This window comes from Corvus moneduloides, chromosome Z (assembly GCF_009650955.1).
Source record: "Corvus moneduloides isolate bCorMon1 chromosome Z, bCorMon1.pri, whole genome shotgun sequence".
NCBI lineage: Eukaryota > Metazoa > Chordata > Aves > Passeriformes > Corvidae > Corvus > Corvus moneduloides.
The window spans coordinates 73,533,226-73,605,314 of NC_045511.1; positions in this window are offsets into that span (position 1 = coordinate 73,533,226).

The following is a 72,089-nucleotide window of genomic DNA, read 5'->3' on the forward strand; positions in this document are numbered from 1 at the left end:
AAAACATAAAGGGACAGATTCAAAAGCTGGCATGGTTTAGCCTGAAAAAAGGAGTGAAAAGAGGGAGTTATGCGAAAGCATACATGAGGATCCTCTTTCAGGAAACAAGGAGAATGCATCTCATAGGTAATGTATGCAATCTCCATCCCCTGAGGTCTTAAAAACCAGATAAAACAAATAACTTTCTGAAATGACACAGTTATGGACGATTTGACTTTGACGTAGGGTTGGACTACTTTACATCTAGAAGTGCTTTCCAGACCTATTTTTCAATGGCTATATGAAGTATTTGAGCACTGTCCAAGAGAAATAGTGGATTGTTTACAAAGTCATCCTTATTCTGTAAAAGCTGGGGAAACTCTATAGCTGGAAAAATTAATGTACTCATAATGATTTTTGTGTGTGAAATCAGTGAGGGGAAAGTATGCACTTTGAATCAGAGTTGTGTGTGCCTTGTTGTGCTTCAGCATTGAGCCTTTCACTAAATAGTTTTCTAGAGGGATACAAGTTGTCCTGGAAAAAAAATTATGTAGAATTTACTGACACTAAATCTAATCCAAGTTTGTCTTCATTGCCTGCACTAATCCACGTGTTTTTACTCCATCCCTCTAATGTAATTTCAGTCTCAAGGTTGTACCAATCCCCTAAAGCTATTAATCAGTTCCCAACTGCACTTAATCCATGCCAAACAAAAACACAGCTATGTACCTAGCCTACCCCCTCCCTTTTATTCAAAAGATTTTAACAAAGAAATCAATGGAGACTTCTAACTCAAATGTCTTCTCAAACATGAAAAAGCTACAGGGAAGTCTGTGCAAAACCATTCCAAACATAGAGAAATAGTTCTTTCCATACTATTAAAAAAATCAAACAATTTTCCAGATGTAATGTAGCTAACATTTTTAGATGAAAATGAAAAATTAAGGACAGAATCTACTAACAAATTTATAACAAGGAAGTCAAAGTAGTATCGAAAAACAGAAAGACCCAGCCAGATATCAAAATGTCCTCAGGAATTTCTTTAGAAATCAGTTTTTACTTTATGAGTACAAAACTTTAGGTCCCTTTTAATGGGTTCAGGTGTCATTTTGAGTTTTGCAAGATGTTAGTGAATAATTTTTTTATGCAGATCTGAGCAAACAGAAGAAAATATTGAAAGCTCTGCATGTCAAAAAAGCATGACCTGCGCTGAAGTTCTGGAAAAAATAATGAAGTCCAGTGCAAAGGCTCATCCCATATGCTTTGTATGGCTGGATGTACTTTACTTCAGTAGAAAAATGAAAATCAGTCGGGAAAACTGCCAAAATAAGAGTCTGTGTGACAAATGAATGTAATCTTGCAATATCAGAGATAAGGAAAGTTGCAAAAGAATACTCCTCCTGATCTCTTTAGAAGGAGAATTCTCTACGTGTGCATAACACAGAGCAAAGGTTTTATTTTCTATATCTTTGCCATCTCTAGAATTGAAACCTGTAATAAGGCAACTTGTTAAGCACCAGAGTACAAACTGTGAAATTAATGAATGATAGCTTACAATAAATGTTAACAAAAACAAATAACATTCGAAACACTGATTTTCCTCCAAAAGGCCAGATTCTGTCTCAGCTGAAGCCCACACACAATTCCTACTTTCTTACACAATTTCTTGAAAAAGATCCACAAAATGAAGCATAATATCTCACCAAATTACTTTTGCCACTCACATCTGTGGCTAAGTTCAAACTGTTCTTAATCCTTCATGGTATTTTTACAGAGGGAAACAAAGGAGTGCCTCCTTTGGACAGATCTACCAGGAGAATGACATAAAAAGTATCATCTGAATGACCCTGAGTAGTTTTACAGGAAAATAATTTTCAAGTTACAAGGTTGCAAGAGGGCATGAAAATGTGTAAACCCTCTGCCATACTACTCACGTTGGCAGTTATTTTATTTCGCACGTGGCAGCTTGATTAAATCTGAGTGGTGTTCACTGACTTTAACCAAAATCCCATTTGGTTGTTTAAATACATTTTTTGGAACACCATAATCTGATGCATTTTCAGAGCATTCAAAGCAGCAGAGGTTTTGTTAGCAGAAGTTCCTTGTTTTGCACTCAGACTTTGAAATTAGCTGAAGGATTCACAGGAGTGGAGCTGGACATCTGCTCTCTGTCAGTCACACATCCGAGAGAGGGAACAAGTATAAATTAATCTATCCAGAATTGTCCGTAATTTATGATTCCTCAATTCTCCAACCATTTCAAAAGGCAACATGTGACTAAGTTATGAGTCCTTTCATTTTCTTTGTCCATTTCCCTAACAATATCCATTCTTCTTCCAACTTCCAAACCAAAATCTGGCTTTGTGGGAGACCTGCCCTTGCTAGCTAGGGGCAGGCTGATATGGTGAGGTTCCTGGTGGGCTGATGGTACATGCAGAAATGTAATCTAGTGAGATCTTAAACGTCACTTCATCTGAAGACTTATTTTTCTCATTTGCAAAGCATTCCTCCAAAGCATTTAACATCTTTTCAGATGCCTCCTCTCCACTGTCACCAGAAGGTAAGATTGGTGCATGCATAAACACGCTTGAGGGAAGTTTTTACCAGAACGGCTTAGATAGGTGAAAGCAGAACACCCCAAAGGCACAGATTTGAGAACTTGGGTTTTATAGCATCTGCTTCAAATTTTGCTGCTAATTTATCTGAAATAATTTCACATCTTGGCCTTAGGCCTGTCTTCTTGAAGCTGCAGCATGCTATCTCATTTATTCCACAGAAAGCACTTGCGACTAGAGAAATTTTCAGTGCTTTCAGATCACATTCCCAAATGTGATCCAAATTCCCTATAACCTGATCAAAGTGATGCCCAGCTAAGTGATTCTTAAAGTTTTGTCTACAAACATTTCTCTAAAAATGCATACATGACTTCTACCACCATCAGAAATTCCTAAAGGGTACCAAAATAACCTCCAGCTACCTCAGAGTTATGGAGTTTGCTGCCAAAGTGTTCAGAATTTTGTATCAGCACACAAATGTATATGCCGAAATAAAGATATTTATGCATGAATGTATACAGGATTAACTAACTGGGAACGTGGAGTGTGTGACACTCCACGCTAGTGTTGTAACTCAGACCACAGGGGTGGATTTATTCCCTGACTCTGAGCAGGAGGGTTTAGTAGACAGTGTGAAAGTTGACTTTATACTCACACAGCACCTTTTACTCTAAAGCAGGTTCCTTAATCTCGATTAAGCTTCCCCACCCACGGCAGGACAAATAACACAGGAGTTGTCCCTTTCAAGGTTTCTGCTGATAGCTGGGGTGGCTCACGTCCCAAAGTGGAGGAGGTTAATGCTTTATTCCGGGATAAAAGCTCAGTAAAGGGACAAGTGGCTCAAGTGGTTGCTTTAAACACAAACAAGAGCCTGCTCTCTGGTCTCCTCAATCTTCCCACAGGCTGGGCCAAACCATCCATCTTTCTTTATTCAATGACTTAATTCCCGAGGTGAAATTTCCAGCCCCTCAACTCCATCAATACCTTGGACTCACACTAGTGCAAGGAGGAGCAGCATATGCATCTCTCCTGCCTCTCTCCACCCAGACCCACCCTCCAACTGCAGTGGAAAAATGGACTTCCATTCAAATCTTCCTCCACTTGTTGATACTGACTAAGGAGAAGGGAGTGAACTGTCTCCTCTTCCAAGCAGCTGTAAGCCTTAATTGGGGTCAGCAAGCAATAATTCACATAGTTTGCCTGTTTAAATTGCAAAAAGAATTCAGCCACTCCATCCAATAGCAAGGAGGGCAAGGGAGAGGGAATGTCTACTAAACAAATCACAGTGTAGTGCAAGAAGGATTTTTCTGAGACCTGTTTGGAAAGAGTGCTAATAACCACACATCCAAAAATGTGTTGACATCACTCACAGCAATGGGCAGTGGCCCAAGGATTACCCCAGGGACAGCAGCTTGTTCCAATCAAGAGCAGAACAGCAGTGCAGAAAACAATGAAAAACATTCCCTCCTGTGGGATACAGATCCAAGCTGGCTTGTGAGCCATAACCACTGTGCAGGAATATTCGCTGTGAGAGGAACTGTCGTGCAGTGACCTGCAGGGAAGGTATTTTGTGCAGAGGACAAAGCAGAACAAAATGCTGAGGAGAATAGGTCCAAAAGGGTTTATCTCTTGCTTTCAGCTGCTTCACAAGCGGGCTGACTCCAGGCCTGCTGCACATGCTTTATAACTAGCCTGCAGAACATTTTTTTTCAGGGCGATGATCTTTTATTTCCCCTGTATTTTTACAACAGGTGCCATGATGGAGATATTTGATGTGCAGACGTTGCTGTGCAAAATGCATCCTGCAGTGTAAGCTCTCACTGATGGCTTGGAAAGACACTTGTGGGTGCACCTCAATTTCACCTGCTGGGTGAACTTTGTCTGTATATCACATTTTAGTGTATCATATAAAATAATAATCTATTTTTACTTGGGAAATGAATTGTATTTATAATCTCAGACATTAAAAATCAGTGTAAATAGCAAAGAGCCTTTAAAGTTCATCAGGAGGTATAAGAGAACAAATGGTTTAAAACACCCATAGTTGGAGAATATTGTGTAAAACTCGAAACAAAAATGACATTTTGAGTTGTAATGAGGGGTGGGGAGAGAAAGATGTACTTCCATCAGTCTGTTTTCCTGTTCTAAACATCTTGCTGAAGAAAATTTCCTTTCCACTTTTATTTTTCTGCCTCTTCAACACAGTGGGTTGTAGAAAGAAATAGAGAGAATACAGATTCTAATTTTTTTTGCAAAAAAAGGGAAAGGGAAAGGGAAAGGGGAAGGGGAAGGGGAAAGGGAAAGCGAAAGGGAAAGGGAAAGGGAAAGGGAAAGGGGAAAGGGTGACAGCATTGCAACAGAAGAAGAAATTTCATCTGGTACCCTGTTCTTCTTCCCTTGCTTCTATGTGTTCTTCATGGCCTTATTGGTCCACTGAAGATGGTGGACAAGCACAGACTGGTTATTGATATTTACCAATATCTATGTTGTTGTCTTTGGCAGTTAAAAATGACATTACTTTGAACAATGTGCTCCTCCATGCCACAAAATAAATCCTTACTGTGAGACTTGTCCTTACCCCTTGGCTACTTAGGGTCATAATCTTGATGTTATCAAAGATTTTCTATGGAAACAGTTAAGGTGGGACCCCAAAGTCACTGGGATGAGCAGTTGCAGAGGGAGGTGAATTAAGTTGCCAATTCCCTGCCAGCAGCTTGGCGAGGGAGTACTCCCCTTGGAGAGCAACCAGTCCAGGGCTCATAACACACAGGAATGGTCTCTGAGTTGGAAAATCCTGAGGCACAAATGTTTGAGGGCTGACAGGTGACTAGGCAGAGGTGTAATTATTAATTTCCCTGCTTTTCTGCCATCTCCCTAGCAGATAGCACCTTCTGTTGGCACAAAAACCAGTGTGTTTTCCTGCTTTTTGATTAAACCAAGGAGGCAGACTACTGTGCGTGAGAGAAAAAAAAAAAAACAACCCACACAAAACAATCAACCAAACAAAAAATCAAAAACATTCCTCACTTCATCAGGGAGAAGCAAACACATCCCTGACTGCGTGCCAGGAGCTGAGTGTGACAGCACAGTCGTGTCCTCCAGCATCAGGAAAGCCGCCAGTGTCCTGGGCAGGGATTTTCCACAGGGAATAGAAACACCCAGCTAAGGGGTCCAGGTCAGGGCTGCACAAAGGAAGAAGACAAGTCAGAGGGGAGGGACTTGGTCTGGTTTCTCAAGCTGTATAGTACAAGCCACAGGATTGTGGTCCAATTGGTAAATGTGCGAGTGATACTGGGTGTGGATCAACACCAATGTTTTACTTAGCTTGAGAGGGATTTCCCTGACTTCTAGAAATAGCCATGGCCCTTTATTGCAAAACAATAAAACACTGCTCAGCATGTGCTGAGACCACAGGTTGAGTCAGTCAGATGCCAGTGAGGAAACTCACCCTGAAATGAAATGCAGCCATCCATGCTTCTCTCAGCAGCATCACTGAAGGGCTAAACTGCTCTCAGACCAGACCAAAAGCCTTGAGAGGAATCTCAAACAAACAAACAAACAAACAAACAAACAAAAAAAAAAAGAACAAGTAAAGACACCTGAAGTCTCCCAAAGGAAGTACTGAAATTCAGCTGTGTCCAAAACAAGGCAAGCATTTTTAATTGAAAGGAAAAAAAAAAGAATAGACACAATAAAATACTTTTGACATTTAGAAACATTGATTTGGAACAGAACATCTTGCTTTCCATTATTGAGTCAAAACATTTAGTTTCTCAGATCAAGATGCCAAAGAAGGAAAAAGCTCTACAAATCCTTAAATTAGCATTTCTGCCACAAGTAAAAGTGATCTTTGTCTTTCGGCATGATTTTGCCAAAAATTCAAATTGGATCATCAGTGGGTCTTCTGTAAGGGGTTCTGTGCAGGTTTGGAAAGGTCTGAAGCCAACTTACAGTGTTCTACCTTACCTAGGTTGCGATGATTATTCACAAAAAAATGCTCCTAGAATATCCATTTTCTTCAAGTCCTGTTGTCTCCACCTCATTTTTTAAATTAAAGGTTTTGCTGTGCTGGGCTTCTCAAAGTGATAATTTGAATGTGTTAGTAGGCAAACCAGCATCCCATTTCATAAATGAAAGTTAGGGCAAATACAGCTAATTTGGAGGTATCAGGGTGAAATATTCTATATTTATCCATCTAACCTACAAAATGAAAACTCCTGGCTGTCATTCTGAAAACCACTGGTCTCCTCCCTCTTTCAAAGCTGTGAGGTAAAGAAGGCAAGAGATTGTTCACCTTCACTTTATGCTGAAAAAGTGTTTGAACCAGGTTTATTTGCTAAAATAAATGTAAAAAATACTCCCTTCATCAGCAGAGTATTATGGAAGTCCCAGGCATTGTAGCTACAACTTCGTACCTAAATCACTTTGATTTGACAGATATTTGTTGCTTGTACATATTTCTTATGCAGCCTTATAGGAAGCAATGACTGTTTTATTTAGAGCAGTTCCTGACCTGGACCTGCCTAGCATCCTAATAAACTTGAACTGTATTTTACTTGCCCATTATATTAGGAATTTAGCACAAGTTTTATTCTTCCAGAGCGTATATCCATTTCTTCTAATTTTTACACGTCGTATACGCAACAAAATATGAATCCAAACAGAAAGGACAAATGAGCTGAACTAGGTTTAATCAAAATTAGGTGATTGTGAAATTAAACTAGGGCCTACTAAATTAACTAAAACTATTCTGTCTTTGTTTTCCATAACATTGCTTTGCAGGATGAATAATTGCCGGTGTGCGCAACCACCGTCCTTCAGGGCTGATCATATGAAGATCGTTATTCGAATTAGCTGAATTTTGGATGTGTAGGAGAGATATGGGGGGTTGTTTGTGTTTTTTTTCTGTACAAGTTGATGTGTAATTTTCTGCGAATATTGGAAGGCTGATGATCAATATTAATGGCTAAAAAGATGCCATAGTGTTGCACTTTGCTAATTTAGCTTAACATTCCTTTTCACTGAGAATGGCGTGGTTTAATAATTGGCTTTCACACAGATTTTGCTCAGCCACAACGTGAAGAGCAAAATAAAAAGTGAAAAGAAACAATTATAATTAGGTCAGAGCATCAGGAAAGGACAAGAGACAGGAGAGACTGAGAAACTTTGGAAAGTGTTAATCAATTTCCTTTCATGCAGACCTTCACCTGAACTGTTCCTTCTTGAGGATTGAGTCTGCTGGAAGTAATATGCACTGGATGTGGAGTTTGCATTTAATCTCCACTCATCAGAATGTCGAGTTAACTGCAATAAGCTCAGGGCACCCGATTGAGGAGAGTGTTGCCAGATGTCCACTCAGGTTATCTAATTGTCCCTGGCTTAGGGTTCTGCAGACTGGATTTGGGGGAGCCTGTCTTCTTGCTGTGACAAACTGCACCCTCATCCTGCATAAGCTGTGTCATGCCTGACATGGCAGAGAGGAGCTCAGAGCAACTGCTGCCCTTGGAACAGGGGCAGCTCTAGCAGGGGATTGCTAGAAATTAACATTGCTCTGCAACCAGAGGAGCCAAATCAGCTCCAGATCAGGGCACATACTGCAAAAGCATTTGCATGACTTGTGCTGATTAAATCTGACAAGCCTATCTGCGTTACTGTGGTTTAATCTGTGATAGTGTTTGCCTTTCAAAGGAAAAGATGGGCTGGAAGAAGAAGGAAGGAACTGATTCAGCACAACATTCAAGCAGCTGCAATTACACTGATCACAAACGTTGGGTTAAGCTTGTACCAAGTATTTTGCTGATGGGAGTAGAAGACTCATAAACAACCTTTTATTGTAGAGAAGAGGTTTCCACTTGCATCTCCTGGACCAGATGAGTAAGGAAAATTCTGTACTGATGTGGTCCCATGTACTGCAGCACAGACCTTCAGCTGGCAACCATTGCCATATGGCAATTGTACCAACAAACTGAATAAAGAGCAGTTTGTAACCGCTGAAAACCTACCCAGAACTTCAACAAAGTATTTTGCTGTCAAAATTTCTACTGTGAGAAACACACAAAAGCATAAAGGTGAAAGGTGGCGGACAGAGAAAGATCCAAGCAGGTGATAACCACGTGGCAAGATGCCAAAACCCACCTTTCCATCTGCATCTGAGCAATGTGTGGAAAGATTCCTGTACTAAAACCACTTTGCAGGCATTGCAGTGAAAAGTGAGACACAAAAGCCATGATTTTGGTAGACAGTAAAGCACTAAATTTGGGAACTGCCTCTAAAAGACAGAGCTTAGAAGGACACCTGGCTCTTTGGAGTTCTGTGAGCTTGGCTTCCATCTTTTATTTCTCCACTTATGGTGGGAAGCACCTTCTTTCCTTTCTTCACGTTGAATTTTTGACATCAAGTATTCTCCTGCACATGACACTTGGTGTCTTGACTGGTGCAGATAAATAAAACTTCAGCTTATGATCACTAAAATCCTTGGAGTCATTTTCTGGTCACTAATATTTTGATGGTTCCTTTGAGCTTGTAAACGCCTTTCTTAGACAAACCAGCACAACAGCTTAACAGCTGGGGGAACTCTTCTTAAATCCCACTTCACCAATTAACAGTCATTGTAATTGCCACTAAAATCATGAACACGGGACTACCTGTGAATAAAGGCCACAAAACAGCATGCCTGCCAGCTTCCCTGCAGCCTGCAGGGCTAAGAAAACAGAGAAGGCAGAGGCAAAACCACAAAGGAGTTACATAACAACTTCCATTATTGAATTTTAATTATATTACTGAGATTTATAGCTGATCCTGGCATCAGTGGGAGATATCTGTAGTGACTTCCATCTTTTCAAGACAAAACAAAATACAAGTGTAGTGGGTGTATAGCCACTTTCATTTCAGTGAGGTAAAGCAAAACTGGGGTTGGGGCCACTATTAAACAAATTTACTAAATAAACACTATGAAATGTAAACAGGTGTATAAAATAAGTAATCATGTTTTCCTTTGTTAATACGTAATTGAAGATTAAAATATGTCATTGAATTTAAACATTTGAAAAAAAATGGATAAACCAGACCCCAAAACTTTTTTTTTTTAAACAAATGAAAAATAAACTCAAGACTTTGAATAGCAGAATCAGCATCAGCAGCACGATGATGAATTGAAGAATTGGTCCATCATCTGTGGGAATGCACAAATTAGGGTTCCCGTCTTTACAATCATTAACATAAATTATCTACCAAGAGAGATCTCACAATCAGGTTGAGACTCTGGCTTCAGTTATATTGACTCACCAGGCACCAAGTGCCTGGTGGTGCTTGCTGAAGTAAATGGCTTTCCACAAATTTATGTGATGAAAGAATAACATATTTGTGGCCGAAATCCATGTGGTCCATTAAGGGCCTGAGTCATAATTAGTTCAAAAAAACAAGAAAGCCTCAGAGTGCCTGGGCCATTTTATCATCTTCAGGTCTGCAATTCCTTCACTACCTTTAACAGTACTGAAAATACACTGCTGACCTCCTTATCCCGGTTTTATAAAAGCTGGATCATGAACACAGACATGGGAATATTATGAGAGTTTCAGTGTTTATCATAATAAATGGAGCCTGTCTAGATAGGTACAGGAAAAATTAGTACCTGAGCTCATTGCAGAGTTCATCATTTCATATTTAGTACATCTGACCCCAGAAGTCTCATCTCCATTAAAAATAAAAACCTGCCAGACTTTGGTATGTTAACAAGACATATCCCATGCACACGTTTACCCATACCCACATGTGTGTGTCTGACCAAGGATTGCAGCCGGGTTGATCTTATTGATACAGATTGAGTATTAGGGACCAAAAAACTGGCTGTCTTAATTTGCAAGGAATCAGAACTTGTCCAGTCTTCTGGCAAGCTGGCAAATGCTGACATGCTAGAGTGAGAACTGGAATTTCATCCCTACAGCCAGGCACCACCAAACCTTTCCTTATGCCATGGCACATTTCACAGCCATTTGAGAGCAGTGGTCCCCTACCTCCATGACATTTTCATCACCTCAGTTTCAAAGCAGAAGCAAAGCCAGGGAAGACACTTATCCATTTCAGTGCTGATTTCTCTCTGTGCAGCACCTGTCACCCCACTGCATCATAACTTGCCTTCAGCTGGCATTGCAGAGCAGCAACAGGAACACACACATGCATCAGTTCTTTGTTGAACAGGGCTTGAGCCAGGAGAAAACTCTCATAAATGGGAATTTTTCTATCCAGCTCCTCTTGCCAGCACCAAGACAGCCCTGCTTCAATTTGTAACAATGTATTTGGCTGCTTTCATTCCCCTGATGCCTCCAGTAGAGACAGAAATAGGAAATAACTGATTAGAAAGCACCATGGAGAAGAGCCCTTCTTTATGCTGCGATACAATAATCTACAGGATCATTGCTTCTGTTGGAGAGGTCCTGAGACTTTTATTTGGCCCACACACCTCCAGTAGCTGATAATTCCCTTTACAGAAACTACTGGCATGAAACAAAGTGTGGCACTGACCTCAGTGCTGTAACATTACTTAAGTGGAAAGACAAAGTCAAAGCTACGGGGAGAAAGATAAAAGAAAGCAACAAGGGATGAAACAACAAGGGATAACAGGTTAGTGAAGGTGTTGTCCTATAAATGCTAAAGACCCCTAGCACTGTAAACCACCACAGGTCGGCTGCAGACCTTGCCTTGGTGTCCTGAGCAGTGTTTCTTGCCTTGACATAAAGTTTGACGTCTGTGGGCCGAGCTGAAAAAGCAAGCCGTGTCTTTCATGGTGCATGGCCCTTTGTCAGTAAAAAAAAAAAGCCACAGAATTGTTGTGCTGGGGTAGCTGGTCCCACAGATTCCAGCATGCTGAGGTCACCTGTTGGTGCTCCAGTAGGAGGGTGTCACCTGCACCAAGGTGATCCAGTCCCACAAAGGTCCCACCACCTGGTCCTAGTACACTCACACCAGCTGATTCACTGAACGAAAGTGTCTCTAAGGGCAAGGACCAAAGTAAAGAGAGTTCAAAGCAGCCAAATACTGGGAAAGAAAAAATATAAAAATAAAACTATTACAAGGCGAGAGAGGTGAGAGACAAGAGGAAATAAAGTAGTCCCCACATTTCTGTTTCACACTTTTCTGTGTTTACAGTGATGTCATATAGAAACAGAAGGAAAACAGAAAGTTTTGCACCTTTTTAAAAACTAGTGGTCACAAGGAGGAGTTTGCCCCAGTAAGACAGTCTGAGGTATTCACCCAATGTGTACAGTAAATTTCAGAGAACACTAGACATGAAGTTTAGAGTAAAATTTGTGTATCAGGGACTCGTATTCCCTGTTGTGTACAGAGAGGTTCTTCAGCACTGTCTGAGTCCCTGACATCTGTCTGAGAGAAAGTTGAAGCTGTTTTGGAGGAGATTCTCCATCAAAATAGCATTTCCAGGTGTGTGGAAATCAGGAGAGGGTCTGTTACCTTGCCTGACATTGTTATGCAATTAACTGCATTAAATCATCACATTTTGTAAGGCCTGCTTTTATAAACAAACTCTGTTTCCCTCACGAGTACATAAATCTCCCTTTATTTATTTATTTGTCCCAGATGTTTGTTTTGTGAGGCTTCCCTGCTGTTATATTTCATTATTCTCCAGGAAAACCTGAATGTGAGAGCCCCTACCTACCAAGGGGGCCAAGCAGATGAAGGTCATGCAGTCACACCCAGGCACGGCAGAAAGAACTGGTTTTTGATGCAGCGGAGCTCTCCTGGCTCCTTCCCCATCCTTGCAGATCTGGGGCCACGGAATAATCACCCCTCATCCATCCCTGCTTCCCTTCTTCTGCCTCTCCTCCTCCAACCCCTGCACCCCTGGTTCGGGCAGGCAGCACCCAGTGCCTGAATTTCAGTTCTGTTTCTCCAGTTCTTTGTTAACCTCTGTGTTTCCCTTGGAGGGAAAAAAAATAAATTCCTTTGTGAAACCTCTAAGGAAATGCTTGGCACTTACTGAGTCCCTTGCACTCACTGGTTTTTTTTGTTCCTGAAGAGACTTGTGACACTGCTATGACTTTTTTGCAAGCTGGAAGCAAACTCTTATCACTATTCCCCGACGTAAAAAAAAAAATTCTTTAGCAGCTTTGGGAGGTTTTAAGAAATCAGTTTCCAGAAACAACAACTGATTAAGAGTGATGCAAAGCTGGAAACAACAGCCCAAGCTGTCCCTGGGCCCACTTCAGGCCTGTGAAGTGCTCTGGAGTACCCTCTGTGCAGCAGGCAGCTCCCTGCAGTGATTACTCGTTTATTTATGTATTTTTTAGAAGTACTTGTATATACAACCTCCTCAGACCCTATCCTGAGATGGGAAGGGATTAGTCTTGTTCTCCTTTGCCACCTCACAGGGCTCAATCTTGTGCATCCTGTCACCACCTTCTTTCCCACAGGTGGTGTCCACCAGGCCATGTCTTCCCTGTCCTACCTTCCACCCCTTAAAAGGAAATAAAAATGTACAAGCCTCTTGTTTTTGCGTTTCTGCAGTAAAATGGCTCTGCAAGCACCTGAAAGCCCCTCTGCCCTAGTGTGAAAGAGCTCTCGGGGAAATGCAGAAAGCTGCTGGATGAAGCCATTACCTGAGGAACACAGTGAGCAGGAATCAATAGGTCCATGCTTCAACTGTGATGAGCACAGTTTGCCTTAAAGGAAGCATAGAAGTTTCTTCCCATTGTCACTGTTTGTTGGCTGGGTTTTGGTTCTTGGTGTTGTTTTTTGGATTTTTTTTTTTTTTTGTGTGTGTGTAGTTTATGGGGTTTTTTTTGTTGGGTTTGTTTGTTTGTTTTCTTGTTTGTTTGCTTTGTTGTTGTTGTTGGGGAGTTTTTAAAATTTTTTTGGGTGGTGTTTCGTTGGCTGGCTGGTTGTTTTTTTGGTTAGTTTTTTGGTCTGTTTTTTAAAATATTTTTGAGGGGTTTTGGTTTGTTTTTCTTGGGTTTTTTGTTTTTTTTTTTTAATAATTTTTGTGGGGTTTTTTTATTTTTTGCTTTTTTTAGTTTTGTTTGTATTTTTTTTAGGGGGGTTGTTTGTTTGCTTGTTTGGAATTTTTGAGGTTTTTTTTGGTAGTTTTTTGGGATTTTTTTTGGTGATTTTGTTTTGGTTTATTTTGGGTTTTATTCTTTGTGTTTTTATCTTTTTTTTTTCTTTTTTTTTTTTTTTGAACTCCAGGACTAACTCTCCATTCCTCTGTGATTTGCTGACAGCACAGTGGTGCCCTACATCACTGCACCTGCCCACTGCTGTGAAACCCAGACTGTGCAAGCATGGTGTGATGGCAGTAACTGGAGCAACACTGGCCCTGGGGGAAGTTTCAAAGCAGAAACTTGTTGCAGCAAATGTAGGGACATGACCAAACTACTGCCTGTTTTTATTCTCTTGTTTGTTGCTCTCTGGAAATTCGTTCTCTGGGGACAAATCTGACATGTTGAACACGGGCTACCAAGAGTGTGGGAGGGTGTGGGGAGTAGAATGCAAGTGAGAATTCAAAGTCTGGTGCAAAACTGGCTGAAGACTCCCTGTGACACAGGGAAATGTAATTTATGCATTTATTTCTGAAGTTAACAGAAACCCTTTGCCGGAGGCTGAAAATTCACATCTCCTGAACATTTGGGGAAGGATTTGCAGAGCTAAAGCTTGACTCAAGTGCACATAAAACTTGGTAACATGCTGTTTATTACTTCTGGTCAGCATTCAAAGAGACAATAACAAATAGTTTTCAGAACAAAACGATGAATGCTTGTAAAAAATATAATATTATAAACACAGTAAATAAATATTTAGAATACTGCAAGCAATTCCAGGACATAAAGATGTAGTAAAGCACTGGGTATGCTGAAGTCCCTCATCAGTTGGCTCTGATCAGTTGCTCTGAACTCCAAATAAGCCTGAAAATAATCATCTTCATGTTCTGCCAGATGCAAATAAACTGTCCTCTGATTTCTAGTCAGCACCCAGAGCACTAAGTCTCAGATTCTTTTCTTTCTCCACCCTTTTTTTGTTTTTTTTTAAGGGGAATGATGGAAGGAAGGAGAGTCATTGGTGAGAGCAGCTTGACACTCTGCTGTAATTCACTCATTTATCACTTTGCCCTCCACCCCAGCTCTGAAGGATGAGACTTGGCAGGTTAACACCCTTTAATAATATCACTACCACCTCCCACCTGCCAGGAACCACTTCCCCTTTCTACCAGAGGATGCCCACAGCCATTTGGACAAGTTTCTGGAGGAAGAAGAAACACATGGGGAGCCAAAGTGGGTCATGAAGCTCCTGAGCTGCAAACAGGCAGTGGGTGGGAGGGATTCAGGGTATTACCAAGTATATTGTCCCCTCTGCATCCATCAGTGGCTGTTGTGGGATGCAGAATACCAGGTGGAAGGGTCTTTTTTCCAGTCCCGGTACAACCACCCTATCCAACACTGACTGGAAGAGCTGCTCAACCTTCAGCCTTGCAGCCTGTCTGTGCCTCCCCCCAGCTGGTTCTTCTGCTGGCTCAGCTGTCTGGAAGAAATGAGGAAAACAGTTTTTTGGTAACTGGGTTCATATTGCATCCCTTTCACATCGCCGGGTCTCATTGCTGGATGCTTCCTCTTACTTTCTAGTGATGTTGCTCCATTCTTTCCACAAAAATCAATGTGAATTCCCCAAGGTACTGGTCTTTCTTTGATCGTCTAGAGGCTGTAGATGACAGCTGCTGGCCAAGGAGTGTGGGTGAAACCTGGTAAAATGTTAAATTAATGTCAATACTTGGTGCTGCAAGAAAAGCTAGCATGAGTCTCAACCCCAACCTGCAAGACAGCCACGATCTGCTTAAGATTTTAGGGATGTTCTAACAACTGACCACAGAGGATTTGTGTCTGAGCAAATGGAGTGTCTCCTGTCACTTCAGACAGCCCTGCCACTACCCTCAGACAGTTCAGCCCAGGCTGTGAGTTTGCCCATGTTGGCCCAAAGATTTTCAGGAAGGCAGCTGCTTTGCTAAATTTAGGGAGGGAATGAGAAAGGGCAAAGAGAGAGAAAGAATATCAAAAAAGTGTAGTTTACTTGATATCTCTGATGGTGATCATCAGAATATCTTATTTTGGTGCTGTGGTCTCTTTTCATGAGTTCACTTGAAAAATAGCTATTGCAGGAGCTAAATGAAATTCCCTCTGATTAGTCCCATGAAGAGCAGGAGGTAGAAACCAGAAGGGCAGAGCACCTTCAGGAGTGATCTCCTCTCCTCTGATTTTTGATGTGTTTCACACTCCGTCTGAAAGAGAGCTGTATCTCTGTGGAGCATAAAGGAACACGGAACTGAAATGACAGTGCCCTGGAGGAAAGGATATTGCAGCAACTTGATTTCAACTGGCCTGTCAATGACCTCAGCTTTGGTTTGAAACAGAAATCTTTAGTGGTTTTAGGACCAAAATCTGGTCTACAATGACCTTGGACAGTTTGCTGATTCCCCTCCCAATCTTTTCCATGCAGAGAATGGTCCCATTGTGACAGCTGTTTATCACACACACACTGGTTATCCAACTAAATCAATTTATGATGAAGGAGACATTCAGTGGATAAGTGGAAGGGGTAGGATTTCCCTGGGAGAAGAAATGGCTTTTTTCCTTCACAGGTTCTTCACAGAGTGGTTTTAATGAGCACCAGTAACAGCCCAATAAATAAGAAACTGTTACCTATAGATGAGACTCAGGTTCATATTTTATTTTCTACACACCTTTAGCTGTGGCTGCGCCTCTCAAGGCATATGTATGGAACAGAAACCCTTTATAAACTCCTGGATAGGAAAAGAACATGATCCAACCATCCTGCTCGCATCTGAAAGCTCAGACATCCTGAGGAGTATGGGGTGAAACCTTTCCTCTGGCTTATGGCCACCAGGGTTGCTGATCACTGTGGCTAAAGGCAGAGAGTGCAGAGGCAAAAGAGCTGTGGGCTCTCTGTCTACCACAGGCTCTCATTCTGCACCTGAAAATATAAATTAGGAACCTTCCTCTTCCTCTATTTCTACATTTGTCCCTGAAGTTCAGCAACACCAGAGTCATTACCACTAAACCTTTGAGATCCCCAGATAAAAGCTTCCATCAAAGAGCACAATTATGTTATTAAACAGTAACTGCACTGTTTAAATTATTATTAATAATAATAATATTTATCTCTTGCAAAAGAGGTTTACTTTAGAGCAGCATTTTTGATCTGCTAGATGCAGTTACTAGACAAGATCCTACATGCCCTCCTTCCCCCAAACTGGCCTTTCTCCTGCAATGATGCAATCCAATTTCAGGAATAATTTCCCTTAAGGGGAGGATGGAGCAGAGGGAGTCAAACCACTACATGGAGTAAGAACAGAATTAGCCTTAGAAATCCTGCTGATTTCTAAGAACAGGACCACAGTGTCTCATGTTTGCTTGTCATCAACCCATCTGGACACAAGCTGAGACCTTCAGCCCAGAGGTCAGGAAAACTCAGTGCTAAACATATATAATGCAAACATGGAAGTAGCCACAGGGTCAGATTGCCCTCATATATTGTCACCTTATTTCTTTGCTGAAACAGCCTACCATAGTTCCCTTAGTTTTCCACTGCTCATCAGTTCAAAGGTTCTTGCTTTCTCTACTCCCAGCCCCAGCCTGTCCTTGCTGTGCTGCAGGCCTGAGCTGTAACTTCTGTTTGGGGCAGCATGCAGAAGAAGCAGACTCACAGTCCTGCAGATGAGCACTGTTGGGCACCAGTCCCATCCTGGAACCGGTTTGGAATAATGAAACCCAAGCAGAACAGGTTTAATGATGACTGCAGCACTTTCCTACACAGAAAATCTTGTTCAGATTAACAGGGATAAGGAATGTGCTAATCACTGTTTATTTATGAGGGCTTCACAGTCCACCATGCTCACACCAATGGCCCTGGCAAAGGTTTGTGTCATGAGCCCAGAGGCCCTGAGGTCTTTTATTCTTTAGTTATTTGCAATAACTGAGTTTACTGTCTGCTCTTTTTCTCTTGACACAGGGACTGCTTGGCTGGTCTTGTGCCTTGCACAAAAAGAGGTGGAACACAGAGGTCTACCTTCAGGAGACTGAGTCATCAGGACCCTGCTCATCAATATGAGGGTGGCACATCCGTAAGTGAGTGGTGATAAGAATATCTAAAGCAGTTGTGTAAAAATCTCTGGTCTGTACTGTATCTGCATGGACTGAGTCAGTCAGTGGGTCACCTCAAGGGCATCTGTCTAGAACAAGAAATGCCACATGTGGTGTCCCTGAGGTCACAGATCACGTCTTTGGCCTCAGAGAAGGCAACTACTTGTGAGTCACAGAATCATAAAAATAGTTAATGTTCCAAAAGTCCTCTAAGATCATTGAGTCCAACCATTAACCCAACACTGCCATGCTCATTGTTAAACCATGTCCCCCAGGTGCCGTGTCCACATATTCTTTGAATGTTTCCAGGGATGGTGACTCAACCACTTCCCGGGCAGCCTGTCGTAAGGTCTGACCACCCTTTCAATAAAGCCATTTTCTCTAATATTTGATCTAAATCTCCCCTGGTGCAACTTGAGGCTGTTTCCTCTCATCCTGTCGCTTGTTACCTCAAAGAGACCAACCGCCCCCCAGCTGCCCCCTCCTGTCAGGGAGTTGTGCAGAGCCACAAGGTCCCCCCTGAGTCTCCTTTGCTCCAGGCTGAGCCCTTTCTCAGCTGCTCCAGACCCTTCCCCAGCTCAGGTGACAAATCTAATCCTGGTGAGTGCTTCTGCTATGACAAATGGGCATGTCCCAATTTAACATGTTCACCCCATGTTCGAACAGGGAGCAAAGGTGGGAAATCATTTGCCAGTAGTGTCACAGACTGGAGAAAACTGTGACTGCAAGGGTAGAATTCAGAGAGGTGAAGATCAGGATGTGAAACGTGACGTTTGGTTGCACTGAGGTACTCTGCCTTCCAGCTGTGTTGCACTCCCAACCACAGCACGAGAGGGAAGAAAATACAAATGGGGTCATTGTTCTATTCTCTCTCTGATAGATAAGTCAGAGGTGAAGTGAGCTGTATTTTTTTAAGAGACTGAGTAACCCAAAAACCATGTCAGAATTGCAGTCTGCAGTATGTTATGCCAGGACACGTTTACCTATGAAACTTAATCAGTTACAAGACCAAAAGCCATCTTTCATGTGCAAAGATATGTTGTATGCAGAAAAGCCAGAATGGAGTCTGGGACACTTAAAAACCAGCATGGTGTCATCTCTGCTTTATTAAGAAAAGAAAAGGAAGAAAAAAAAAAAGAAAGAACATTTTTCTTGCTTTGTGTCCCTGATTTGAAAGCAGAGAGGTGGATAAACATCACAGCTGATAAAATCTCAAAGAGCAAAACCTTGGCAAAAAGATGCCAAACCATAGATGATTTTGTGATTTCATTACTATTGGGTTCTTTTCCCTTCCCCCAGAGGCAGAGCAGTCACAACGATATATTTTTACTCTCTGAGATAAATGTCCACATTTTAATATTAGATACAGGCAAGTCCTAAACCTTGCTGTTGCAGTTCTTGCACAGTAACTCTACACAGCTACGTGCTCCCTGGAAAAACAGGGCTGCCTTACTCTGGGAGCAGCAATCGGAGCTTGTGCCAAGGAGATGGGAGTTGGCATTTCTTAGAGAGTTCTACAACACACTTGAGGAAAGGATGTCTATCCTAGAAATGAACTTCATTTACACTGGCTCAAGAGAAAGGCACCGCCAGGAAGATGCACGCATGGCAGTTTTTCCGCCTAAAAATTCCTGTTGCAGATTGAACATAAAACAAGAATAAAATGCATGTACAAGTAATACAATACACAAGAGAAGAGAAAAATGCAGCAGTTACAGCAATCAGAACAAAACACCAGGCTGTGGTTCACTGAGGATGGAGCCAGCATTGTTCCTGTGAGTAGCAGGCCCTCCTCGTACCCTCACCCTCTTGCTCCCACCCCAGGTTGCCCCACACTGGCCACGAGCCAAGCCAGCAAAAAACAATGACACAAAGGTTTTGTTTTCAGAAGAAACAACTCCGTGTTTTGGCTGGCCATGTAAGCACAAAAACAGCTGGAATGGCGTCCTTTGGCAGCGGTGCCAATTTAAACTGTGCTCAGAATTGCACAGGCTCCCAGAGAGGAGCTCTGGGAAGGATTAGCAGAAACTCAGCAGTGCCTTATGTTATGAGGGGGCTGATTTGGTCACTGGGTGCCAAAGCTGATGCTGTTTCCATGCTGAGGGAAGGAATCCCTGTAGGTTTACACACGTACAGTTTCCATCTTGCGCCTCTAGCACGGAAATGGGGATGACCTTCCTGACACTCCTGTGGAGGTACGAGCATGTTTTCCCATCACTCTCCACATTCAGTGGGGAAAGACATCAGATTATCAGATGAGCTAATGGACAGTGAGTCAGGGAGCAGGGCACAGAGTTCCTTCAAGCACACCACACTGGGTGTTCGCTCAGGGGGTCTGGAGCACACCAGATATGTGCTACCACATCTTTTGTTCATTTAACTCCTCTAGCTCTTGTTTCAGAAACTGCTTTGAAACCTTCACACCAAGCTGTACCCCACATCAGGACACACCAAACATGATTCCCTCTGCAGGTTTAACACTCACAGGCCCTAATCCTGTACCAAGGTTGAGACCCAGCAGGGTAGGAACTACCCCTCCCTTTCCTGGGCATCATCCTGAATTGGTGAGGTCAGTTCAACTTCTCCCCATGCAGGAGTCAGAATGCAATTATCCATCCCACATGATGGACCCTGCCAACACTCAGCTCATCAGAGTCCAGCTCATCTCAGTCCCGGAGGTGCTGAATGCCATTCTGGGTGGAAGTGGGACAGGAAATCTGAAATCATATCTCACTCATCCATTTGGGAGTTGGGATATTTGGGAAACTAAGCACTGCTTTGCTTTCATCCCCCCAGAACTTCATGTCTGGCCACGTGTATATGCTAATGTGTTGCACAGTCAGATTGATGTTGTACCCTTCGCCACACTGAGGGACCCCTCCCTGGTCTCCCACAAAGCAGTGAGGAAGCTGAAAACAATGGATGAAGGAATGAAAGCAGTGTCCTTGGATGGTTAAACCAAGGCAACATTTCTCATCTATCCTACCTTAGTAATGTGAATCCATTGTAATCAATGGTAGCTTACTATTATCATTTAATGTCTGCAGAGTAAGGTTTGTTCTGTTGCACTGGTTTTGGTTGTTCTCCTAGGCATTCTTCCAAAGATTTTTGCCCAACAACTAAAAGAACAGGGAAATAGGACAAATTTTCACGGGAGTTCTGTGCCCAGTTTTCTTTGTTGTCTTTCAAAAACATTTATAATCCCTCTTGCTTTTCCTCTTCTTATCTCTCCTCTAGACTTTTACTAGCAAGTCTATATGGAATTATTCTCAGTGGGACTGGTTTTCATGGAAAAAAACAATGGAAATTGGTATACATCCATTAATAGTAAAACTGAGAGGATTTCCTGCAGCACAATACCACTGAAGTCTTTGTGACTTTTTTCATTTCTGGTATTTAAATTCTGCTCTAAGAGAATGCCTGAAGCTCTGTCACAGAAGCAGAGCAAACTGAGAGAGAAAGGGTTAAAAAAACCTCAGAAAAAAAATTATTGTTGAGATGTAGCTGCTTCTTTGTAATAATGATGTTCATGATTTTAGATGCCGAAGTTTTTAATGGATTTTTTTCTTTCTGATTTACAACTGGTGGGAAACTGGTGCTCAAAATGAATAAAGGGAGAGCAGGAAGTGGTGGATTTGTAACAGTGGAGATACAAGGTTCCCTAACAAAGACAGCTGATGGCAGCTTTATTTACACTGTTGTCACCACACTTCTCAGTTTCCACCTGAAGGTCTTCAGACTCTGGTAGAGATTTTTGGAGTTGAGTGTTGAGTGTCAATGAGAAAACAGTGCTGAAAGTCTTGCCAAAGTCGAGAAAGACAACAATCACTGCTCTCCCCTCTTCCATCAAGCCAGCCATCTCATCCTACAAGACAATCCTCAGGCATCGTTTCCCATTGGTAAATCCATAGATGGATGGTGACTGCACCAACTTTTTCTCCTTAATGAGTTTGGGACAATCTTCCAAGGTTGTTGCCTGACCAGCTTGCATTTCCCCAGATCCAAACAAAAGGTACATTTTCTTTCTTCCAGTCTCCACGAACCTAGCCCAGTTTACAAGACCTTTTGAAGACAACTGCGAGTGATCTCACATTCACATCGGCCAGCTCCCTCAGCACCCCTGGGTGTGCCCCTCCAGGATATGAGATTCATGTGCTGGGATATCACAGTATACATATTAGGTTCAGATTTTAGTACTTTTTTTTCTGATACATGTAATTTTTAAGCTAGACTGTGTTTGCAGAAGGTGCTGTAATACTCGACTAAGTGAAAACAGAACTGCTTTAATGGCACTGACCTTTCAATATACTGAGTCACCATGACTCTTGTGTCAGCCTCAGATATATCCTTTCCAAGTAACTTCCTTGGAACGATGGTGTCAGATGAGGAAAGAGAAATGGGCCAAAAGCTATTGGAAAAATTCTTGCTATTGTGTAAACAGAGGTGTTTGGATAAATGAGGTGTGTGGGTACCAAAGGAGAAAAAGAAAGAAAGAAAAAAGGAGCCCTGCAGGGGCCTACAGGGAAACTGTGATTTTCTAATTCTTCCCTGGCATTTTCTTTTCATAATTACTCTCCCTGATAACAGAGTCCCATAGATTTTGATGGATCTGCTGTTATCACATTCAGCTCTGAGACTTCCAGGGGGTCCCAGGGAGGCAGGGGCTGGGATTTCAAAGGAACCAATAGCCACACGTTCCAGCTGGGCTGCAGCCAGGATTTCAAAATCAAGCTGAGCAGCACAAAGAATAATTCTTAAAAATGGGGAAATGTGGGTGCCTCTTTTGGGGGCTTTAAGAAGAGCTGAGCTCTTTTGACACAAATCCAGTATGCAATTACAAAACACCTCACGTAATCAGCTGTCTGCTTAACCCCTTTAGATTCCTCAGAAGAGAAAATGTTTTAAATGATGCCCTTCAATTTGCAGTCATTGACTTTGTACATTTCTGGGGAGGAGCACAAGGTTTTTTTTCTTGCTATGGCAAAGAGCTAGATAAAGTTTCAGGTGACTACTAATAGATTTCACAAGTTTGTGGTTACCAACTTTTACCAGGTCTGCCCTAGGTCATCCTGCATTAAAAGCATCCCTAACTAGCTGCACTTTGGGTGTTTCAAATTGACCTGGTCCCAGTAGGTCAAAGCACATATGTCCAAATGCTGCTGTGACTATGATTTTCCTAAGCTAGCTACAGTTTATGAGTATTAAACATTTATCAGGACATGGTTATAACTAAAATAGCCCAGCACTAGAAGGAAGTTGGAAACAAAGATCCACCCAGCTGGGAGCAGTCTGATTGCTTCCTAAAATAAAGACCAAAGCAAGAATAAGAGAATTTCCTCAGTTTTTCTCAGACAGAAGATTTCCAAATCACTATTCCAGCACTCACTGGGTCAGTAACAGTGCGTATACAGTTGTAACAGCAGTTTCTCAGGATCCCTGCTAATAAAAAAGATTATTTTATCAGGCCTATTCTGAATTTTCCGAGTTTGTTAAGCCCTCAGACATCCTACAGAGGAAAAATTAATGCAATTTTTATTTTGTGAAAGTGGAAACTTATTCAAAGTCCTAACCCAGAGGATAGTTAAGAGCCTGAAATACATGAAGAGTCTAAGTAGAGCAAGACAGCTTGAAAAAGGATAAATATAGGGGAAAAGTGATAGACACCTATAAAATAATGAATGATGCAAAGAAGCTGAGAGGGTAGGGATTTCATCTGTAACACAGTGGAGGAGCCATGGGACACACAGTGATTTCAGGAAGCCCACAAAGTGTATAAAGCAGCAATTTTAAAATAACAACTGAAACAGAAAAAGAAGTGTGCTTTCATCTATCTCCTGTAAGGCAGGAAATGTGGAATTCATCGCCACACAGCACAGAGGAGACTGAAAGGATAAAAGGCTTCCAAAAGGATTTTTACAAGTGCATAGATGTTAGTACCAGAGTTGGTCTGGAGATTTCTAGATCTGTTAAGCATCCAGACCTGGAAGATTACTGGGATGCAACAGGGAATGGACCACGTAATGTGTTCACAAAAAAAGATCAAGTGTTGTAAGAGACAGACCTTCTGTCTGATCCAGCCAAGCAAGCCTGGGAAAGGGAGCAGGCACCAAAGAGTAATAAGCATAGGCAGCAGCAAGTTTCTCTTCTATAATTCATATTTCCTTGCCATGTCAGTCCTCAGGCCTAGAGGTGTAACAATTCCATCAGAACCACCACTACCAGCGTGGCAAGCTGCTCTCCTTCTGTGTTTGCATCCACATTGTGCCAAGCTGAAAAGGTCTGTCCTGGGTCGTGGAGCAGGGGGAATGTGGCCCTGTGTGATTTATTGTTTCCTCTGAGGTCTGACACAGCCATCAGCCTGCACGCAAAAATTACTGGTGCAGAGAGAAAAACCCTGATGTCTTCCTGGCAGGTTCAAATGTCGGCATTGCTCTCAGGGGGCTGATCCAGAACTCAGTAAAGTCAACAGCAAAAAACTCATTCGCTTTCAAGGGGGCTTGTGATGAGTTTGTGTTAGACAGGAGATCCCAGAAGACGTGTCCCACAGACAGACGGACATGGGGGCACAGGATGATTAGTAAGAGCGTTTCAGTTTCCCCGTTAAGCAATGGCTTAATAAAAGCAGTTTTCACAAATATTTCACAATAACCAGAGGATGTTACACTGGTGGTTACACATTCAAAACAGCTCCGCAGGCATCGGCAGATTAAACTATTTGGCCGAGTGAATGGAGCTACAAACCAAAACAAACAGACCCTGGCTTCAAGCAGCAGCAACAATCTTGCCATTAATTCTTGCTTTTCTGTAATAAAATAACACCAGGCAACCCCAGGAAATCCATGTGAAGGCACCTGCCAGCTTCATCAGCAAATATCCTTCCAGACTGTGATTGCAGGGCAGGGCTTTCCCTGTGGGACTGTGCAGTGTCAGTGTGGATAACCCAGTGGCCTCCTGCTTGTGTCCATTAGTTGGGGTCAAGGTATGGGATGAATCAGGGTTATTGTCCCTCATCTGGGCCCATAGATTTCAAGCATCAAGAGATATTTGGAGCACTTCTTGCTTTTCAGAGGCAGCAGGTGGAGGCGCCTGTGTCAGAAGCAGGGATGCTTGAGACATGTACCAGCTGAGGGGACAGACACTGGCAGAACCATTACATGCCAAGACAGCAGCAAACCTGCACAAGAACTAATCCTCACTGCTGGTCCTCACTTGCTGGCTTTAGACCTCTTTAGCACCACAAAATGGTCAGACAAAATTTGGGAGTGGGGGCTGTAGCCCCTTCCTTCTTAGATGTCACATTTGGAGGTGTCCAGACTTCAAGCAGCCACTCAGCTGTTCACTCTCAAAAACACCAACATGAAATAAATTTCATCTCTCCCAGACAAATGATGTTTGGTGTTTCTGTGTTTGGTTGGGGGATTTTGTTTTGTTTTGTCTGGTTTTTTTCTAAAGACCAGGAGTCACAAAATTCTCCAGTAAATCTCCTCCTGTCTGGGAAGCAAGAGGATTTGTTATCAGAGTTTCTTTTTCTTTTTTTTTATTTTTTTAAATTTCTTGTTTCCCCTCCTCTTTTACTTTATTTTTACAAAGTATTCATGCTTATTTCTATGCCCTGGGGGGAAACTCAAGCCATTTAGCTGTTTAAGATAGCCACAGTCAAACTGAACAGTGCTGCATCTGTGATGGGGGAAAGAGGCATCTATTTACAGTGCTGGGGTTGTAAATTTGGAAATATGCTTTTTATTTTTATTTTTAACCTGGAATGGAGCTATGTATGGCTGCAGACATTTCTCCATTTAGACTGCGGGTCTTTCCAACAATTATGGCCCAAACCCAAGTCCTACTGACGTCAATGGGATTCTGTCCACTGATTTCAAGAGGGGCTAGACCAGGCCTAGCCTTGAGGAACACAGCCAAGGTAAGAGAAATCCTTCTGCTTTCCCACCCAAGGAAAAACACTCTGAACTTACAGGATCTTAAGAAACACTCTGAACTATTCCTTCTCCTCCTACCTGATGTTTTGGCATAATTTTGGCATACCTATCTACTCCCCTCTGAATTCTCTCACCACTCCCATGAATGCACCTCACCTCTAACACCTCCCAGTCCTCAAAGCCTGTTTGTAAAACCCTTGGTTGCAAAACCCCTGGAGCTGTGTTAAAATTGGGCAGGATGCTGTCTGCCCTTCTGTGGCACCCACGCCTCTGCTGCCTTGTCTTTTCTTTCCAGCTTTTTACTCTCAAAATTTCTGAGTCCAAGCTAAAAAAAAAAATAAAGGCATTAAAGGGACTTACTGCTTACCATCTCATTTTCTAGTTTTTATATTTTTCATAAGTGTTTTCTATGCTCACAAGAGATAAAACTTGCAGGCAACTGGTGCCTATGCTGTTTCCTTTGTTGACATCAGGTGAGTTTTTAGCAGGGAGCAAGAATCTGAAGTAGGGCAAGGCAAGGGAGGCAGGGTAATAGAAGTCATTCACCTCCCTCTCACCAGCTAACAGCCCAGCCCAATTAGCCCTGAGACACAGCACTAATTACCCTGGGAGAGGTGCCACACCAGCCTGTATCACTGCGTGCTGCTCTGTGAGCAAACATCTCACTGAGACCTCTAACACGGAGATCTCTTGCCAGGAGAGGCAAGCCTTGGCCCTGGAGGCAAAAGGGTTAACAGGGAGGCTGATCTGCAGGCCTGACAGCTCAGTGGAGCTGAGGATTGGGGATGTGAAGGAAAAGTAGAAGGGGTGAGGGAGAGGAGGAAGGCTGGAAGACATGAGGGTGTTGCGAGCAATCTTGGTTTTTGCAGGAGCTCTGTCTCCTGCCCTCACACCCTCCAAATTCTGTCTTTTCCCGTTGCCACCATCATTCCAGTGTCCCATTGCCACCTCCCAGATCCCTGCTGGGGCATGAGGCGAGAAAATTCCTTCTGTGTAGGAACCCAGAGTGCCGAGAATATTTCTCTGCCTGTTTTTAAGGGTTCTTACCACCCTGAAAAATGCTGTTTTAGCTTCAAACCTTGGAAAAAATTACCAACAGTCAGATAAGAACTAGAAAATACAGTGGTGTGAATTAGGTGATAGACTACTATGTAAGATTGTCACAGGGTGAAAAATTCAGAGGTTTTAGGCTTCTCTTTGTAGTAAAAGATAAGAGTAAAAAACATCAAAATGGAGGATTGCTGTTGTTCTCTAGACCTTCTTCTCCTTCTCTTACCACTCCATATTCTGCAGTAAAAGTAGTTTGGATTGATTGGATAGAAAATTCCGCAGTTCCTAGTCGTGTTACTGAATAATTGGTAAGAAAGCGAAAATAATGTACGTTTTTAGTAACTATTGGTTAAAATATCTTGTGTAAATCTTGATAATTGGACTCACTCCTGCTTTTCCTCCTTCTCTGCTGTACCTGGGTCATGCTAGTGGCTCTGTTCCTCTGATAAGACTTAATAAACAACTATCTGGAAGTATTGAAACTAAAGGAACTATCTCTCAAACCCCTTGCAAGGACTTTCAGCAAATTTTGTCCCATCAGGAGAGACTTGATTTAAGGCACGGTAAAGTGTCACTTCTGGAAAGACTAATCTGAAGACCTTGCAGAGCTATGAGGAGCCATCAAGGTTTTCCAGCTGTCTGCTGCCTCCACGCTCCAAACACCACTTTCCAGACACAACAATTTAATCTCCTGACACAATCAAAGCATGCACACTGGTCAGCCTAGCCAAAGCCAGATAGAGGCACATCCTGTTGTCCTGAGGACTCTGAAGATCTGCTGATCTTCAAACTTGCTGAGAAGAGGACCTCTGTAAAGAAAAGCCATATCCAGAACATGACACAGTGGGATTCCAGATTGTTCTTTCAAAGTTCTTTATAGCATTGATGTAAGCCTGGGAAATCTGCAGTCCATGATAAGCCCGTGCCAGCCTTTTCACATTTGAAAGGCTTAGAAGTAGAACCATCTGCTGATCATGAGACAGGCAGTGGTCAAGAGATCTGTATCATTCCACCAAAAATTTAACAAAAGATAATCCAAAAATGAGAAAAATTGCATTATTCTAAGCTTGTTTTTTCTTTCTCCTTTTTCTGCATGAGAAAGTCATCATCTCCTGAGAGAAAAACACAACAATCTGAAAGCAAGAAGAGAAAATAATTACCTTTTACCGTTTATTGGACTCATTGACTCTTTTGGCACTGAAGAGCACTGAAGAGCAACTTCAGAAGTTCAGCTGCATAAGCAGTGAAATGTAGGATAGGTGAAGTTCTCTAAGAGGTTGTGGGGGTTTGAGGTCAAGAAAACCAAGGTGAAGCTGGAACTGAACCTGGAAAGGGGGAAAGAATAACAGGACATTCTACAGGTTGGTCAACTGCAATAAAAAGGTCACAGAAGGTGTTTGCTCCATGACAAACAACACTGGCAAACTGGTGACAGGGGATGGGGAGAAGGCTGAGGCATCCAACAGCTTTTTTGCCTCAGTCTCCAATGGCAGCCTCTCCTCCCACCCTCCCGAGGGGATGGAGAGCAGGGTGGGCACTGGGGGAAAGGAAAGATCCTGTTCAGGGCCAGCTGAGGAACCTGGACGGGCACAGGTCTGAGGGACCCGCAGGGATGCACCCCAGAGTCCTGAGGGAATTGGCTGGTGGAGTTGCCAAGCCACTCTCTGTGACACTGGAAAAGTGCTGGCAGTCAGTGAGATCCCAGGTGAGTGAAAAAAGGGGACTATTGCCCCTACCTTCAAAACACATGGAAAGGAAGACCCTGGGAACACCCACCTGTCAGCCTCCCCTCTGTGCCTGGGGAGCTCGTGGGACAGACCCTCTGGAAGCTCTGCTGAGGCTCACAGAGCACAGGGACGTGGCTGGGGACGGCCAGCACAGCATCACCAGGGACAAGTCCTGCCTGACCAACCCAGTGGCCTTCTCTGATGGGGTGACCACACCAGTGGACAAGGGAAGGACTATGGGCATCACTTACCTGGGCTTCTGCAAAGCCTTTGACAGAACAACCTTCTGTCTGAACTGGGGAGAGATGGATTTGAGGGATGGACTGTTGGAAGTGTTCCAGGCCAGGCTGGATGGGGCTTGGAGCAACCAGAGGTAGGGGAAGGTGTCCCTGCTCAGGAGGTGGAAATGGATGAAATTTCAGGTCCCTTCCAAGCCAAGCCATTCTGTGATTCTATGCTAAGTTTTCTTCTGCAGGGTCCTCAGCTCAAGTACCATTTCTGTGGGGAAGTAGACATGTGCCCAAGGGCCTGTTTGGACAAACACAAAGGTTGAGTTTGTGTAGTTACATTTTCTGGCTGAAGGATATTTCTGGTGGAAAAGTCCTTACCTTGAACATATTTAGTATTACAAGAACTATACAGTTTATGTCAGTGCCCAGAGACCCTAAATGAATCCAAAGCTCTCTGACCCTGTACTAAAACATAAAGAAAGAAAACACTTTTTTTTTTCTCTAAAAATCTTCTTCTGTAAGTGAATAACATCAGAAGCAGGAGAAACAGGAAGATATGCAGTGGCTTGTACAGTGGTGTGATGAGAAAGAAAAATCTTTTTAGGTGCAGACTGATAGTGTTTTCATGACAGTGAAAACCAAGACAATCCATGCTCCACAAGAATTTGACTTACCTCTGTCCTTTTAGATGGTACCTTGGATGCATCTTCCAAATGCATTTTTATTTTTAACTACTTTCACAGGAAGCCAGCAAAAGGGGAAGAATGTAAGATCCTAGGTATTTTTGGTCATGTTATGGCAGGGACAAAGAGAAAAAGGGAAAAAGAATTTTCATTACAGATTCCTCTAACATGGGACAAACGTGTGCTCTTTCAGTACACTTCAGTGGATTTTTGGTGTCATCTGGGAATATCTAAAAGGAATTGAGGTTAACAATGGAGCTGAGAAATTTGCCTGGTATTGTAGAATGCCCAGTGCCATGTAACACATACGGTATTCATCATCTGGGAAATCAGGTGGTAGGGATTTAGAGACAGTCCTGTGTGAGGCTGGGCTCAGCTTGGAGCATTTAAGAAGCTTTGGTCTCTGCAAACATACTGGTAGAAAATGCTTTCCAAAGAAGGCAGCATGAATCAGTGGATGTGTCTTAAAGAAAATTCCACTGATGGCGTGGTGTTCAGGAGAGCTGGTTGCAGGCCAAGGCAACAACAGGACACATTACCACCAAAAAAAAAAAAAAAAAAAAAATCACATTGCAATATTAGACTTATTTCTTCAGTTAAAACAATGCAAAATATTTTGCTGCCAATAAAGTGGTGTCTTCCAAGAGAGAAATATGCCTTTGAGAATCACCTAGCTCAGTCTATATAAGCCATGAACAGGTCCTAGCACTTTTTGTCCCCCTGGAGTAGCAGGATTTAAACCAGAATTCTAAAGAGACTATACCTTGTGTATCTGATACAGAGGGGCTGCAGAAGTTGCATCATTATAAAGTGGGCAGTTTGAAAATAGCCAGGTATGTAGCCAAAAATTATTACTTTTAAGGTTGTCCACCTTGAGTAAATACACTTGTCAGCCACGTCTTCCATAATTTTCCACATATTCTTGTTCTGCTTTGGGTTTGCACCTGTTAAGCAGAGATTCAAAGACCAGAATTTGGCCCTGGGTAGCTGTCAGTATAGGATCATGTGCTCATTTTTTGTTTAATTGTGTACAAACTGCTTGCAGAGCGAAGGCCGGGCTGTGTTTTCAATTATGCCATAACATACCTGGATTATTGCCACTGCCTTCGTGGGCTATGGAGTAGCTCAGATCAAAATCTGGAGTGAAGTCCTGGGGGTATTTTAGGATAGGCCTGTTCTCCTTTGGCTTTTAGAGAAAGCAATAGTCAGGCTCAGGGCGGGAGAAGTAAACAAACATATATACACCCACCATTGCTTCTGCAGTTCAGAGATTGTCCGTGGAATCCCAAACATCTGGAGCTCATTACCATGCTGGCCTCATTGAAATAATTGTTTAATTACCTTCCTTTTCACTTTCTCTTCCTCTCCTCCCTTCTGTGTTCCTCACCACCCAATTCCCGGGTGCTGAACTCAGTTTTGAAAAACCCCTCTAGAACTGGGCTACATCCATGGGAATTTGGTTTGTAGGAAAATATTTCTGTTCAATCTTAAACAAACATTCTCACTACTTATAGCATCCCATCATTAGCAAGCTTCTTCTCCTTACAGCAACTAAAACTGCAATTTTTTTTTCCTTTAGCTGCTCACAAATTTCGAAGCAAGCAAATTAAGAAAGGTACATTTATTTAGCTTATGAATTGCTATAGTGTGTATGTGTATATATATGTGTGTATATATATATATCTTTATACTTACAGGAATTTCCACATCCAAATCCATGATAAATCTAGGTTCTCTCTTGACTGGGAACTTAGTATGCAGGTCTGAAGCCTCTTATCAGCATCTCACAAAGGAACAGAACTCCTTCCTTGAGTGGAGGATGGAGGCCATTCTCAGAAAAGCAGGAACTGAATAATCCTGCCCAGAGGTGAAATCTGGAACCATCCAAAACACCGCATTAGCACCACCAGAGCTCCAAACAACACTTGTTACAGAAACACCAAATGGAGCATAACAATTTTTTTTTTTCATTTTGGCTGCCCTTCAAAAAAAAAAAAAAAAAAAAAAAGAAAGGAATGAAAAGGAATGAGGATAAAATCTTTTTTGCTGTATTATGACAGACACAACAGCTGTAAGGGCGTGATGACACAGCTTCTGTCTGGAGCAGCGGGCCAGAGCAGAGCAAAACCTCAGCAATGTAAACAGAGACCTGGTGAAAAGCATATAGTTCCACAGACCCAGCAAAGCCAAGCCTCAGACTGCAGCACTTTTTCGAGTCTTCATTTCCATCTGTCACCACGGCAGATGGATGGTGTCTGTCTGTACCTTTGGGATCATATGTTGGCTCAGGACCCCCAGCTGCCACACAGAAGTGTCCAAGAGCCAAATGTGCACGTGTCTGTGCAGATCTGTGACCCACCACTACCATCTCCTGACACTCAGTAGAGATGAAATGCCTGAAACGGGAAAAATGGAAGATCTCACGATTCTCTGCATCGTCCTCCAGGCATGTTGGGTTTTCAGTTTGGAAATTTGGCACGCAGAGTGAAATCCAAATGGATTATTGCTGCCTCCATAGGTTTTAGGTGGAGATAAAGCACTTTAGAGTTGTCAGTCGATCTCCCTCAACACAGGCAGGGTGTTGAGACCTGGTCCAGGACCAGGTCTTTGGTGAAGGAGCAGCTCCCCAGCACCTGGCACACGACTCCCTCCCAAAGAGATCCACTCTCTGTGATGCTTCCTGCAGACCAACACTGTCTGCTGACCCCTCACCCCGCAGAGAAGACAAATTGTTTATCAGACCAGGGAGGTTTTCCAGTGTCAGGCTTCAGAGCTGCCCACAAGACTTGATTTTTTGGTTTGCAAGAAAGGGTATTAACAATAACAGTTATTATTGTCATATGATGAAATACATCCTTCAGGAGAGACTAAGACTGAATACTTTAAGCAAAGCCTGTTTATACTGAGAAACTAAAACCCAGCCCCTAAGGAGAAAAATTGCAAGGTAAACAAGCACAGAAGCATCATCCAGCCACCGCTGGCTTAAAAGAGACCAGACGAAAAACTGTCCTTTGCCTTGTTAAGTTTCACTCCTGATTACTTTATTTTGGGCCTACTGTATCTATAGAAATTGCTACCATCATAGCTGGTTACTACTACTTTGATTCTGAGAAAGAATTGGGAATAACTGGGAGGAATCCCAAGGAAATAAAATGCCTGTGTTCCAGACCTGGCAGAAGTTCCCTCAGCAGGAATCAAGACAGTTAAACTGACAGGTGGACAGTCACCTGATGGCTTCTCTTTGCTTAAACACTACAAGCAGGCTGAGAAGGGGAAATTCTTCTGAGGCCTGAGGCACTCTCTTCACACATTCCAGTATGTGCTTCTCAGCTTCTCTGACAGCCCTATATCCGGGATGATGTCCTGTTCAAAGGTTTGGCATGGCACCTCTTAGAGGGATAAACCAGCTTATTCTTCAGCCAACCAAAAAAAAGCAAGTAGCAGGTGTGTAAAAACATGACTGGTGTGGAAAGGGTACCTAGAAACTCATGACTTCTCTCCAAACAGATGGAGATATCATTGTCAGGTTATATTTGTAGGCACCACTGCAAAGGAAAAATGGGAGGTATTTCTTCCACAACGCCTCAGAGCAAACTGCTGAAGTCTTTGATGGTAAGCAGCACAGTAAAGGATGCTGGGGGTTAAAAAACAAGGAAAAAAAATAAAGCCCGCATAAATTCATGTTGGAAAAAAAATCATGAAGGACCAAAAAATACCATAGGCACAGCTATTTGTTTAATATAAATAGATGGCTACTTACTGTGGAAAAAAACACCACTGGTGAAGTTGTCTGCAAAATGATAACCTGCTTCTTTCATGCTCTCCTAGGCTCACAAGCAGGATATCAGGCTGGACATAGACACTTGCTGTGCTGCATTTGCCGTTCTATTGAGTTTGTTTTCAGGTCCTCAATGAAATCAGACAATAGGCTTGGTAACTGGACCCACAACTTCCATGTGCAACAAGCAACTGTATGCTATCCCTTAACTGTGAAGAAAAAAGGTTTATTTTTTAATTAAAAATTGTTTTTAAAACTCTCCCCAAAAATTCAGCAGTTATGCCTTAACATCCTTGATGATACAAGCATGGATACCTGTATTTAACACACTGACAGATGTAGGTCCTGAGGAAATAAAGTTTTGCTCTCATGGGCGTAGTACCAACATTGCAGATCTGAGCTGTGATTCTGTGCCCATTCGCAGAACAAACCTTTTTCAGCAGCATCAAAGAACTACTTTTGTGTTAAGCATGATGATGCTTCATTCATTCTTTGAAAAGAAGGTGCTAAGCTAAAGACCTCAGAGTTTGTCTGCATCTCAGACTGATATAAGGCATATTGATAACTTAGATATTTGAGAAAATAACACCTCCACTGATGTGTTAATAAAACTTCAACTCAACAAGGCATCTGGTGAGTTAAAGAATGTGATTGTTGTCTCTTGATCTTCCAGAGGAATCATCATGTCTTCCACCCAGAGCTTTGCTGTTGGCCCCTTTCCATTGCTGGGTGTAACTCTAAGTCTCTTGTTACTTTACCAAAACTCTTTAAACAAGCATTATCACCCTTTCTATATCTGTAAAGTATTATCGAGCTCTGATCCTAACTAGGGGCCTTAGTCACTCTTATTATCTTAGGTAAATAAATAATAATGCTATTACAATGCTGGGGCAACAAATTACAAGTATTTTAAATAAATGTCTGAGGCCTTGAAATGAGGGTGTTTCCTAAAGCAGTGGAATTCTTGGCTGTCAGGCTATTTCCAGAGAGAGTTCTGATGCATCACTGCCTTGAAATATCTTACTGCTCAAGACTCCTGATTTGGACTTTGGATTCATTTCAATTTTAGCTGTCAGATAAAATATTATGCTTCAGAGTGCTCATTTTGTTTTCTGAGTTTGGTTGCTTTTTTGTTTGTTGTTGTTGCTGTTGTTGTTTTTGTGGGTTTTTTTGGGGGGGTTTATTATTTTTCAGTTTTTGTTTTTCTTGATCATTTTTTATTTTGTTTTTTGTTGTTGTGGTTTCTTTTTTTTTTTTTAACTATGCTTTCTCAGTGTACTTATATTTTCTTTTTCCTTTATTTTCCCTCCTTTCTGGAATCACGCAATACTGTTTTGCAAGTTTCCATTCACCCCAGAAATTTCTTACTAAAAATCATTAAACAAGTCACACATATTTGCGTGTACAAATCAGTATTTTAAATCCACCTCACTAAAGGTATCTGGGTAAAATAATTTTCTTTGACAGAAGTTTGGAAGAGCCAATTGCTTTTGGAAATATTTGGATTTACTTATCCAAAAGTACAGGCTGGAATACTACACTGCAATATATGTAACAGGAATCAATTCAAACAAACAAACAAACAAACAAATGACAAAGTGTATTTATAAACAGCATGCTTTTCATGGAAACCACCAATATTCTGTCAAGGAAGTAAGGATAACTATTATTTTTTGATGAAAATTGGAAATTATTCCATCCAAAATGACACAAAAGGCCCAAGACTGCTCCACAGAGGGAGTAGCAATTCAGAATTCTTACGTTCTTATTTTGGGTCATGTGCTACACACTTCATCTAAGTTGCATCCTCATGATGCACCATAGGCAATGACTTTTGTGGTTCCCAGAGACCACTGGAGAACTATGAAAAAAAAGGCATTTAGACATAGTCTGGTCAAAGAGTCTAGACAAACAAAAAGTAGACACACACAGACTTATGACCCTGTGAGAACTTCCCCCCCTTCTCAGAGTGTGGAACAGGACTGATGTTAACCCAGTGCTAAAAGTCATTGGCGCTTTACATTTCTTTACAGCTTTGTTCACTGGAGTTGGAGCTGCTGAATGAAATTGAGCAAATGGGCACTGGAATGGTACCAAATGTTGGCAGATTATTGCTGTGGCAGTCACATAGAGCCTGTGAAAATTCATTTTATGTTCCTGTCTGTGGGTCTAAATTGCTCAAAACCTTTGTCCCTCAGTCTTTGCTCTTCTGGTTGTAGCTTTTCCATAGATGTACAGGGGAGTTCAGAATGCTCTGGAAGAATATTTACTGACATTGTGAAGGTTGTATCCCACAGAGATCTTCTGTGTATATGACAAAAACCAATCTTGCCTTGCCATGATGCAGTGTGATTTACTCTTGGGCTTATAGCACTGCATGTCTGATTTAATTTCTAGCTGTACATCCATATTTCAAGTGTGTTTCTAAGTTGTTTCAAAGTCAGACCTGTCAGGGCAGAGAACTGCTCCTTCCCTGATCCTTTAATTCAGGCAAGGAATGTTGCAAACCTGTGAGTGGTCTAGAAATAATTCTTACTGTGATGGGACACTAAAATAAATATGTTTTTCAACATACACTTTTCTCTCAAATTTAAGCTTATAAAATTTCAATTTGAGACTTTTTTTTTCATATTTTCTGTGAGTACACCAGAAATAATTTTTGGCTCAAAACCCTCCCAATCCCTAGCTGGTGCCACATCCTCTCCATGACAAAAGCTGGACTTTTTCACCAGAAAAACAGTGCAGCATGGGGACAGATAATCCAGAGGGGCTGTAAAACTTCCATTCCAGCCATTTTTCCAGACCCAGTCGGAAAAAACTGGGAGGACCTGAGCTAGCAGTGGTGATAGTCTTGTTTCCAGAATTGGTTTAGCCTGAAGACACCCAGACCAAGCTCTCTATAGTCCTGTGAAATCCTTATATGACCATGGGTGGTAGCGGGTTCTGCATCAGTGTCAGTGACGCAGACCAAAGGCGCTGGTGATGTTTAGATACTGAGGTTACTGTACAGTCTTTTAAGTGACAGGTTGAGTGGATTAACTTCCCTCTGAGCCTGTCTTGCCAAATTGTGACTGTCAATACTGACATAGCAGATGCATGTCAAAAACTCAGTGAATCACTGGAAAAGTTTCCCTGCTCCTCTCCCCTGGCACCCATTTTCTACAGCAGGTTTTAAACTGGCACCACAAACCTTGATGCAAACTCTGACAGGCAAACCTTCTCCCCAGTAGCTGCTGCAATATCTCAGTTGGTTAGCCCTGAATTTAATGCTCTCTGTGGCTTTCTTACTTTTCCCTACCATTGCTATAACTCCCTCCTCCTAGGTTAATCCCTCCTATTGGTTTGCATTTGCCAGTCCTCCTCTTTTCCCAGGGAGTGGCAAACCTGTCGGTGTCACTCAGAAAGGTGGTTTAATTTTCCACAATCCATAGACCCTAAGGATTTTCCACAATCCTCAATCCCTCTCCATTTACAACACACAGGAGCAAAGATTTTCCAGCTCTTGGCCTCATTATTCAGCAATGACCTGGGCAAAGTGCTTTCAAGGAGGAGACCATGTGCCAGAAGAGCAAGAGAAGTAGCACAGAATATTAAAAATGTTTGGAACAGCACTGTTCTGACACTTTTATTCTCTCCTTGAACAGCTTCTTGGGCATGCCAGTCTGGATTCATGGCTGGACATTGAGATACCTTCACAAGGCAAATAATAACAGATGCTTTTCCTGATGAAAACAACTTAAAAACAGCGTGATTCCTCCAATTTGATTTTAAGACTAGATAATTCAAATTATTTACCTTCTGGCATCAGAAGGTAATTTAAATGCTTTACACTGTATTGCCAGCACTGTAAATTAAAATACTAAACACCTAGCAACGAGACAATTTGACATCAACAGGACTGTGGTTTCTTAAGAGAATCAGGAAAGGATTTCACACTCAGATTCAGCAGAGGAAGGTGCCACAGAGATCAGTGATAAAACACTAAGGAAAAAAGGCTGTACTTGAGAGAGGATCCCCTCCTTTCTGCAGAGGCTGTTCTCTGAAGGATATTGGTGCCCATTTTTAATCTCAAAGTGCCAATAACATTTTCAGGCAACAAAAATCATTGAAGGCCTACTGCTTATACAAAGAGCAGTATTAAAAACAAAAAGCCAATTCACACACAGTCAAAACAGTGTAAAGTCAAGCGAGTGCAACGCTACAGAGATGAGATGAGATGAGATGAGATGAGATGAGATGAGATGATGAGATGATGAGATTAGACAATGAGATGAGAGGCTAGATCTCCTGAGAAGCAATACAGAGTAGTTTGCAAGTCCTTGACTTTTTTCTGTCGTCTACCCAGAAATTGGGTAGACTAAACCAGAATCTCACCCTCCCTGTAAGCCTCTCACAGTGATTGCTGTTGTGTGCTGCCCTTTTTGGCTTAACAGCACAGAAGGTGACTCTCCTGCTCCATTTAGGGAGCAATCAAAAGCCTGCTCCTCCAGCCAACAAAGCCAAGCTCTCAAAGGCAGTCTGGCTCACATCTGGCTTGATCTGGACACCACTGGACACATCATGGTTTTGGTGGAGGGGAAGGGGGAGTAGAGGGCTTGGTTAAGCTTTCCGTTATTACTTTATTTGGATATGCCTCTTCACTTCCTGTCTTGGAATGGGAATGGAAAGAAAACTTGTAAAAAATAAATAAAAATGTCTCTGAGGTGAGTTGCCACAAGAGAAAGGCTGGTTCTGCTGTCATTTTGGGCTTGGATGCCAAGGGGGGAATGCTGCAGTTCTGTTTTATAGCTGGTATCAGTTCAGGTTTTCGACCTGAGTCAGCACAGAATGTGAATGTGTCCAAGGCCAGAGAGCACTGGAAGAAACAACACTTGAGCATCTCTATGTTCACTGGGGTGGTGTTAAAGATCAAGAACTATCAGCCCAGCTATTCCACAGGTGTGAACTAATAGAGACTATTCAATCATGTTCTGTTAAGATGCCTTTGTTCCAAGCAGAAACCAAAGGGGGATTCATTGGACTGAGACTCACAGCAATTCCATCAGCAAAATGAAAAGTATCAGCATTTGGGGCAGAGACAACCATATGAGGACAAGATTAGGGAAATCACACTGAAGGGTGGTGTCTGTGGCACACGCAGGAAGTGACACCTACAGTCCCCTGACCTCACACAGGGCAGCAGCAGCATCTGTTTGACTAAAACCATCAGCTAGCACTGTGACCTTGACACCTTTTGAACATTAGACCATCACTGCTGTGACAGTGCTGCGGTCTAACATTGTCTCTGTGCCTGGACCCTGTGTTTTTCCTTCCTCTTTCAAGCATATTGAAAGAATTTTCTCCTCTAACATATCTGGGACAGAGGTTGCCTGTGTATAGATAACAAACCACCTTTGGTTCTTCTCCTGAACAGAACTTTGTTCTGTCTGGTCAGAAATAAACCAACCAAAAGAGTTGTTTATTTCTCTCTCCACAGAGAGGTCTCTAGACCTTGATTTCAACTTCCCTGTGCACCCTGTGGGCCCTCAGTCACCCCTGCACCATTTATTCTCCCTTCTTCATCCTCAGAGCCTCGAGTTAGGGCTTGGGTGTAGAGAACAACCCTTGCTACTCCCTGGAGAGTAGAGCACCTCCAGCATTGCCATATCACCCCGAAATCAGTCTGCACAGCAGGCAAGGTTTGGGGGGGGAAGTAAAACTAGTTTTAGCCCGCTACAGGACAAAATTAAGAAACTAATTACCAGATTTGGAAAATGGATAGGAGACAGCGCAATAACGCAATTTTTTTTTTTTTTTTTTTTTTTTTTTTTAAATCTGCCTGTGCCTGGACACGTTCCCAGCCCCCTCTCCAGTTTCCTTGGGGAAGATCTGGTGAGACATATTAGCAGCTTGTTAGCACGGGGACCTGGTTCCTGAGATAAGGCTCATCCCTCTGGCAGCGTTTCCTCACGCTGGAACAGCTCACCTGGGGCAAAACCTCTCTGCAGAGAGACGTCTCTCCTCCAGGATCCCACTCAGTAATAAGCAGCTCCACGGGGGTTTCCCCTACCCCAGACCCTGCCTTATTAGTTCATTCTGGGTAACAGCTTGGTGAGAGGGGCGATGAAGGACATTCTCATGCTGTGTTTGCTCGTGGAACGCAATTTCATGCTGGGTGGCCAATGCTGTTACCACCCTGGCAGTCAGGAGTTGAGCCAGTCCCATGCTGTAGAGAAGTTTCTGTTTGGCAGAGCTGCTGAAGAACAGGAGGTGAAATGCATCCGGGTTGGCATGTGGCATTTTCTACAGCCTGTGGCTCTGAAACCACTCCAGCAGTGACACTGAACACATTATTTGTGTCAGGAACTGTAATAAGACCACCTGCCTCTTGGTGCTTTTAATTTGTCCCTCTCTGGTCTCATAACAAAGAAGTTTAATTATGTTAGCTGCACTTTGCAGAGGGGAACAGTCAGTCCCTGTGGGGAAAACACAGTTACCTCGTCCTGGAGTGACAAGGAGTGGGATCCGGTCCTTTCTCCTGTCATCTCAGTGCTGATTTGAGAGGTTACACTGGACCTCAGGAGCTATGTGCAGCTTGAGATGTTTTAAATGAACTGCCTTCCTCTCAGTCATCTGCCCTGGCCTAAGTGTGAGGAAGGAAGAGGTGTATAAAGAATGAGGAGACCTTCCTTGATGGGATTTCTCACCTTACGTAACTTTTTCAAAACACAATGTTCCCTGAAACCTCACACCTCTCCTGCTTTGTGAAGCAGGCTTTTGTTCAGGACGCCTGAGTGTGATGAAGATGTTCCTCTTGCCACCTGTGCTGACCCTAGGAATGGGGTTCTGATACTTAAAAAAAGCCCAATAAATGATGGAGACAAACCTGTTGGGTAAGAGCAAAATGCAACCTCTGCCTCCAGTGCATTTCCCTGTGGTCCAAGTGAGCTTGCAATGAGAGGTCTGCAGACATAAACCACCTCTTAATTCTTCTGCCTGTGTTTCAGTAGCTTTGCTTGTGACCAGGGAAAGGAAGGGACCAGGCACTCACAGGGGAGGGCCACCACTTGCTGCAGGGGAGCTCCCTTCCCAGCAGAGCTCCTCAGGGTATAGGATCCCTAAGGAGTGGCTGAGCTCCAGCTGCAAGCCAGCAAGTTGTCATCAGCAAATTATCATTGCAGGCTTTGCTGTAGGACCAGAGAAATTATTTATATCCTCTATAAGCTCACAATCACGTCTATAAAATTAGCAGAACAGTTCTTGAGGAGGTCTTGGTTGCAAACAGGGAGATGCTGCTCAGCTGTTTGGAGATGGGTCCATATTTTCAAAGTGCTTACTAAAGAAACCTCCAAACTGTACTTCCAGAAGGGTGAGGTGCCTGGGAATAAGCTTTCAGGAGAAATAAGTTACATCTGGAAGAAAATCCAAAAAAAATCCCACAAAACATGAATAAGCATATGAATTGTTACCTGATTTTCTTTTTTCCTTTTGTTTTGTCAATTAATGTAGCACAGTGTTGCCACGTGCTCTCTGCCCAAGGCCTGCCCTTCCAAGGCAGTCCACAAAATTCCAGAGAAGTCATCTACTTTGATTACTAGTCCTGCAAAGCTGTGGTAGTGACCACACCACCCAGGTTGGGGAAACACAGGTGTAACCCGCTCCCTCTCTGGGACTCATGACAGGGAAGAGTCTGGGAATAGCAGGGTGTGCAGCTGGAGATCATAGTGAATTCGTTTACAGCCACCCATCCTTTAAAAAGACATGCTGTGTCTTTGGATTTTTAACTCCTGAAATGCTCCAGCTGAGGCCTTCTGGGGAAAAAAAAAACAACAAAAAAAGGAAGTAAGACATCTGAAACTGAAAAGTTGTAAGGAAAGATCCAGCAGCCAAATTAGGCAAACAGATTTATTGGCTTTTTTCCTTACTCTGGACTTGACCATGAAGTAGTCAATAGGGTTAATGAAAAAATTGCTATATTGCCTGCTATGAGACAACATTTCTGGCCAGATTTCTTTCCCCTGCAATCCTGTTTCCCTGCCCTGACATCAGGAACTTTGGTAGTTGGTTGGAAATATTTGGAGCCAGAGATGGCGCATCACTTTACTCCTCCTTATCTCCTTTCAACACAAAGGTTGAACATACATTTCATGTAGTTTTGCCTCAGGGTTTTTGTGAAGGTGCTTACATGTTGCTTTTATGCATGTTGAAACAAGCCACCATAAAAATGCGTCCACCAGATCCTTGAAAGGTCATCAGACACGAGACAGAATCATACAAAGTGACCAGGCTGTTAAAATACAGCAAAAACTGTGGTAAGACTTTGGAAGATAGTAATACCCAATTGACACTGCAAACTTTACTTTCTCCGTCAGATATCACAGTTTTGGCCCGTTATGAAAAAGACAGAATGCTGGCAGCCTTAGAGAGAAAAGGACATTTTCTTGTAGAGCATCAGTCTATGTTTTTACAAGATGCAAGTGTAGTCCGAAAGAATGCTTCAGCCACAGAATTCTTTTTTGATCCAAGGATGCTGAGTGCAATTTTTAGCTTGTCATCCTTAACCAGTGCAGAAGGCATAGAATATCTTCCACCTGCAGTGCAGCAACATTCAAATCTGCACCACGCTCCTCAGCAAAAGCACACGAGAGTGAATCCTCTCAGCATGTCAGAGTCTGCTCATAATTGGTTTGGACAACACATTTTTCTTCCATTTAACTGCTGAGAGACAAGGTTTATTGTGACAGCAACACTGTTTATCTTACCAGGATTATGCTGAAGCGAGTTTAATTGTATTAGCGTTAAAACATATCAGCGCTGGGAGTGACGCAATGTGTTTAGCATCAATATAAAGGTTGCTAAGTTTTATGCTTTCAGCTGGAACTGGAGCAGCAACCGGACACTGCGACATATGGAACGCATTTTAGGTTTTATGTTCACGTCTCTCAAGGAGGATTAGAGCACTTGCAAAGATTCTTTATGTGCTGCACCATGGGCAGCGATGGTTTGCGTGTAGCTGATCGATGTTCCCTCTGCTGTCTCCCCATTTAAACGTGAATTCGAGTGTTTGGGAATTCTTTAGAGATTTGACAGCTAGTCCTAGCTTATAAACATTGCTCCATATCTGACTTATAAAAGTAGCACGATGTATGGTGCCCCTCATCTGTAACTATCCGTGGGTGTTAGATCTGCTAAGGTGAAACCGTGCAAAGAATCTGGGTTTTATATCTGCCTCCCAGGGATTCCTTGATTAGCTACGGCCTTCATTGCTGAAGAGCTGCAAGCTCAGGAAGACAAAAACTTCCTTCTCACTCTCTCCTTTTGTGATGCTTAGAAAACCTCAAGCCTTTGTTGATGAGGAAAGCTTTATTGACTCCTCATTGATCAACGCATCATTTTTGCTGGAACCATCAGAAGATGTGAGGTGTCCAGTTCCTGATGATTTGCACCAAGATGAGCCCTCACTTCCTGTCCAGGCATTTTAAAACCTCCTTCTTTATTAATAGTACATTTTTGTGTGTGTGCCTCCAATCCAATCTTCCTCATTATTTAGGAGAATTATGCTCATTTTCAAATTAATATGCTTACAAACCTGGAGCAGACACTGTGTTTGAGTCACATGTGTGCAGTGGGATATGTCTCCCACATACAGATTTGAAAAGATGGATCCCACTGCCAGATAATCATGGACCATTTTGAGATTACATGTCACCAATGTCCTTCAGCCTACATTTTCCCTAGTGGCAAGACAGAAATGAAAGTCTCAAGCAGTCTGAGAGAGAAACGCTGCACTATGGACTTAAATACAAACAGCAGGACAAGTATTGTCCATAATGACATCATACCTATCTACGGTAGCTTTACCATCCTTCAGCAACAATGCTTTTATCCTGACCCATTGAAATAATCTTCCATTCTCCCTCCTTGAATGCTAATGTCACTGGAAGTTTTGTTCTTGGAACAAGAGCACAAGGCTCCAGGGTGTGAGAGTAGGGAACTCTCTCTGAAGCAACGCCACTAATGCAGTGGGTTCAGCCCCTTCAGAGGGCAATGCTTCAGCCACCTCCTTTGTCATCTCTGCACTCACACACTGAATGCTCTTCTGGGCTCTGTGTCTTACTCTGGTGCTAATTATTTCACTCAGCTTTAGGGAATGTTAACGAAACACTATGGAACTGTAAGAAGTCAGACACATGTTCTCCTTCTGTATTTCTTTTTTTTTTTTTTTGGTGCTTTGTGCCTTAAACTCAAGGAAGCTGTGCGTATCCAGTATTTCTTCAAGTGAAACCTCACACAACCTGCTCTCATTTACTTCCAGGGATGGGTCATCCAAAACTTCACTGTTGTGGTGCCTTCTTTCCCTCACAGTACAGAATCTCTTTCTATTATAGAACCTAAATCTACTCTGGGTTTCAAGCCATGACCCCTTGTTCTATCACTCTCGCTTCCACCCTCTGCAGACTTTATTTTTGTGTTTGAGTTTGTCCAGGAGCTCCTTGTTCATCTGGTCTCCTGGGATTTTTGCCTGCCTTCGTCCTTGTTGGGATACATTGCTCCTGAGCTCAGAGTAGGTCCTTGAATATCAATCAGTTTTCTTGGGCTGCTCTTCCCTGCAGGGCTTTATCCCATGGGACTCTACCAAGCAGATCCCTGAAGAGGCCAAAATCTGCTCTCCTGAAGTCCAGGGCAGTGAGTTTGCTGCAGACCCTCTGCACTGCCCTAAGGAATTTGAAGTCCAGCATTTCACAAAATCATAGAATTTTATGGTCGCTGCAGCAAATGCTTCTCCTGAGCTTCACATGCCCCATTGGCCTCACCCTGAACAAGGTCCAGCATAGCAGCTCTCCTCATTTCCTCTGTCAATTGGAGAAGGAAGTTGTCATCAGCACATTCCAAGAACCTCCTGGTTCACTTTTCGCCTGCTGTGTTGCCCATCCAACAGATACTGGGGTGGTTGGATCTCCCCATGAGCGTGAACACAAAGCTCCTGCTTTTAGCCTAGAGTGGGTCTCATCAGCTCATTCCCGGTGGGGTGGCCTGTGGCAGACCCCCACTGCAGTGTCACCTGTCCCTCACCCTCCTTTAATCCTGACCCATCAGCTCTGGGTCAGCTCCTCATCCATCCCCAGTCCAGCTGGTCAGTGACACAGAGGGAGACACCCCCTCCTTGTCCCTCCTGCCTGTCCTTCCTAAAGATCCCTTATCCTTCCATTCCAACAGTCCAGTCATATCACGCCAGTAAGATCAGAGCCAGCAGTCTCTAACTCCAGATTTTGTTCCCCATGCTGTGTGTGTTTACATGGAGGCACTTCAGTTTTGCTCCCCATAAAGTGATTTGTTGTCTGGATTGGCTGGGATTCCTTTCTGCTGCTCTTCAGGTGCTCTCCTGTTGTCCTGCATTGCCTCTCCAGTCTCTGGGCATCTGGCACATCAAACTGACAGGAGTATGATGGATTTAGTTTCCCCTCTCCCAATAATCTTAGTTTAAAGCCATTTTCCCCAGCTTGGCATTTTAATATTTCCCTCTGGCATTTCTCTCTGTGTAGGCAAAGCCTCCACTCTCAAGGGCTTTTTCTGGAAGCATATGGCTAAAATAGGGAAAGAGCAAAATTTAGGATTTAAGGGTTACAAACTGTCTTTATGTCCCTCATAGAAGGGGCAGAAATAAAAAATATACTTTAGCACAAGAGCCAGTCAGAATATTTTTCCTGGTAGAAATGTACAACTTTGGCAGCTGAAGCTTTGAAACTGGAAACATCTTATCAGAAAGCCAGAATATTTCAACAGAGAAATATTACTCATAGATTTCACAATCTATTTACCTCCTCCAATAATCCTCCTTACTCTAGGCTGCAGCATCAGGGTATATCATTATCATTCCTTATATCAATGTCAGATCCTTTTTTTAAAGGTAGTCTTTAAAAATAGCTTCACCAGTTCTCAAATAGATTGCAAATTGCAGTGGAGTGACAAGAGAAAGAGGACAAGCATTTACCCTTTTCTTGAGTTTTATTTTAGCTGTGAAGTTCTCCTTTGTTTCACATCTCTCCTATTTTTGTCACATTCAACCATAGTTGCGGAAAGCCACTGAGAAAAAGCAGAAGCTGCAGACTCATCCCCAAGTCTGAAAAGTGGTGCAAGTTATTACTTCTGCTCTAATAAAAGAGTCACACAACTCCTTCTTCTCACAAATCCAGCCTGAAAGAGCAGCAGATCAGATATTGGTTTGTCCTGCAGAGGAGCTTGCTCATGGACCCCGAGTTCAGAGTCCCAGCCCTTCCCTCTCTTTTACAGATCCCTTTTCACCACTGAATGGCAAGTTCTGTAAAAGCCACAGACTTCCAAGCTATATGTAGCATAAGGCAGCTGTTTGTCCCAAAATCCCACTGAGCTGACTACAGCGACACACAAATTACAAGCTTTACCTAGCAGCAGATAACCCACCAAGTAATTTCTGGCTTTGAGCTATGGGAGTCAGTGGGGTTCACTCTTGCAGCTGCCTGCACTTGATTTGGTTCTATTTTTGAGCCCTGTTTTAATTTTGGGGCCCTTGGTTCAGAATTGCCTGGGGTAAGAAAAGGCAAAGCAAAACAGGGGACTCGCTTCACTTTGCCATTATGACTTTATCCTTACAGCTAAGCATCCAGCTGCATCCTACCCAACTTATCTTGTTTATGCATTCAAAATTATGCACATAAAATACCCTTCTTAAACCCACAGAAGGGGTGAAAAAGGAGTGTGGGCTACTATAGACTTCCATACCCTTTCTTTTTTTCCTGTACCGTATATTAAGTAGTATAAGACCCTAAATATCATTGAAATAAGATGACAAAGGCTTCCAAATTTTTTCCAGTGTTGGAAGTTGCCTAAGCAACCTCGCAATACAAAGTGGAACAGGCTCTAGACCACCATTAACAACCTGAGCTTTGATTGTAGATTGCCATTTACCTCATTAAAATTTTGACTCACAGATGAAGGGTGGCTCCACAAAGCCCAGCAGAGACCGGCCAGAGATCCCAGTTTGTCTGAAGATCAGTCTAATTGAGCTGATCCCATCACTGTCCTCAATGGCACACAGATTGAAAAGGCTGGATCCTGGATCAGTAATGGCCAAACTTTTTTTGTTGTTATTTATGAGCCAGTAAACTCTCATGGGCCCTGGTGTTTCCAGATATTAGAATAGGAAATCTAGAGTGGCCAAATGTCCTCATTTTTACTGCTCTTCAGATATTCTTGATGGCTAAATTTTGATGAAGAGACCTTGCAAGCACCTCTCTGTAAGTAACCTTTTCCTCTTACACATGAAAAGCTCTGAGGACGCTCAGAACCTCTCCAGGATTTCCATCACATTCGCTGCAGGACAGGCACAAAAACCTTCCTGACAGACCTGAGGAGCCGAAGGTGTATTTCAATCTTACATTACTCAGCCTCCTGGTTGTTTTTTTGCACCCTGGGTTTCATGATGTTTAAAAAGACAAATAGGCAGCAATGGGAAAACATTTCTGTGGCTGAGTGTGGCTTTTGCTCCAAAAATACACCAAGCAGCTCGATGCCACAGGCATGCAAATGAGCAAGGGCTCAGTTTGTGTTTGACATTCAGAATTACACTTGATGCAACTTCACCTGTCACCCCCACCAAAGCACAGCTGTGCCCAGGAACAAAGTCTAGCCAGTCAATTATTTGTGTATTGGAGTGATAAAGCCTTCTTATCTGCACTACAGCATTGGGAAGACCAGGCCAATCGGGTAAGGGCTGACATAGTGACTGGGTTTTTTTGGGTGCTGGCACCTCTACCGGTGTTTTTGAGTGTGCTGGAGGTGTAGCTCAGGAATTTTTTCTGCCCCAAGTGGTGCTAAGGTGGGTCCTGACACCCTGCAAGCAGAAACACAAGCCACGGACAAGCTGCTTCTCTTCTTTGTCACTTGGCCATGAGAAGAACAGAAAATTATTTCTTCATTTTGTATGAGCAGTGCCTTGCCTTGCCAGTATTTACACCACCTTACTTCCCACAGCCATTTTAAAGCAGGGGAATGAACTCTTCTTGGTATGGGGACTGTCTGGGATTGAGAATTGCTACAATTTTGGTTTTTGATGTGTGTTATACTTCTAAGGAGATATGTGTGTATGTCATCCTGCATAGCAGAGCTGTGCAAGAGCCATGCAGACACCAGAGCAAGGCCTGCATGCCTGGCAGCAAGAACCCACACTTGCTCCTCTTACATGCAATTGAGATGGGGCTGTTAGGCTTCATTGTATCAACAAAGAGTGCAGGATCTGAACAAAAGGGGGAAATCAAATTATTTGCCTGTGGTTGCACAGAAAATCTGCAGTAAAGCCAAAACGCTCTTGTCTGAGTTCATACTTCGATCATTTTCCCACAGGACCATCCTTCCCGCAGCAAACAGCTTCCACAGAGCTCACACCATGCACACAAGGATATTTATCACCAGAGAGGATAATAAAACACTCTCAGAAAGGCTGAATTCCAGACTCGATTACAAGGAAAACCAAGAGCTCTTATGAATGCTCTCATGAATGCTGAATATCTCACATTGCATTATCACAGCACACACTGGACAGCTTTTCCCTAAAAGGAAAGCCTGTGGTGACACAGGGATTTGAGATGGGAAATGGCAGAAACACTAGCTCATTACTTTTTTTTTTGGCTCTGTAGTATTTCTGCATGACCAGATGTTAAGCGTGGTTAGGTTGTCTAAACTCACCAGTCAGAAACGAAATGGACACAAGCTCACCAAGCACTGCCCTTAGACCATCACCCCTCTTTGTGGAGCCTACATCTGGTCAAATCTACATGTACAAAGGGTACAGCAAGTCAAGGAGTACAGCAGCAGGTGTGTTATAACCTCTCATGTTTCCTTAATGCAGGGGCAAAGAATCAGGTGAGTTCTGAGATGCAGGTTCCTCGGAGATGCAGCACATTGAAGTGAGGGTGCTGGCAGGACATTTTCCTCGTGGAAGAAGATTCCAGTGAAGAAATAGGTCTCATCAACCTGCAAACAAGGTCATGGTTTTGAGGCACATCAGTCGAGAGTATCAGTGCAAGCACTGACATGCAAGGGAAAGTAACAGTTCAGGACAGGTTTGAGGTCTCACCCCTGCTGAAGTCAATTAATAAAGTCACTGTAAGGCTAGGCCTGTTTACAGCAGCCAGAAATCCAGTTTCAGGGTGCCAGGCAAATCTCTAGAGTGGGAGAAGGTGGGGAAAGAAGAAACAGATCATTAAATGACATGATACAACATATTTCCTCTAATGGTTCAACGTGGAAAGACTGGAAAAGTTGTTTCCATGAGGTGTTTGTAAGTCTCTCATTGAATAACCAAGGCAGAAGAAGCAAAATTAAAACATGCCATGGGCAATCAACAGGTTTTGATTTGGTTTGGTTTGGTTGGTTTTTTCTGCCTTTTAATTCTACTCTCTCATTTCACTCTGTATTAGGCAATTCGTTATCTAATTTAAAGCAGGCATTATACATTAAAGTCTCCACACTTTGCACATTGCATGTTTAGACCATCTCCTTCATGTGATATCTTTTTTTTGTCTGCCTGTATTGTTTTGGCTGCCAGAGTAGAAATCTTTTGCCTCTGACTTCCAGAAAATCTGGATCCCTGTTTCTGCTTGAAGCCAGTTGAAGCAGTTGCTGCCCTGACTACCTAAGCAAGAGGACAAGAAGCCCTCAGAACCACAGATGACTTTGGAAAAAGTATCTGAAAATGTTTCGGGCACAATTTTCAAAGCACCAAAGGAAGCCTTTAAGGTCTCAAGTGACTTACCATGAAATTACATGAAAATATACCCGTGTATGCTACAGAATGCCTTCCTCTTCTGGAAAGATATGGATGTTTCCTCTGGACTAAAAGAGTAGCTACAGAGTCAACTGGAAGGTCATGAAAACTGAAATCCCTCCACTTGCTCTCTCTTTTAGGACTACCTCCACCTATGGCAGGGATCCGAGGTAGGTGTAACTCACATGGGACCAGATCCAGTTCTCATGAAGTCAACGAGAGCTTTCCGCTGGCTTTTATGGGCATTGGATGCAGGCCATGCTGGAGCAGCTGGAAGGTGCAGGTTAAAATATCCCTGGTGTGTTTCCTTTTACACACACACAGAGTAATTCCCTCCCCTGTAGCTTGTTTCAGTAACAGTTTTGTGGGGTTTTTTTTCATCCAGGCTCTCTTGTATGCAGTTATCACCCCGAGGCTGAAGCAAGGCTTTGAAATTGTTCACTTCTGGGGTTTTGGAGTTACTGTTAGGTACTGTTAGGTTTGTCTGATTTTTATCTTGGAGTTCTTATTAAATCCCATGCCATCCTCACAGAGTCAGAAATCCTACTTGTTTCAGGGAGGTGAGAGTTCTCTTGCCCCAAGCCAAGCTGAAAACTGTAGGTACTAGGAGGTGCTGCTCCCAGGAGATGCCTCTGACTCTAAAGTAAGGCCTGAGACTCTTAAATCTTATCTTGCTCCCTGCTTCTGCAAAGCATTCTCTGCTGAGCCCTAGAGATCCTTCCTTGCACAGAAATTGCCATGCTGTTTGGTTTATTTAGACTTGTATTTATAGACTGTGACAGAACTGGGATAACGATGATAATTGAGTTTGACACAGCATGAGCAGAAAATGTGCAGAAGAAAGGAGTGTCTTCAGATGAGTTTCATCTTGAGTTTATCTAGAGACAAGGAAACTGCTGAATAAGATTTCCTCTGCCTTACGACCAGCAGGACCTGCTACAAGCTTGTAATAACTCCCCTCACGAAGTGGTCTGATTTAAGAACGTGTTTGTTTAGGTGTCCGTAGCTACGACTTAGAAACTAAGATTCAAACCACAAAAAAAATCAAGGTATTTAAATGAGAGTGGGGACTCATGGGCAGTTTTTAACCCCTGAAACTGTTCCCACTGAGATCAGTGTGCCTTGTGCTGAGAAACCTGTGGAGGAGATAATTTGTCACCCAGGGGAGCAACACCTTTTTCAGTGACTCTCTGGGGTGCAGTGGTCGAGCCACAGAGGGCAGGGAACTTTCACAGAAAGCCAAACAAGCTGTGCTCACGCCTCCCACATTAGAGAGTGAACACGGGAGAGGTAAATTCAAGAATATCTGGGAGATGCTGGGCACCTCAGAGGTCAAGCCTCACCTGCACATCAGAGGGCATTTTCCCTCTTCTTCCCTGGCACCATCTGCAGGACCAGGCTGGAAGTGGCTCTGCCTGCCTCCAAGTAAACCCAGCAATCACGACCTGAGAGATAAATAAAGCCAGTGAAATGCAGGCTCTTCACTCACCTTTAGGAGCCTGCCTGATCTTCCAAAGGATGGGTCTGTGGGTAGCTTTATGGGAATACTGCAATCTCTGCTCCATTGCAAAGTTCTCATGCTGAAAAATCAGTTTCGGTCCCTCTCTACTAAAAAAATTCTCCCCTAAAATTGAATTGGCAGCTTTAAAACATGGGAATATTTTTTGTGTGTGTGTGTGTTTGAAAGGCTCTGTAAATTGATTGAGGAAATTGACTGAAGAAATTAAGACATCTTTGGAGAGTCCTCCAGCTGTGTGTTCTGCGTGTCTGCTCTGTGGACTCTGCTCTGTCTGTTCAGCCCATTTTCCAGGCTGAACTGCTGACATACTTCCCAGCAAGGCCTAGATGCTCTGAGGTTGCCAGGTTGTATGGTTTTGGTGACACTGAAACCACTTGCAAATTCAGTTTGCAATTAATGAGTGCTTTCTTAGCCCAAAATATTTTCTTCTTGCTGAGAATAATTCCTCTCTCCCTGCCCTACCCGCCTCAGTCTCCAGGGCTTTCTAGAATAAAATGTGACATTCGTGGAAGAGCAAACATTGACACTTGGACATTTTTGAACAAAATTTGGGAAGTTTGATTTAAGCTTTTTTTGTTCCAACTTGAGCCACTTTTGGATGAAAAAATGTTGATTTGAAACAGTACAAAATAACAAAACTGAAACTATTTTGTTCAGCACCACAGAGTATTCAAATTAATCCATGTTAATCCACTGCTTTTTACCCCCATTGCTCCTTTGAACACTAAAGAATGGAACTTGATTTTCTCCTTGATAACTTTGCCAACTCACTAAAGCGAGTTAAACCCCTGATATCAGTCACCTTTTCATAACAGATTGGTGTGGAGAATTGTCTCCTCCACCCTCCTCCTCCCCACCAGTCCCAGTCAAGCTATTTGACCCCAGCAGCCTAGAGGGAGAGCAAATTCTGAGATGAATAGAGCAAACATTCAAAAAAGAACGTGGTCAACACAGAGCAGAGTCACCATACCCCCAAAACAGATTGGATACATTTGTGTGTGTGCACCTCCCTCTGTAAATTTGATTTTCTCTCTGATTATATTCTACTTGAGTGTCAGCTCCTGGAGCAGCCCCTGCCTTTCTGTGGTTCAGCTGCACAACCTTGGCGGGTGGAAAGAGGGCGTAAAATGTGGTGACAGAGAACCAAGGATGGAAGGCAAAACACCAGACCCAGGTAGAAATCCAGCCCCTTCCAAGGTGGGATTGCTTAGAAAGGAAAGCAGGAGAAGTTTTGGGAACTGCAAGAAGAAAATGACGTGCATGCGTCATGCAGGAAAAACGCGGCCGTGAAAAAATGCACGAGGACAAAGCAAAGCCCCCAAAGACCTCCTTGAAAAGGCCAGCTGGATTCAGAGCAACCCAGTGCCAGTGCCTCGCTGAGGAAGCACAGGGGAGGATTGCCAGGTTACACCCCTGGAGTAAAAGGAGGAGAGTGGAGAGTGCCAGAGAGGCAGAGAGGGAGAGAGGAAAAGTGGGAGCAGGGTGCCAAGTGCTTTGCAAATCAGCGAGCCTCGGCGGAGTTACGTCAGTGGAGAGACCAACCCAGCAGCTAACTAAAGACACACGTCTCAGAATAGCAAGCTCTGCTTCAGACACCAAACTGAGCAAGCCTGCAGAGAGGGACAAATCACTCCAATGGGTGAAATCCTGCTGCAAATCGCCTTTTGGGTCCAGAATTTTCCTGCCGGGCTCTTCAAAAATTTACCTTAAAAATTGTGGTTTTATTTCTCTTCTACCCCAAACCCCTCTGTACTGAGGCATGCCAGAACCACTAGACTTCAGGGGAGATCTGGGCATGACACAAGGCTGAGCTTTTATGGAGCAGCACCAACACTACTCATTGCACACCATCTCATTTCTTTGCCCCTGTGGGTTTTCTGCACACATGTGAATGTGCAAACTACTCGGGTGCACTAGGATGCCATTTTCTAGCCCAAGAATGTGCCACCACCCTCCACTTTCAGTTCTGAATCATGCCAAAACAGTGGGAGGAAATGGACAAGAGTTTTGAGGAACTAAATACTTTTAAACACAATTTCAGCCCTACCAGGGAAGCTTTTTCTACTGTTTGTCTGTTTCTTTCAAAATTGCATTTCCATTCTCCTTCCCAGCTCCAGTTTTAAAATCTGTGTTAATAAGCACTTCCAAACTCCAACATACATCTTCAGGTGGACAAAAAATATTGAATGTTGCTGTTGGTTCTACAGCTTCACCACCTTCGGTGCATTTCTGCTGACCAGAAATCATCAGCTTCAATATGGATCTGCTGGAGAGAGTCCAGAGGCTGACCATGAGGATAATCAGAGGATTATCCTTTCCTGTGAGGAAAGACAGAGAGAACTGGGGTGGTTGGAGAAGACACAGAGACACATCAGAACATCCTTTCTGTACCTAGAGGGGGCCTACAAGAAAGATGGGGACAACATTTTTAGCAGGGCCTGTTGTGATAGAACAAGAATTGTTTTAAAGTGAAAGAGGGTTGATTTAGATTAGTTATAATAAAGTTTTTTACAGTGAAGGTGGAGGGGCACTCGCACACATTGCCCAGAGAAGTGGTAGATGCCCCATCCCTGGAAACATTGGAGGTCAGGTTGGATGGGGTTTTAAAGCCCCTTCCAATTTAAACTATTCTATGATTACAACAGTCCTTTAGAGGTTTCCTCTCTGTCTCCCAGGTGAGGGCTCTCAGTCATGTCCTGCTGAGTAGGGAATGGTTTCCCACCAAGCTAACTGTTTGATAAACCCTGTAATTAGTAAAAGTAGTCTTTTGATCCTAGACATTCTCTTCCCATCTTCAATTTCCTTCCTTTTTCCCACATCCTCCACACAACCCTTGGGGGAAATCTCCCTCTCTCTTGAGGATACTGATGGAAATGCAAGGCTATTTTTTCCCTCCCTTCTTCTTCCTCAAAACGTGCTCAACTGAGCCCTTATCCACCACTGAATTAAGCACTTGCTTGACCTCAGTTCTTTGAGAACAGCAACTCACGAGCTTTGAAATCAGCACATGCATAAGCCTTTACTGACTCTAGGCTCTTAATGAGTTACTCTCCCATCATACAATTAATTCCTACAAAAGCTGGCAGCCACAGGGATCGACTAATTCAGTTTTCTGTGCATTTCCTGTTGCTCGTGACTAGGGAAGGAAAATACAGCTCATGTTCACAATAAATGGAGCCTGGAAGATGGCTGCTGTAGGAATCCCTTCTGTGCCAGGCATTTTTTACAAAGGCCCAGTCTTTTCTCTGTTTGAAACAAGCACATCTTTCTCTTCAGCCATCTGCTGATGGTTTCAGTTGGTTTTGGAGTGGCTGTGAAGGAGCAAATGGCCATGGGGTAACCAGATGAGAGAGCTGTATGGTATGAAATGGTAAATTCAGCCCCAACTCTACTAATTAGCTCTGTGGTTGACAACACAGCCTCCAAGAGAGCACTCTGCTCCTCTTTGCCTACAAGCAGCACTTTTAAATATTGTGTTAATATTCAAAATAATTTATTATTTTAAATAATTATTTAAAATAAAATAATGTGGTAATATATTGTGTTTGCAGTGTGACTGCAAGGGCTTATGCCTACAGATTAGACTAAGTGCCAGCTGAAAAGGTATTTACAAAATGTGAAGTCTCTGTTGTACAGACAGTTAAAACAGAGATCTGCAAAATCACCAAAGGAGGATAAATCAGAATAAACCAGTCACCATTTCACATTAAAAAGACAGAACAAAGTAATGACTGGAGTTGCCAAGTAGATGGTTCCAAGCACTCCAGAGACATCTCTCTTCTCAAACTGCAGTGTCCTTGGCCAAAAAATTTAATGGATTTAGAAGGAAATATGCAAATTTGGAGGGAATAAGTTCATCAGTGGCTATTCAGAAGGGAATATCTTAATTTGGAGGGAATAATTTTGTCAGTGGGTATCAGCCTCAATAAACTGGCAGTGACTTTGGAGACTGATGCCTTAAATCCAACAGAAAATAAGGCATGTTAGGAAAGGGATCTTTTTACAATGGTTTTGTGGGAGTTTTCATTAAATTCCTAGTACTGACAGCATCAGGACAAAAATATCCAAGCTGCAAAACCCTTTGGTCTGACGTAGCATAGTGTTCATCATGTAAAAAAGTCACACTATCTGAAAAACATCATCAGGATAATGGCATACACCAAATCCTTTTACCCAGTGCATCATTCCCAGCCATGAAATAGCTGAGAATATGCCAAAAATCAAGCAGTTGCTCCCCACATAACCTGTTCAGGCATAGTCATCTCCTGTATGCACTGGGAATTAAGGCACAAAGATGACCTGTAAATAGATTTTCTTCCCAGATAGCCATCATATATTAAATGAGTTTAAAAATAGTTGTCTCATCCTTCTGAGACCCTTACCCTGTGTCCCAACTGCTCAGAGTGAAATTCCACCACAAGTTGCAGCCTTTGCCCTTTCTGTGTATTAAAACAATCTCATGAGACTTCTTTTGTTCTGCTAAAATTAAATATTTCAATAAAGCTTCAAGGAAAGGTCTGCTTTCCCTTTCGTTCCATTTGGCTTTTTGGAAGAGAAGGAAAAGTGTGTTTCCTCCCTGCCATCCTTCTGCCCATCTTCTCCAAGTTTTTCTGATACAGAGTTATGATTCACGGCAGCAGAATGCCACTGCTGACAATCTTGTTTCAAGCATTCTTATGTTTGTAGGGTTCACACTGGCTCTGAACACCAGGGCACATTGTCCCCTCCAGGTTTGGAGTGCATCTGGTAGGGCAGACACTGGGTATTTTGCAGGGATCCTCACGATGGAGCAGGGATTTGCACTCAGATATTCTCGTAATATTCTGAGTTTGTACTCAGAATATTCTCACCCTGTCATTCAAGCAGAGTGGTGAGTGGAGACAAACTATACCCACGCTCAGGTGCCCCATGTCAGGACATCGTGCTGCTTTTAATGTGTATTTATGACAGATAAATGTTGTGTAAATGTCTCTCTGTTGGTAAAACAGTCACACCTCCTGCTGCCATGGCTGAATGAACACAAAACTTTGCGTAAGCTAAGGTATATATGCCTGCAGAAAATCCTGTTGGCTTATTCAAACACAGAGAGACATCCAGCCACCCTCTGCAAATGCCCTCTTGTCACAGAAGTGGTTTCCAGTGATCGCTGAAAGAAATTTAAATAACCACCACATTCCATGGGTTCATGGTGTCCCCGAGTGTGGTTTTTTTCATTCCTGCTGCTAGTGATTTCTGTGGATTTTGCCTGCCTAAAAGTGAATGGAAATGGTGACTCTCACACAATGGACAGGTTAGAAGTGGAAAAAAGCTTTTGACAAAGGAAATATTTCTTCAGGTGAGCAGGCAGATTCACAAACACGTACGTGCACGTGTGCACACATCAGATCATTTCTCGTTCCACCTTTCTCTCCTTCAAGGTTTTGAAGGAAGCTTGTGTAAATAGAAATTCTGGAATCCCAGGAAATGCCAAGCATTTATTTACTCCTTCTTGTCCCTCCAGATGGTTGTCCCACCACCAATACAGATGCAAAGCCTGTTACAGAAAATGTGGCAGAGGGCTGCACTTCAGGTTCCTCCAGACACAACACTCCCACCAAGGCACAGAAGTACTGAAGAATTTTCAGTGCTGGAAAAGAGAAGAAACTGAAGCTATCCACTCTTTTTTTTTTTGGACAGGAATTTCTGAAGTTCTTCATCTTCTTTCTTATTACCAGCCCCATGTTTCACATATATCTGTACCAATCTCTTAGGCTGAAATAGTAAGGGACCCAACACAGGTTAGGTGCCAGGGAAAAGGTACTTTAAACCCATCTGAAAAGTTTTCAACAGAAGATCTGTCAGTTTAATGCTGCTTGCACATGAGTCATGCAGTTCATAGAGCATGTCAATTTCTGTCAGAGAATTGAAATCATTCAAAGAACAACACAAGTATTTTTCTTTTTCAACTTTTTCTTTTCACATCTTCCTTTACTGCATCTTGATTACCCTGTTTTGTTTTGAAATGCCGTAATATGAGGTAAACAATCTTTCAATTTTGACAAAACAAGGCATTTTAATAATTAAAAACCAAGGCACAATTAAGTTTGAAAGTAGATGCTTCCATAAAACATCAAGATTAAAAATTCATATTAAACTTTTCCATGTGATAGAAATTACATTTTCTGTCACGCTGTCAGATAATGTTTTCCCTGCCAATCTTTTCCAGCCATTTCAGATGGATTCTGGGACAGGAACTCTACTTTTCTTTTCACTTTCACATTCACTTTTTTTTCTTCTTGTTCCCTTTCCTCCTTGGTAGTACATGTTTGTAGTACATGTTTGGAGGACAAGTCCATAGTAAAATAAGGATTCAGATTATCTGTGTGGCCTATGATGACACTTGCCTTTTTCGGGGAATTTTCTGTGTGTTCAGTGCCCACAAGCCAGTTTTTCTGGGTTCAACTAGTAGCCCCCAGGTTGCTGAAGCATCTTCTCTTTATTTCTGCCCAGTGGGATCACATCTCCTTCACCTGTTACTTCCTTGTTTTCACCATTTCCTTCTTTCCTTGCAGACCGGAGAGGAGTCAAGCTGAGATCCAAAGCAAAGTCCCAAGAAAACGGCACCTGAAGCTTGGTTCTTTACTTATGGCCTTGATTCTTCTGAGGCATTAGGCAGAGAATGTGGTGTGATAGTGAAGGGCTCCTCAGGAGCAGGAGTGATATGCATTTCCCAGAACACAAAGCCACTGTAGTGGTTTTGATTCAAAATATCCATTATTTACTTATTTTTCTTCTGTGAGATAAGAATTAGGAGAAAAGCAAAGCAGGCACAAACCTTAAACAGTTGCAGTACAATGAAAGAGCTTTATTACTAACAGAATTAAAAGTAAAGAGAAAACAACAAAACAAAATTAAAGTAAATTCCCCCCCCCCCCCCCCCCTTTCCAGCACTTCTCTCCTTTTATCCAGCTCACACAAGGGATAACAGAACATGGGATGTTAGTCAGTGCTGCAGTTCTTGAAAAGTCTTTCTCTTATGCTTAAGGAAGAAAAGGTTTTCCTTCAGTTGCACGTGGTTCCCAAACTGCCACCAATAGCAGACCCGCCCGGAAACAAACAGTCTGCTGTGTGTAGGACATCTCTCCCATGAAAAATCTCACAGTTCTTTCATACTACAAAACATGGGCCATCACATGGGGTTATTCATCTTTTTAAGGATAAGTTATTTTGGCCTGCACACAGAGGCTTTTCTTCGCCACAAGTCTCTAACAGCCTCTTACTACTTCTATATAGCCTGGCATAGGCACTCTTCACAAACTTCACAGGCACACGAGGATTCTCCATCCCCCCATGTTCTTCAAATGGATTAAAGAGACAAGCAGTTTGTGGTATTACAGTTTCTCACCACGGCATGCAAGAAGGTTTCTTTTAAGCTGCGCGCCAGAATCGCGGCACCGCCCTCTTTTCTCCCGTCGCCATTTCCAGCTCCGTCCCACGTGACTCACTTCTCTTTCTCTCTGACTCCGAAGCCGCCATGTTGAAGGGTGTTCTTGTTCTTGCTTTACGGTGGGGAAAGCCTCGCTCCCTTTGTGCTGCTGGCTGCACGGTGTCCTCTTCAGTTCAGCACGAAGTGTGCTGGCTGCAGATAGGAGGCTCCGCCGGCTCCCGCTGGCTCCGCCGGCTCCGCATGGAGAGGAGAAGGACCCGCCTGTCCCCAGAAGCCGCGCTGGATGGGTTTAGCTGTGAGCAGTCCATGGCTGGTTTTAGCTGCCTGCGGCTCTGGGACAGTCCCCCCCAGCGACCCAGGGTCCGTGCCGTGGTGCTGAGAAAGGGGGAAAGGGGCAGTGGCCCCGGCCCGGCCCAGCGGGGCCGGGAGGCTCGGAGCCCCCCCACCTTCCAGCAGGCGAGCTCCGACCAAAAAGGGGAAGTCCCGCCTTTCTGTGCGGTTTAAATATGTAAATTGTGAGAAGCGTAATTGGTCTTAAAGACTGTCCATCAACTCAGGGTCAACCCAACACATTCCACCCCTCGCTTCTTAAAATTTACATATCCAAAAGTTACTTAAAATAGCAAAACCAGAGCTAAAAGAAAACAAATTACATAAACCTCCACCCCTAGAATTTTTACCACTACTACAAAGCAAATTTCTTCTATTATTCTACTTAATTTTATAACTTTCTACTTGCTCTGCTTATTATTTTCTCCTAATTAATCTTCATCTCACAGCGCTCATTAATTCCCCAGCATCTCCACCATTGATGTAGCGGGTTGAGTTCGAAACCAGGCAGAAACACCAATTAAATGTAGTGGTTTTGATTCAAAATATCCATTATTTACTTATTTTTCTTCTGTGAGATAAGAATTAGGAGAAAAGCAAAGCAGGCACAAACCTTAAACAGTTGCAGTACAATGAAAGAGCTTTATTACTAACAGAATTAAAAGTAAAGAGAAAACAACAAAACAAAATTAAAGTAAATTCCCCCCCCCCCCCCCCCCCTTTCCAGCACTTCTCTCCTTTTATCCAGCTCACACAAGGGATAACAGAACATGGGATGTTAGTCAGTGCTGCAGTTCTTGAAAAGTCTTTCTCTTATGCTTAAGGAAGAAAAGGTTTTCCTTCAGTTGCACGTGGTTCCCAAACTGCCACCAATAGCAGACCCGCCCGGAAACAAACAGTCTGCTGTGTGTAGAACATCTCTCCCATGAAGAATTTCACAGTTCTTTCATACTACAAAACATGGGCCATCACATGGGGTTATTCATCTTTTTAAGGATAAGTTATTTTGGCCTGCACACAGAGGCTTTTCTTCGCCACAAGTCTCTAACAGCCTCTTACTACTTCTATATAGCCTGGCATAGGTACTCTTCACAAACTTCACAGGCACACGAGGATTCTCCATCCCCCCATGTTCTTCAAATGGATTAAAGAGACAAGCAGTTTGTGGTATTACAGTTTCTCACCACGGCATGCAAGAAGGTTTCTTTTAAGCTGCGCGCCAGAATCGCGGCACCGCCCTCTTTTCTCCTGTCGCCATTTCCAGCTCCGTCCCACGTGACTCACTTCTCTTTCTCTCTGACTCCGAAGCCGCCATGTTGAAGGGTGTTTTTGTTCAGGCTTTACGGTGGGGAAAGCCTCGCTCCCTCTGTGCTGCTGGCTGCGTGGTGTCCTCTTCAGTTCAGCACGGAGTGTGCTGGCTGCAGACAGGAGGCTCCGCCGGCTCCCGCTGGCTCCGCCGGCTCCGCATGGAGAGGAGAAGGACCCGCCTGTCCCCAGAAGCCGCGCTGGATGGGTTTAGCTGTGAGCAGTCCATGGCTGGTTTTAGCTGCCTGCGGCTCTGGGACAGCTCCCCCCAGCGACCCAGGGTCCGTGCCGTGGTGCTGAGAAAGGGGGAAAGGGGCAGTGGCCCCGGCCCGGCCCAGCGGGGCCGGGAGGCTCGGAGCCCCCCCACCTTCCAGCAGGCGAGCTCCGACCAAAAAGGGGAAGTCCCGCCTTTCTGTGCGGTTTAAATATGTAAATTGTGAGAAGCGTAATTGGTCTTAAAGACTGTCCATCAACTCAGGGTCAACCCAACACAGCCACGCGTGAGGCTGGTGAAGAAAAGAGGCAACACAGGCAGGATGAGCCAGAATCCACTCCTTCTCTGTGGACTGGTTCTTTGCTGCCATGCTGGTGACCTAAAATCTCTCTTTGTTCTTCAGCCCCCCTCAGATGAGACCTGAACTCCGAAACAGTTTGATCAGGAGAAAATTTTTTTTGAGTCCACATGAGGAACAGCTCTGAGATCAGAAATGCAGTGACAGAGTCCTAAAGCAAATGCTTCTCTGTTTGATTTATGGAGCCCAGGTAAGCACCAGGCAAGCCAGAGGGAAATCAGATTTGTCAGCACCAGCCACTCCCCACGGGTGCCCCAGAGGGCAGAGAAGGATGCATACATAACACAAAACCCTGGTACCCAGGGCAAGCGCTTCTGGGTACCTTTGTGATGACTTTCCATTGCACCAGGCAGACTTTTAAGAGGGAGTTTACATCTCCTCTCCACCAAATGAGGACTGCAAACAGCCAGCAGTGTGGATAACACGAAGGGAACAACCAGCTGAATAACAAACACACTATTCTCCTGACTCCCCTTGGAAATAAGCAGCCAAAAAGCACGAAGTGGGCAAGGGTTTGGCTTCTTTTGCCCTACCTCCAAACAGCAGTACTTGTTCTGTGTGGAGTCCAAGAACAGGAAGACAAGCTGGCAGCCCCTTGTCCTGGCTGACACCCAAAGACTCAAAGTCAAATGAGTCTTGAATGGGGGACAGGTTTCTTCTGCAACTCACTCCTCTTTTTGCATCAACACATGCATGACAGTATTTATCCTGCCAGGGTGACTCACACCAGGGATTTCCCACCGGTGTGACTGTTCCTGGACATGGGTCTGAGATAATGCAGACAACAAGGGCAATGGGCATTCCCACCTCTCTGGTCCTGGTTCTGTGCCCTCAAAAATGTATAACACAATGACAATCAGCTTTTTCATTAGCAGCTCTGAGGCAAGCACAGTGTGAAGGCCAGATTTTACCCACAAAGCAGGCAGGAAAGGTGGCACATGTCCCTGTTCAACCACATCACACTGTACAAGGGAGAAGTGACTTCCACCTTGCCACCACTTCACTGGGGTGAGAGGTTGAGTCTTAAGCCTGTCACAGAGAGGTACAAGCACAGTCTATCAAGGCGCTGGGCCAGCCTGAAACAAGCCAGAACCAGAAGCTATATATATGACTGTGATTAGTGTGATGCTGAGCCTGTGGCAATAAACACTTCTGCAGGGACAGGATGGCTCGTGAACTCATCCTGGACATGACCTTGTTGATGGACGCAGGACTCTGCAAAATGGAATAGAGTGGAACAAATACATGTAACTGGAAACTTTGGAGCACAACATGGCCAGAAAAAGTGACTTTTGACTGATTAAGTGTAATTTAAATATTATAATGCCTCCATAAATATGATAATAAGGTTAATAAAGTACATGCCACCAGGTATATGACTATATTCCTCAACTCTCCACGTGGATCTTGTTATGTGTAAGAAGGAGGAGGGGAAATAGGATTGGGCTGTATATAAGGAGTGTAGGAATTTTACCTTGTTAGGAGGACGACCCAAAAAGATCTAAAAGTTGACAGGCTGCTCTTCTCTCCTTCCCCTCAAGTGAGGGAACCTTCTTGTTAAGCTTCTGGGTATGGTTGTTATTATGACATATTATTATATAATATTATTTTTATTATTAGAGCTCTATCACAGCTAGTTAATTTATCAATGATAATCCTGAATCTATTTCTGTTGATTCAGTAAACGGCATTATTTGTTAATCTGTGATCACACAGGTTCTTGTTGAATATGACCAGACTTCTAGTGCCAAATTGGTTATTTTCAGAAAATAAGCCCAGCAGCAACCAGTCCGCCAGTCTCTGAGGACCAGCTGGAAAGCAAAGGGGTTTATTTTCTTCCAGATTTCTACACCTTTAATGTAGCTGACTTATGATCCAGATGAAGGGAGGGACAAAGTGAGAGCAGCCCTACATTCTGTCTTATGACACATACTTCCTTCTCACAGCTCCAGAGAAAAGCTTACGGATCATTAGCCTCTCAGTCAGGCACTCACACTTTTTGCCCCAGGCATCATGTTTCCAGTGTACAAGGACAAAATATGGCATGCTCGAGACTGGCAGGGAACTGCTGCCACAGACTAGATTTTCTTTCCTGTGAGAGACAGCAAGTGGTCAGGGAGCCCAGTTTCTACAAGAGTCTGAGGCATTTCCCCCTTCAGTGCCACTGCTTGGACAAAATAAAAGGCCTTGCCCTTCACAGTGAAAAAGCCACATCTACAGACAGCTCTTGTTTGCCACCAGGGCTTTTTTTGAGCAGACACCTCCAACTCGAGCCAGGATGCATGTTCAGTGTGCTGCAAGCTTTGGCAATCCCTTATTTTTCCCTAGTGAGCTCAGCACTCATTTGTCTGTGCCCTGAGCTGAGCTTTGGCAATGTCTGCTCCAAAATGCATTTCCCGAGCTGTGTCTTGCCTTTTACCTTCACTCTTTTGTGCCCACATCCTCCACTGGAACTGCTCCTCCTCTCTGGAGCACTGTCCCCTGTGTCAAGGTGGGTTATGGCCCCAAACCCCAATGACTGCTTGACGGAGTATGTTTGGGAGTGGAATTTGTCAAAGCTACCATCTATCTGAATGCACTGAGAGGGAGCCTCTCCAGATGAGCTGTGTCTCACAGGGATGGAGGCAAGGGCTCTCCTGAGCATGTGAGATTTGTGATTCAGGATCTTGTCCTTCCTGGAAGTGGAGCAGCTTGTCATAATTTTAAAGCAAGCCGACAGGCTCTGCCCAGGAGCCTACAGCTGTAGCAGCTGAAGTGGAGCCACCTCCCACAATGCTGGGCTAAATGGTTAATTTCAACATACTCTCACTCCTCTCACATCCCTACTTCTTGCCCTGAAGAGGTCAGCTGTGCCCCAGAGTCTGCTTCTCTACTTCTAAGCTGTCTGGCTTAGAAAAAGAAACTGTGTTCTGCTTCATTCTGCAAGATCTTTCCTACACAGCTTCTTGTTTCTTCCAGTCTCTAAAGGAAAGGCTTCTTACTCTTCCCTCATTACAATCCTTCCTTCATGACACTGCCTAGAAACCTCTCGAAAACCAGGGAATACCCACTGCTCTTGCTCTCTGGAGAGGCACTCAGATGAAAAGTGATGTTACCTAAGCGTGCTTCTCCCAAAATGCCAACTGCTCAGCTGCAGACGGTAGTGGCACTCACACGAAGATCTTGCCCAAACACTTGAATTCCAGCAGCTGCAGAGAACCAACAGCTTGCCCAGTGAAGGAAGACGCCAGGCAGCTGTGACAAAAAGGAAAACTCAAGACTCAGAGTAACTCTACTGAAACAAGAGGAAAATGGGAGAGCAGGGAAATGTTACATTCAGTTCAGCATTTTTCAAACTGAGTGGGAGATTTCAGCTCCAGCCTTGCTTCTCAAGCAGCATGGATGCTGATGGCTCAAGCCATAAAATTAATAAAATTGAAAGTACCCTTTAGACCAGATAACACAGGTTTTTTGTAGAGATGATGCTGCAGTTTGGCCACAGACAGAGACTGTGCCCAGGTTGCCTTGTGCAGTGTTTTAACCACAACAAAACTCTCCTCTCTGATTTAAACCACTTTCCTGTTCCTTTCAGCACCCTGACAAAGCTGGAAATCTACAGCAGTGCTTACAATGTGCAGTGATTTCAGTACAAAAAATGATACACAGGTATGACTGAGATGTTTCCAACCAATAAAGATAATAAGCAAGGATTAAAGCAAAAAGCAAAGACAGTTCAATCTGAAAGTGCATGTTTGAACTGGACTGTTTGGACAGCCCTAGCCTGACTTGGAGGGAGCAGGGCAAAACCCTTCTCACTGCTTATCTGCAGAGCTATTCTTGGCTTCTCCTTCTCAGGTTTTAGTTTAAATACCTGCAATTATTTACCTACAGCATGTACCAATTTTTTTTTCCTCTTCTTGAACAATGACTAATTGCCTCATGTGAAGGCAAATATTTAAGTATGTGTGCAGGAAAGCTTTTCCCTCCCAGACAGATAGCAAGCAGCGCTGTAGAAAGCCTGGTGTTCACATGTGGGGTTTCAGGTGTTTTTGCCTCATTTCTAAGCTCTGTGAGGTTTAAAAAGCGTCAGAGTTCTCATGCCAAAGTTTTTAAATGCACTCTGACAACCTGAGGTGGCCTTTTCAATACGAAGTGCATGCAAAGTTCTGTGTGGGTATACAGTTCATACAAAGCCTCAAAGGAGAAATTGAAATGAGAATAGATTTATGTAAAAAGGGAAACAGGAACTGACTAATCAGTCAAATTTCACAATTTTCTTCAGCACAGAGAAAACAGAAGACATTTGCAACACTTGCTGGTTAAATAAGCTGCTCCAAATTACCATATAAAGTTCTTTTTTGAATTTTTTTTTTTTTTTTTTTTAAGGGTAAAGCTTTCCAAGTTACCTTGCCTTACACATTAGTCTTTTGACAAACCAGTCACAGTACATTTTCCCAGCAATACTGCCCAGGGTTTTGGGAAGAAAGCCTAAGACAACCTCAGGATGAAATGACTGTTTGATTGTACTTAGTGCTGTAAAAATTTAGGCATTTACTTAATCTTAAATGGAAGAATAACCTCCCCACTATTTGTTGGCAATTCGCTAAAATGTAGCTTATGTCTCAGAGTTTTTCTGCATTGCAGGCAGTAGGATAAGGTCTCTCTGTAATCTTTTATCCATGCAATACATGCAGGTGCAGACAGAAAATCTGTGTATGCCATATGTCATCCTGGAAAATACTATCTTTAAATAATAGAAATAAAATTACAAGGAGAAAAAAAACCACTATGATCTCACACTTAAATTGGAACATGCAAAAGCACAAAATGTGCAGATGACATTTCATTCAGATAATTTCCAAGTATAAGCCTGATCACCTGACTTCTGGAGAAGGAAGTCTTGTACAATATGTTAAGCTCAACACTACATTCTCAGCTTTTCCCTAAAGAGGATACCAAAGAGTTTGCAAATTCATCAGCCTGAAATTGCCTATTTTACAACAGAAAAATTTAAATTGGTCATCCAGGCACAGTTCTACTTCTTCCAGATATTGTCTTTCATTTTCATTTTGCATTGCATTGTCTGAGATAAGTGCCATCAGGATGGTAGTGTAAGCCTGCAGAACAGCATGTCCTGCTGTTGGCTGTAAGTGATGTAAAACAAAAAAAACCCCCTAGTTTAAGCTACAGATTCAATGTCAGCACACAGACTTTTAATGTGAAATTAGAAATAAACTTTTTGGAGTTTTTTCACTTAACTTAAAGCATCTGGGTTGGCAAGGGAAACAAATTATTGCTTTTCATATATAGCTCAGGACTTGGTTTTTCCAGAGTGTACTTTTAACAGTCAGGACCTTGATCACCACATGGCTGAATATTTGGCCCAAAGGTTGATGTACTTTCCTTTACCCCCTTTCTAGTGCTGTTCCTACACAGACCTGAGTCTCAAAGATAACGTATAAAGGTTTAAATGCTTGCTAGCTTAGAAATGTTCCTCCTCACCCACTTTTACACCCCCAGGGAATCTGGACAATACACACACACAAGATGACTTGCACTCCTTCCACTAATGCTGGAAATTAATGCTGCAATCACAGACGTCTGAACTTGTCTTTGCAAACAGGGAACCATAAACAGAAATTGTCCTGCTCTCGTTCACTCAGCACTGAAGGATCCTCTCAAGATAAACCATATCTGTTGAGGCAGAGAACAAGGCACGGTGGTCTGCAAAGCATCCAGTGCTCAGGGGGAACATCTCACTTCTGTTCCCTCACGCCCGTTCCCAACGTGGTGTGAGATAAACTTTAACAGCACATTTACAGGTCAGGGCCCCCCACACAGAAATATGGGACAAAGCATAGCTGAGATTCTCTAGTCCCAAAGCAACCCAAACAAATGATAATATACTAAATAAAATATATAATTTAACATGAAAAATCACTGTCTACTTCTCACTACAGGTGGTCACAGCCCTGTCTCTGCCATTCTCAACAATAGATACTGGGGATATATCAATATCAACAGATATTGATATCCCTCAGAGACACCCAAAATGGTTTTTCCAGAGGAGCTCCTTGTTCCTTGTTCAGTTCTCATGAGGCACCACAACACTGTTCATTCTTTCAATGTGAATTCACCTTGATACTATTTGAACCCATCACAGAAAGTGTCTCCTAGCACAGGTCAGTCTCTGCAAATCCAGGTGTAAAATAATTCTTGCAGGAAGTTGTGGTCTTGTACTTCACTCCTTTTGGAGTCAATGGCAATTTTGTTGCTGAATTCAATAGATAACTGGCCAGAATATGAAAAATCCAAGGATTTGGGAGATGAAAACTATTCAGAAAAACACAGAATTTAAGTTTACCCAGCCTGAATATAATGTTTATACCATATTCATCACCACTTCACAAGTGCCCACTCCAGCACTGTGCTGTGCTTTGGTCACAATACGACACTGATGCGCATGGCATCAGCTTTTCCAGGAAGGCAGGACCACAGTAGGAGCCCAGAGGAAGGTTTTCATTGCTCATCCAGTGCTGACTCTTCTCTTTGCAAATGCAGGCCGCACCCAGTAAGATCCAGACCACAGTTCTGTGCTTGACAGTGATCTAGAAAAACAGCCTGAAAAGTCTGGATGAGGGTTGAGGTCGAAAACTGCTGCCATGGAGCACTCAGGACCTAAAGGATTTGCCTGGGAGGAAGCTACAGCAGCAGCTGAAGCCCTTGCCAGATGCTAATGCATCCTGTCTGTCCCCTCCACCTTTGTCCAGGTAAGATTGCCTTGGTGGTCCCTTCTCCATTCACATTTGGCTCTGAGGATTATCTTTGTCTTTAAAGGCTTAATGATCTTTTCTCGTGTTCATGGCAAGCATCATGAATGCAACAAGTCTCTTCCCTCTCCCCAGCCTCTCTCAGGAAGCTCGTGGAATACGTGTCATCTGCCAAGTCCCTGGTTGGAAAACTTCAACCAAATATAGAAAGTCTGGACAAGAATTGGATTTTTTTTTTTTCCCCTTCTTCTGCTGCCTGGCTTTGTCTGCAGCTGCTGCAGTTACAGGGAGCCTTGAAAGAGTGACCACTTTTATTTTTTGACTAGATTGCAAGCCAGGCTCACCACAAAGCCATTTTTTATGGTTTTACAAAAAGCGCGTGGCAAACCTTAGAAAAGCTACTTAGTCATCCTGTTAGTGACCACTGTCTTCTGGAGTTTTTCCCTCTTCTCTCTCCCCAGTCCCTCACAGAGATTTTTCTGCCACTTCCCAGAGCAGAGGCACATTCTCACCAGCTACACAGCATGTTTAAGAAATGTTTGCCTGCTGGTTCTAAAGTATTTGTTTTCACAGAGCAGTGTCTCCCAGAGGTGAGATTTAAAACACACTGTACAGGAAAATTGCAGTTTAACCACAAAAACAACTGAGAGCTGATAAAGCTATCCCTAGGAAAAATTACTTTTATGGATACATCAAAATTTCAGTTGTAGAACTGGACAATTAATTAGAAAGAAAAGAAAAAAAAGAAAGAGGTCTATGTCATGAATAATTAAAAACAATCTAAAATCCCCAAGCTGTTGATTTGTTGGTAGGAAGTGGGGGACATCCGTGCTATTGACCAGTTTCAGATCTAAATCATAGCAGAGTTTCTCTGCTATAATATAAGGATTGAATATCACTCACAGCCTTTGGCTTAAATCAGACCACTTGCCCAGTTTCTTCTTGTTTCAGTTCCTGCTAAGCCTTGTTATTCCCCACCTAGACAGTTGCAAACTGAGGAAAATAGTATTTTTACCACTTGATTGTCTTATTTTGTCACTGCTTCTTTTGTCTTGGCACAGCAGAGTTGGGTCCCCTCTCTCTTCCACTCAGTTCCCTACCCCTTGGGGTAACCCCTGCAACAACAGGACCCATTGAAGAGCCTTCAAGCCTTTCTGTGAGGCATCAGGGGACAAAAAAGCCCACCTGGATGGGGCAGGATCAATAGGTACCCAAGCAGAGATATCTTTTGCAGGACAGATGCCTGCTCCTGTAGCACTGCGTTCCCCTAGAAAAATAGGAGCCAAGTATGGCTTATTTAGCTCAAAATCAGAGCTCTGCCTTAGATCTGTATGGCACAAAGTGAGATGAAGTGCCATGAAGAGTTTGGGGGACTCTGTGCTGGGTTTCTGACAAGGAATTCTGCTCTGGATGTAATAATCTTGTCAACACAAATCCACCACCACCGCAAAGATTTGTTTTCAAAGCAAGGAATTTGTTCAGCCATTATGCCTTAGTGCTTCTCCGTCTTCAACCTGAAGGAGAAAGGTCTGTGTCATGGGGTTTTGCCTCATCAGGATGAACACATTTCATCCATTGTCTTATTTAAAGTTGGGTCTATAAGACATCAGAGTCAAGAAGAGGAAAGTTCAGTAAAATCATGATCATTTGTGGGTATGAAGAGAGCCTGAGTTGCAAAGGCAGCATAAACAGTGTATTCAGAAGGAGCTGAGGGCACACTTTAAATTATTTTTTATATCTGTAGTTTCACTAAACAAATTCGAGGGAGAAAATCCTCCAAGTTCTTGTGGAAACAGGAGAATTTATTGGAACAAATTTTACTAAAATAGATATTCAAGTTGCTTCCCTACTTTAATCTTTTCCCACTCTTTACTCTTCCTATTTCCTTTCGGAAATATTTGGAAGAAATATTGAAGAAAGAGAAACATCTGAAGGTAACAGTGATAGAAATAATCAGGGGGAGAAACAACCAAGTTCTAATCAAAGTAAAGAATGGAGAATTGGGATGAGTAAATAAAAACTTTGTGTTGTTCATGAAAAAAATCATTTTTCAAGGCTGTGTGAGAAATGCTGGAAGCTTCACCCTTGATCATTCTGCACTAAAGGAAGTAACCCGTGCCTCAGAGTCTGTTCTGTACAGATAGGGCATTGAAAATGGTCCACCAAAAATACAGAAAAAAGAAAGGGAATCCGCTTGTGAAAATGAGGCTTCTGAGGGACAGAGTTTTCCAGTCATACTCCAGGAATCATGTCTGTCAGGCTGGGAGGAGAGTAGGAGGTTGAAGGCATCTGCTGGAGATTTGTAAGTCAAAAGTGAAAATGCCAGGAGGGACATATTTCTGGGGAAAGCACCTCAGTTTGGGGTAGACGCTCTTGTTTGGGAATTCTCTTCAGCTCCTCTGGGAAGCTTTTCCAGCTCACTTCCCTCAGATTCCATCACATAATTTTTATCACTCAGGAAAAGAGAGGGAGCAAGTGAAAAAAGATGCATTGTTAAAGTTGATGCGAAAGAGAAGAAGTCTTTGCAGGAGGACACTTCGTTCTGTCCCCCCAGTTCTCTGGGAGACCATTTGTCTGCTGGTATTTACCTCAGGAACATTCCAGTGCCCCCCCTACCTCAGCCAGCTTGTATTTACTACTCCAAGCTGCACCTAGCAGCTGTTTCTACATTTCACCAAGGAGATAAATAAAGGGTTGCGAAAGGCGTATAGTTTGAAATTGAGTTTTCTGCAAAGTGTACACAACCAGACAGAAACATGGCCCCATTTACCGCTGGTGTTACATCGGCCCTGGGGAGCTGAGGTCCAGATGAAAGCTCTCCTGTGTGTGGAGGAGGATCCACTGCCTCACGGATGTTCCTTTTGCTGGAGAGTTCACAGCAGGGAGTTCACACTGATGGCCCAGCAAGTGTCTGAGGAAGGAAAAGACTGCAGACAGAGATGAAGCTCCATCCCAAGGTCACACAGGGACTCAAGGGCAGGAGCTGGAAATAGACCATGGGGCTGCTCTCCACGAGAAAAAAAAAGAACCCACTGCAGTATCTTCCACACTCGAAAGAAAGTGGCATTTCTGGGAAGTCAAGGCTCTGAAAAGAGACCATACAAAAGGGTAATAAACTTCTTTAGATAAAGCAACAGAAGCAGGAATGAATATTTTGAAAGGAAGTTACTACTTGCAACCATGACAAACCATATCACAGACTTCTTTTTAATGAGTGAAAATAGAAAATAAAACATTTTTATTGCATTCATCTGAATAGTACTTTTCCATGACAAAAAAAAGGATTTTTTTCTTTGGGACATTTTGTTTTTAAGAGGCTCAAATGAGTTAGTGAAACAAAAAAACTACACTGGATTCTCCCATCTCTAATTACCCATAAAAACTTATTTGTTCTCAACATAAAGGTCTAAAATTTTCCCTAGAGAACCTACAAACACTGGGCTTGATTTTAGCCTTAGATACACACAGTCTTGAGAGTCTATACTTATGAGTAACATTCTGGTAATTTTGGTCAGACTGCTCAAAAACCCAAAACTCAAAAATCAAAGGCAGCAAAGGTCATTGTTTTCAGAGAGTTCAGATTAGAAATTACCAATACCCAGCCTAGCAGAAAAATAAAGGAGACTAAAAAATGTTAAGATTATCTGTATCACAATAGATGTGTCCATCAGAAAAGGAGCCAAACCAGAAGTAAATGTTAAAACAAAAGTGAAAAGCATAATTTTTTTTTGTCCTGCTTGCAGAGACTTGGCACCAACCAGAATATGCAGTGTTATGTGTTACTGGACACCAAGACTCCTATTATAAATAAACTGTCAATATCTCTCTTCTCTTTAATCTCAGCAAACTGATGGGTGGTAGCAATTATACAGCATGATTTATTTAAAGTGCTGTAGTAGGCCAGTGCTCTGCCTTGCAAGCTAATCCACAAGCTCTTTTCCCTTGCCCAAACCATGTGGAACTCGTCCTTGAACTGTGTATTACAAGACCACAACTCATTTATCTTCCCATTTTTCAAGGAAATCTGACACGGGGAGACATGAGTGTTATTGCTGCAGAGGCAGCCAGCTCAGATCCAAAGCTGGGTGGAAGGTTTAAGGAAGATAACAGAGCACTTCCTATTATTGATCCACTTAAGGTCAGGGAGGGGGTTATTTGTGTTTCCTTCTGACTAAAATCACAGTTCTGGCTCAGGCCAGGCTTAGCAGTGGTGAAAGCAGCATAGAGTGACACAAAATGCACATGAGGGCCGTTTGTTCCCAAGGCACAACTGTCCACTTTACCTCGAGAAGCCTTTAATTAAAGGGAAAATTCCTCAGAGAGGGAGTGCAGGGTTTTTGTGAGATCAGGTCTCAGCACAACACCCTGGGGGACACTGGGGTGACCAAAACCCGCTGCCCTTGAGGAGTTACACTTTGCAAACGCTGCTGCACGAGCCTCAGAGGCAGGAATCCAGCCTCACACCCTCCTCCCTCCAGATGCTTGGAGCAACTCTGCTGCAGCACAGCTTGCAGGAACCCGGCTCCAGAGCTGTGGAGGGAGTGGATCCCTCCGTGGTGGGTGGGGTCCTTCGTTCCAAGCAATCTCCTCAGCGTCTTCCCTCCTCCATCTCTCCCTCCACCTGTCCGAGCAGAGGAGAAGTGCCAAGCTCACAGCCAGAGCACTGTGCTGGCTCCCTGGCAAGGTCTCAGCAGCAGAAGCAGGGCTCTGCAGGACCAGAGTCCTGTGGTAACCCAGCCTGAGCCAGCAGGATGTGTCTCAGCCTTTCTCAGCTTTCTCCTGGGCTCCAAGAAAGCTGCACTGACTGGCAAAGACCCCTCCCTTCTCTTCACCTGTCTGCAGGGAAAAGTGATGAACAAAACCAGAGGCACAAGCTGGCACTTGTTAGATGTGTTGGGATAAGGAGCTCTGACAATTTAGTTTATGGGGAAGCCAGGGTTTTGAGGGGAGGTGGGATGTTAAATAGAGAAAAACGTTCTGGAGGAACTGTCCCCACCCTCATCCCAGCATTATTCTTCCCTCATTTCTGCCCCATTTGCAAAGAATTTTATATTCATGAAGCCTTGGCAGTTAGCTGATAAAAGGCCTATAGAAGTGCAAAGAGCTCTTACTATTGGGAGAAAAGCAATCCATGGAAATATCTCTGCCCGATCCAGAGATGGGGAGGGGCCCTGTCACTTGTCCAACTCCTTGTTGATAGCTCTTCTGTCTGCTCCACTATCCTTACACTGCTGAAAGAAATTAACTGCCCAAAGCCTGGACCTTTCCCAAAGATCCAAGCAACCAGAAAGGAAAGAAAAAAGAAAAATGAAT